General features: G+C 39.1%; 2 protein-coding genes across 2 annotated transcripts; both read left to right on the top strand.

The window, feature by feature from the left end:
• Positions 1–25,440: 25,440 nt before the first annotated feature.
• LOC135700052 (phenoloxidase-activating enzyme 1-like) lies at positions 25,441–26,703 on the top strand. The gene is made up of 2 exons (XM_065220444.1): positions 25,441–25,761; positions 25,823–26,703. The coding sequence occupies exons 1-2, from the start codon at positions 25,481–25,483 to the stop codon at positions 26,466–26,468; spliced, it is 927 nt and encodes a 308-aa protein (XP_065076516.1). The 5' UTR covers positions 25,441–25,480; the 3' UTR covers positions 26,469–26,703.
• An 8,292-nt stretch (positions 26,704–34,995) lies between these two features.
• On the top strand, positions 34,996–48,608 carry LOC135700096 (serine protease grass-like). The gene is made up of 4 exons (XM_065220489.1): positions 34,996–35,134; positions 35,336–35,570; positions 35,671–35,855; positions 48,190–48,608. The coding sequence occupies exons 1-4, from the start codon at positions 35,071–35,073 to the stop codon at positions 48,573–48,575; spliced, it is 870 nt and encodes a 289-aa protein (XP_065076561.1). The 5' UTR covers positions 34,996–35,070; the 3' UTR covers positions 48,576–48,608.
• Positions 48,609–72,089: the final 23,481 nt, after the last annotated feature.

The raw sequence follows: 72,089 nt of genomic DNA, 5'->3' as shown, positions 1-72,089 counted from the left end.
CAGACGGCAGGACGTGTGAAAATCGATTCTAATACCTATGTTACGCTAGTAACAAAGGTAATAAGGCGGAATCTCGAACACCAAACGTCAGATCGGTATGAAATTTTTTCTGCAGGTAGATATGGATGAGGTCTTTCCACTGCTGCAAATTTCACGTTGATGGGATGTACCGTTGATTTGTAAAAAATCGTTAACTAAAATCTTTCTATCCTGTAAATCTCCGGAACCGGAAGTCAGATCGGTATGAAATTTTTTCCCCAAGTAGATATGGATTAGATCTTTCTACTGTTAAAGAAATCATGTTGATAAAGTGTACCGTTGATTTTTAAAAAATCGTTCACTAAAATCATTCTGGCCTATATATCTCCGAAACCGGAAGTCAGATCGAGAAAAAATTCAATAGCGATCAATGGCGCAATGGGGCCTATCGAACGAGATATCAACCATATTGATCGCATGAGCCATCTCGAAAAAAGCTTGCCTAGATGAAACGCGTCCACAGACGCACATACAGACATCAGCAAATTTCACCTTGCTGGGTCGATTTTTCATATTCAATTTGATTCTACGATGTCGTAATTAAACTGTCGAGCCAGATCGTGCCGAGTTCTATCGATTGAGAATGTTTTATACAGGTGAGATAGCTTGTGTGGATGGCTATCGGGCGCAGACGGCAGGACGTGTGAAAATCGATTCTAATACCTATGTTACGCTAGTAACAAAGGTAATAAGGCGGAATCTCGAACACCAAACGTCAGATCGGTATGAAATTTTTTCTGCAGGTAGATAATGATGAGGTCTTTCCATTGCTGCAAATTCCACGTTGATGGGATGTACCGTTGATTTGTAAAAAATCGTTAACTAAAATCTTTCTATCCTGTAAATCTCCGGAACCGGAAGTCAGATCGGTATGAAATTTTTTCCCCAAGTAGATATGGATTAGATCTTTCTACTGTTAAAGAAATCATGTTGATAAAGTGTACCGTTGATTTTTAAAAAATCGTTCACTAAAATCATTCTGGCCTATATATCTCCGAAACCGGAAGTCAGATCGAGAAAAAATTCAATAGCGATCAATGGCGCAATGGGGCCTATCGAACGAGATATCAACCATATTGATCGCATGAGCCATCTCGAAAAAAGCTTGCCTAGATGAAACGCGTCCACAGACGCACATACAGACATCAGCAAATTTCACCTTGCTGGGTCGATTTTTCATATTCAATTTGATTCTACGATGTCGTAATTAAAATGTCGAGCCAGATCCCGCCGAGTTCTATCGATTGAGAATGTTTTATACAGGTGAGATAGCTTGTGTGGATGGCTATCGGGCGCAGACGGCAGGACGTGTGAAAATCGATTCTAATACCTATGTTACGCTAGTAACAAAGGTAATAAGGCGGAATCTCGAACACCAAACGTCAGATCGGTATGAAATTTTTTCTGCAGGTAGATATGGATGAGGTCTTTCCACTGCTGCAAATTTCACGTTGATGGGATGTACCGGTGATTTGTAAAAAATCGTTAACTAAAATCATTCTATCCTGTAAATCTCCGGAACCGGAAGTCAGATCGGTATGAAATTTTTTCCCCAAGTAGATATGGATGAGGTCTTTGTACTGTTAAAGAAATCATGTTGATAAAGTGTACCGTTGATTTTTAAAAAATCGTTCACTAAAATCATTCTGGCCTATATATCTCCGAAACCGGAAGTCAGATCGAGAAAAAATTCAATAGCGATCAATGGCGCAATGGGGCCTATCGAACGAGATATCAACCATATTGATCGCATGAGCCATCTCGAAAAAAGCTTGCCTAGATGAAACGCGTCCACAGACGCACATACAGACATCAGCAAATTTCACCTTGCTGGGTCGATTTTTCATATTCAATTTGATTCTACGATGTCGTAATTAAACTGTCGAGCCAGATCGTGCCGAGTTCTATCGATTGAGAATGTTTTATACAGGTGAGATAGCTTGTGTGGATGGCTATCGGGCGCAGACGGCAGGACGTGTGAAAATCGATTCTAATACCTATGTTACGCTAGTAACAAAGGTAATAAGGCGGAATCTCGAACACCAAACGTCAGATCGGTATGAAATTTTTTCTGCAGGTAGATAATGATGAGGTCTTTCCATTGCTGCAAATTCCACGTTGATGGGATGTACCGTTGATTTGTAAAAAATCGTTAACTAAAATCTTTCTATCCTGTAAATCTCCGGAACCGGAAGTCAGATCGGTATGAAATTTTTTCCCCAAGTAGATATGGATTAGATCTTTCTACTGTTAAAGAAATCATGTTGATAAAGTGTACCGTTGATTTTTAAAAAATCGTTCACTAAAATCATTCTGGCCTATATATCTCCGAAACCGGAAGTCAGATCGAGAAAAAATTCAATAGCGATCAATGGCGCTATGGAGCCTATCGAACGAGATATCAACCATATTGATCGCATGAGCCATCTCGAAAAAAGCTTGCCTAGATGAAACGCGTCCACAGACGCACATACAGACATCAGCAAATTTCACCTTGCTGGGTCGATTTTTCATATTCAATTTGATTCTACGATGTCGTAATTAAACTGTCGAGCCAGATCGTGCCGAGTTCTATCGATTGAGAATGTTTTATACAGGTGAGATAGCTTGTGTGGATGGCTATCGGGCGCAGACGGCAGGACGTGTGAAAATCGATTCTAATACCTATGTTACGCTAGTAACAAAGGTAATATGGCTCTAATCGCGAAAAGAGGGGTGTTCAGATGGTCGAAATTTTCATACTCGAATTTTTCGGTATATAATATTCCAAAATCCTTTATTTATCGGCTGGTGGGCCTTCCAAACCTTTAAATCGATTTATCTCCTTAAATATGGCTCTAATCGCGAAAAGAGGGCTGTTCAGATGGTCGAAATTTTCATACCCGGATTTCTCAGCATATAATATTCCAAAATCCTTTATTTATCGGCTGGTGAGCCTTCCAAACCTTTAAATCGATTTATCTCCGTAAATAAGGCTCTAATCGCGAAAAGAGGGGTGTTCAGATGGTCGAAATTTTCATACTCGAATTTTTCGGTATATAATATTCCAAAATCCTTTATTTATCGGCTGGTGGGCCTTCCAAACCTTTAAATCGATTTATCTCCTTAAATATGGCTCTAATCGCGAAAAGAGGGGTGTTCAGATGGTCGAAATTTTCATACCCGGATTTCTCAGCATATAATATTCCAAAATCCTTTATTTATCGGCTGGTGAGCCTTCCAAACCTTCAAATCGATTTATCTACGTAAATATGGCTCTAATCGCGAAAAGAGGGGTGTTCAGACGGTCTAAATTTTCATACCCGGATTTCTCAGCATATAATATTACAAATCCTTTATTTATCGGCTGGTGGGCCTTCTAAACCTTTAAATCGATTTATCTCCGTAAATAAGGCTCTAATCGCGAAAAGAGGGGTGTTCAGATGGTCGAAATTTTCATACCCGGATTTCTCAGTATATAATATTCCAAAATCCTTTATTTATTGGCTGGTGGGCTTTCCAAACCTTTAAATCGATTTATCTCCTTAAATATGGCTCTAATCGCGAAAAGAGGGGTGTTCAGATGGTCGAAATTTTCATACCCGGATTTCTCGGTATATAATATTCCAAAATCCTTTATTTATCGGCTGGTGGGCCTTCCAAACCTTTAAATCGATTTATCTCCGTAAATAAGGCTCTAATCGCGAAAAGAGGGCTGTTCAGATGGTCGAAATTTTCATACCCGGATTTCTCAGTATATAATATTCCAAAATCCTTTATTTATCGGCTGGTGGGCCTTCCAAACCTTTAAATCGATTTATCTCCGTAAATAAGGCTCTAATCGCGAAAAGAGGGGTGTTCAGATGGTCGAAATTTTCATACCCGGATTTCTCAGTATATAATATTCCAAAATCCTTTATTTATCGGCTGGTGGGCCTTCCAAACCTTTAAATCGATTTATCTCCTTAAATATGGCTCTAATCGCGAAAAGAGGGCTGTTCAGATGGTCGAAATTTTCATACCCGGATTTCTCAGTATATAATATTCCAAAATCCTTTAGTTATCGGCTGGTGAGCCTTCCAAACCTTTAAATCGATTTATCTCCGTAAATAAGGCTCTAATCGCGAAAAGAGGGGTGTTCAGATGGTCGAAATTTTCATACCCGGATTTCTCAGTATATAATATTCCAAAATCCTTTATTTATTGGCTGGTGGGCCTTCCAAACCTTTAAATCGATTTATCTCCTTAAATATGGCTCTAATCGCGAAAAGAGGGGTGTTCAGATGGTCGAAATTTTCATACTCGAATTTTTCGGTATATAATATTCCAAAATCCTTTATTTATCGGCTGGTGGGCCTTCCAAACCTTTAAATCGATTTATCTCCTTAAATATGGCTCTAATCGCGAAAAGAGGGGTGTTCAGATGGTCGAAATTTTCATACCCGGATTTCTCAGCATATAATATTCCAAAATCCTTTATTTATCGGCTGGTGAGCCTTCCAAACCTTCAAATCGATTTATCTACGTAAATATGGCTCTAATCGCGAAAAGAGGGGTGTTCAGACGGTCTAAATTTTCATACCCGGATTTCTCAGCATATAATATTCCAAATCCTTTATTTATCGGCTGGTGGGCCTTCCAAACCTTTAAATCGATTTATCTCCGTAAATAAGGCTCTAATCGCGAAAAGAGGGATGTTCAGATGGTCGAAATTTTCATACTCCGATTTTTCAATATATAATATTCCAAAATCCTTTATTTATCGGCTGGTGGGCCTTCCAAACCTTTAAATCGATTTATCTCCGTAAATAAGGCTCTAATCGCGAAAAGAGGGGTGTTCAGATGGTCGAAATTTTCATACCCGGATTTCTCAGTATATAATATTCCAAAATCCTTTAGTTATCGGCTGGTGAGCCTTCCAAACCTTTAAATCGATTTATCTCCGTAAATAAGGCTCTAATCGCGAAAAGAGGGGTGTTCAGATGGTCGAAATTTTAATACTCGGATTTTTCGGTATATTATATTCCAAAATCCTTTATTTATTGGCTGGTGGGCCTTCCAAACCTTTAAATCGATTTATCTCCGTAAATATGGCTCTAATCGCGAAAAGAGGGGTGTTCAGATGGTCGAAATTTTCATACTCCGATTTTTCAATATATAATATTCCAAAATCCTTTATTTATCGGCTGGTGGGCCTTCCAAACCTTTAAATCGATTTATCTCCGTAAATAAGGCTCTAATCGCGAAAAGAGGGGTGTTCAGATGGTCGAAATTTTCATACCCGGATTTCTCGGTATATAATATTCCAAAATCCTTTATTTATCGGCTGGTGGGCCTTCCAAACCTTTAAATCGATTTATCTCCGTAAATAAGGCTCTAATCGCGAAAAGAGGGATGTTCAGATGGTCGAAATTTTCATACTCCGATTTTTCAATATATAATATTCCAAAATCCTTTATTTATCGGCTGGTGGGCCTTCCAAACCTTTAAATCGATTTATCTCCGTAAATAAGGCTCTAATCGCGAAAAGAGGGGTGTTCAGATGGTCGAAATTTTTATACCCGGATTTCTCAGTATATAATATTCCAAAATCCTTTATTTATTGGCTGGTGGGCTTTCCAAACCTTTAAATCGATTTATCTCCTTAAATATGGCTCTAATCGCGAAAAGAGGGGTGTTCAGATGGTCGAAATTTTCATACCCGGATTTCTCGGTATATAATATTCCAAAATCCTTTATTTATCGGCTGGTGGGCCTTCCAAACCTTTAAATCGATTTATCTCCGTAAATAAGGCTCTAATCGCGAAAAGAGGGCTGTTCAGATGGTCGAAATTTTCATACCCGGATTTCTCAGTATATAATATTCCAAAATCCTTTATTTATCGGCTGGTGGGCCTTCCAAACCTTTAAATCGATTTATCTCCGTAAATAAGGCTCTAATCGCGAAAAGAGGGGTGTTCAGATGGTCGAAATTTTTATACCCGGATTTCTCAGTATATAATATTCCAAAATCCTTTATTTATTGGCTGGTGGGCTTTCCAAACCTTTAAATCGATTTATCTCCTTAAATATGGCTCTAATCGCGAAAAGAGGGGTGTTCAGATGGTCGAAATTTTCATACCCGGATTTCTCGGTATATAATATTCCAAAATCCTTTATTTATCGGCTGGTGGGCCTTCCAAACCTTTAAATCGATTTATCTCCGTAAATAAGGCTCTAATCGCGAAAAGAGGGCTGTTCAGATGGTCGAAATTTTCATACTCGGATTTCTCAGCATATAATATTCCAAAATCCTTTATTTATTGGCTGGTGGGCCTTCCAAACCTTTAAATCGATTTATCTCCTTAAATATGGCTCTAATCGCGAAAAGAGGGGTGTTCAGATGGTCGAAATTTTCATACTCGAATTTTTCGGTATATAATATTCCAAAATCCTTTATTTATCGGCTGGTGGGCCTTCCAAACCTTTAAATCGATTTATCTCCTTAAATATGGCTCTAATCGCGAAAAGAGGGGTGTTCAGATGGTCGAAATTTTCATACCCGGATTTCTCAGCATATAATATTCCAAAATCCTTTATTTATCGGCTGGTGAGCCTTCCAAACCTTCAAATCGATTTATCTACGTAAATATGGCTCTAATCGCGAAAAGAGGGGTGTTCAGACGGTCGAAATTTTCATACCCGGATTTCTCAGCATATAATATTCCAAAATCCTTTATTTATCGGCTGGTGAGCCTTCCAAACCTTTAAATCGATTTATCTCCGTAAATAAGGCTCTAATCGCGAAAAGAGGGGTGTTCAGATGGTCGAAATTTTCATACTCGAATTTTTCGGTATATAATATTCCAAAATCCTTTATTTATCGGCTGGTGGGCCTTCCAAACCTTTAAATCGATTTATCTCCTTAAATATGGCTCTAATCGCGAAAAGAGGGGTGTTCAGATGGTCGAAATTTTTATACCCGGATTTCTCAGTATATAATATTCCAAAATCCTTTATTTATTGGCTGGTGGGCTTTCCAAACCTTTAAATCGATTTATCTCCTTAAATATGGCTCTAATCGCGAAAAGAGGGGTGTTCAGATGGTCGAAATTTTCATACCCGGATTTCTCGGTATATAATATTCCAAAATCCTTTATTTATCGGCTGGTGAGCCTTCCAAACCTTCAAATCGATTTATCTACGTAAATATGGCTCTAATCGCGAAAAGAGGGGTGTTCAGACGGTCGAAATTTTCATACCCGGATTTCTCAGCATATAATATTCCAAAATCCTTTATTTATCGGCTGGTGAGCCTTCCAAACCTTTAAATCGATTTATCTCCGTAAATAAGGCTCTAATCGCGAAAAGAGGGATGTTCAGATGGTCGAAATTTTCATACTCCGATTTTTCAATATATAATATTCCAAAATCCTTTATTTATCGGCTGGTGGGCCTTCCAAACCTTTAAATCGATTTATCTCCGTAAATAAGGCTCTAATCGCGAAAAGAGGGGTGTTCAGATGGTCGAAATTTTTATACCCGGATTTCTCAGTATATAATATTCCAAAATCCTTTATTTATTGGCTGGTGGGCTTTCCAAACCTTTAAATCGATTTATCTCCTTAAATATGGCTCTAATCGCGAAAAGAGGGGTGTTCAGATGGTCGAAATTTTCATACCCGGATTTCTCGGTATATAATATTCCAAAATCCTTTATTTATCGGCTGGTGGGCCTTCCAAACCTTTAAATCGATTTATCTCCGTAAATAAGGCTCTAATCGCGAAAAGAGGGCTGTTCAGATGGTCGAAATTTTCATACTCGGATTTCTCAGCATATAATATTCCAAAATCCTTTATTTATTGGCTGGTGGGCCTTCCAAACCTTTAAATCGATTTATCTCCTTAAATATGGCTCTAATCGCGAAAAGAGGGGTGTTCAGATGGTCGAAATTTTCATACTCGAATTTTTCGGTATATAATATTCCAAAATCCTTTATTTATCGGCTGGTGGGCCTTCCAAACCTTTAAATCGATTTATCTCCTTAAATATGGCTCTAATCGCGAAAAGAGGGGTGTTCAGATGGTCGAAATTTTCATACCCGGATTTCTCAGCATATAATATTCCAAAATCCTTTATTTATCGGCTGGTGAGCCTTCCAAACCTTCAAATCGATTTATCTACGTAAATATGGCTCTAATCGCGAAAAGAGGGGTGTTCAGACGGTCGAAATTTTCATACCCGGATTTCTCAGCATATAATATTCCAAAATCCTTTATTTATCGGCTGGTGAGCCTTCCAAACCTTTAAATCGATTTATCTCCGTAAATAAGGCTCTAATCGCGAAAAGAGGGGTGTTCAGATGGTCGAAATTTTCATACTCGAATTTTTCGGTATATAATATTCCAAAATCCTTTATTTATCGGCTGGTGGGCCTTCCAAACCTTTAAATCGATTTATCTCCTTAAATATGGCTCTAATCGCGAAAAGAGGGGTGTTCAGATGGTCGAAATTTTCATACCCGGATTTCTCAGCATATAATATTCCAAAATCCTTTATTTATCGGCTGGTGAGCCTTCCAAACCTTCAAATCGATTTATCTACGTAAATATGGCTCTAATCGCGAAAAGAGGGGTGTTCAGACGGTCGAAATTTTCATACCCGGATTTCTCAGCATATAATATTCCAAAATCCTTTATTTATCGGCTGGTGAGCCTTCCAAACCTTTAAATCGATTTATCTCCGTAAATAAGGCTCTAATCGCGAAAAGAGGGGTGTTCAGATGGTCGAAATTTTCATACTCGAATTTTTCGGTATATAATATTCCAAAATCCTTTATTTATCGGCTGGTGGGCCTTCCAAACCTTTAAATCGATTTATCTCCTTAAATATGGCTCTAATCGCGAAAAGAGGGGTGTTCAGATGGTCGAAATTTTCATACCCGGATTTCTCAGCATATAATATTCCAAAATCCTTTATTTATCGGCTGGTGAGCCTTCCAAACCTTCAAATCGATTTATCTACGTAAATATGGCTCTAATCGCGAAAAGAGGGGTGTTCAGACGGTCGAAATTTTCATACCCGGATTTCTCAGCATATAATATTCCAAAATCCTTTATTTATCGGCTGGTGAGCCTTCCAAACCTTTAAATCGATTTATCTCCGTAAATAAGGCTCTAATCGCGAAAAGAGGGGTGTTCAGATGGTCGAAATTTTCATACTCGAATTTTTCGGTATATAATATTCCAAAATCCTTTATTTATCGGCTGGTGGGCCTTCCAAACCTTTAAATCGATTTATCTCCTTAAATATGGCTCTAATCGCGAAAAGAGGGGTGTTCAGATGGTCGAAATTTTCATACCCGGATTTCTCAGCATATAATATTCCAAAATCCTTTATTTATCGGCTGGTGAGCCTTCCAAACCTTCAAATCGATTTATCTACGTAAATATGGCTCTAATCGCGAAAAGAGGGGTGTTCAGACGGTCGAAATTTTCATACCCGGATTTCTCAGCATATAATATTCCAAAATCCTTTATTTATCGGCTGGTGAGCCTTCCAAACCTTTAAATCGATTTATCTCCGTAAATAAGGCTCTAATCGCGAAAAGAGGGGTGTTCAGATGGTCGAAATTTTCATACTCGAATTTTTCGGTATATAATATTCCAAAATCCTTTATTTATCGGCTGGTGGGCCTTCCAAACCTTTAAATCGATTTATCTCCTTAAATATGGCTCTAATCGCGAAAAGAGGGGTGTTCAGATGGTCGAAATTTTCATACCCGGATTTCTCAGCATATAATATTCCAAAATCCTTTATTTATCGGCTGGTGAGCCTTCCAAACCTTCAAATCGATTTATCTACGTAAATATGGCTCTAATCGCGAAAAGAGGGGTGTTCAGACGGTCTAAATTTTCATACCCGGATTTCTCAGTATATAATATTCCAAAATCCTTTATTTATCGGCTGGTGGGCCTTCCAAACCTTTAAATCGATTTATCTCCTTAAATATGGCTCTAATCGCGAAAAGAGGGCTGTTCAGATGGTCGAAATTTTCATACCCGGATTTCTCAGTATATAATATTCCAAAATCCTTTAGTTATCGGCTGGTGAGCCTTCCAAACCTTTAAATCGATTTATCTCCGTAAATAAGGCTCTAATCGCGAAAAGAGGGGTGTTCAGATGGTCGAAATTTTCATACTCGGATTTTTCGGTATATTATATTCCAAAATCCTTTATTTATTGGCTGGTGGGCCTTCCAAACCTTTAAATCGATTTATCTCCGTAAATATGGCTCTAATCGCGAAAAGAGGGGTGTTCAGATGGTCGAAATTTTCATACTCCGATTTTTCAATATATAATATTCCAAAATCCTTTATTTATCGGCTGGTGGGCCTTCCAAACCTTTAAATCGATTTATCTCCGTAAATAAGGCTCTAATCGCGAAAAGAGGGGTGTTCAGATGGTCGAAATTTTCATACCCGGATTTCTCAGCATATAATATTCCAAAATCCTTTATTTATCGGTTGGTGAGCCTTCCAAACCTTCAAATCGATTTATCTACGTAAATATGGCTCTAATCGCGAAAAGAGGGGTGTTCAGATGGTCGAAATTTTCATACCCGGATTTCTCAGTATATAATATTCCAAAATCCTTTATTTATTGGCTGATGGGCCTTCCAAACCTTTAAATCGATTTATCTCCGTAAATAAGGCTCTAATCGCGAAAAGAGGGGTGTTCAGATGGTCGAAATTTTCATACTCGAATTTTTCGGTATATAATATTCCAAAATCCTTTATTTATCGGCTGGTGGGCCTTCCAAACCTTTAAATCGATTTATCTCCTTAAATATGGCTCTAATCGCGAAAAGAGGGGTGTTCAGATGGTCGAAATTTTCATACCCGGATTTCTCAGCATATAATATTCCAAAATCCTTTATTTATCGGTTGGTGAGCCTTCCAAACCTTCAAATCGATTTATCTACGTAAATATGGCTCTAATCGCGAAAAGAGGGGCGTTCAGACGGTCGAAATTTTCATACCCGGATTTCTCAGCATATAATATTCCAAAATCCTTTATTTATCGGCTGGTGAGCCTTCCAAACCTTTAAATCGATTTATCTCCGTAAATAAGGCTCTAATCGCGAAAAGAGGGGTGTTCAGATGGTCGAAATTTTCATACTCGAATTTTTCGGTATATAATATTCCAAAATCCTTTATTTATCGGCTGGTGGGCCTTCCAAACCTTTAAATCGATTTATCTCCTTAAATATGGCTCTAATCGCGAAAAGAGGGGTGTTCAGATGGTCGAAATTTTCATACCCGGATTTCTCAGCATATAATATTCCAAAATCCTTTATTTATCGGCTGGTGAGCCTTCCAAACCTTCAAATCGATTTATCTACGTAAATATGGCTCTAATCGCGAAAAGAGGGGTGTTCAGACGGTCTAAATTTTCATACCCGGATTTCTCAGCATATAATATTCCAAATCCTTTATTTATCGGCTGGTGGGCCTTCCAAACCTTTAAATCGATTTATCTCCGTAAATAAGGCTCTAATCGCGAAAAGAGGGGTGTTCAGATGGTCGAAATTTTCATACCCGGATTTCTCAGTATATAATATTCCAAAATCCTTTATTTATTGGCTGGTGGGCTTTCCAAACCTTTAAATCGATTTATCTCCTTAAATATGGCTCTAATCGCGAAAAGAGGGGTGTTCAGATGGTCGAAATTTTCATACCCGGATTTCTCAGTATATAATATTCCAAAATCCTTTATTTATCGGCTGGTGGGCCTTCCAAACCTTTAAATCGATTTATCTCCGTAAATAAGGCTCTAATCGCGAAAAGAGGGCTGTTCAGATGGTCGAAATTTTCATACCCGGATTTCTCAGTATATAATATTCCAAAATCCTTTATTTATCGGCTGGTGGGCCTTCCAAACCTTTAAATCGATTTATCTCCTTAAATATGGCTCTAATCGCGAAAAGAGGGGTGTTCAGATGGTCGAAATTTTCATACCCGGATTTCTCAGCATATAATATTCCAAAATCCTTTATTTATTGGCTGGTGGGCCTTCCAAACCTTTAAATCGATTTATCTCCGTAAATATGGCTCTAATCGCGAAAAGAGGGGTGTTCAGATGGTCGAAATTTTCATACTCCGATTTTTCAGTATATTATATTCCAAAATCCTTTATTTATTGGCTGGTGGGCCTTCCAAACCTTTACATCGATTTATCTCCTTAAATATGGCTCTAATCGCGAAAAGAGGGGTGTTCAGATGGTCGAAATTTTCATACCCGGATTTCTCCGAGGGGGGCGATACATCTAAATCTCAGTTCTAGATGCTCAAAAAATCTCACACTAGCGAATCAATCTTCGAAAAATCATCTTTCATTTCTCGCATCTATTTGCATCATGCTTCATCTTTTTGCAGGAAATCTTCAAAATCGACATAAAGCTTCCTTTTATCTACTAAACGTACGTGCAGCTAGCCACAGCAAAACACAATCTTTTCTGCATCGTAGATAGAGTCGTCCCCCTCGGATTTCTCAGCATATAATATTCCAAAATCCTTTATTTATCGGCTGGTGGGCCTTCCAAACCTTTAAATCGATTTATCTCCTTAAATATGGCTCTAATCGCGAAAAGAGGGGTGTTCAGATGGTCGAAATTTTCATACCCGGATTTCTCAGCATATAATATTCCAAAATCCTTTATTTATCGGCTGGTGAGCCTTCCAAACCTTCAAATCGATTTATCTACGTAAATATGGCTCTAATCGCGAAAAGAGGGGTGTTCAGACGGTCGAAATTTTCATACCCGGATTTCTCAGCATATAATATTCCAAAATCCTTTATTTATCGGCTGGTGAGCCTTCCAAACCTTTAAATCGATTTATCTCCGTAAATAAGGCTCTAATCGCGAAAAGAGGGGTGTTCAGATGGTCGAAATTTTCATACCCGGATTGCTCAGCATATAATATTCCAAAATCCTTTATTTATTGGCTGGTGGGCCTTCCAAACCTTTAAATCGATTTATCTCCTTAAATATGGCTCTAATCGCGAAAAGAGGGGTGTTCAGATGGTCGAAATTTTCATACTCGAATTTTTCGGTATATAATGTTCCAAAATCCTTTATTTATCGGCTGGTGGGCCTTCCAAACCTTTAAATCGATTTATCTCCTTAAATATGGCTCTAATCGCGAAAAGAGGGGTGTTCAGATGGTCGAAATTTTCATACCCGGATTTCTCAGCATATAATATTCCAAAATCCTTTATTTATCGGCTGGTGAGCCTTCCAAACCTTCAAATCGATTTATCTACGTAAATATGGCTCTAATCGCGAAAAGAGGGGTGTTCAGACGGTCGAAATTTTCATACCCGGATTTCTCAGCATATAATATTCCAAAATCCTTTATTTATCGGCTGGTGAGCCTTCCAAACCTTTAAATCGATTTATCTCCGTAAATAAGGCTCTAATCGCGAAAAGAGGGCTGTTCAGATGGTCGAAATTTTCATACCCGGATTTCTCAGTATATAATATTCCAAAATCCTTTATTTATTGGCTGGTGGGCCTTCCAAACCTTTAAATCGATTTATCTCCTTAAATATGGCTCTAATCGCGAAAAGAGGGCTGTTCAGATGGTCGAAATTTTCATACACGGATTTCTCAGTATATAATATTCCAAAATCCTTTATTTATCGGCTGGTGGGCCTTCCAAACCTTTAAATCGATTTATCTCCTTAAATAAGGCTCTAATCGCGAAAAGAGGGGTGTTCAGACGGTCGAAATTTTCATACCCGGATTTCTCAGCATATAATATTCCAAAATCCTTTATTTATCGGCTGGTGAGCCTTCCAAACCTTTAAATCGATTTATCTCCGTAAATAAGGCTCTAATCGCGAAAAGAGGGCTGTTCAGATGGTCGAAATTTTCATACCCGGATTTCTCAGTATATAATATTCCAAAATCCTTTATTTATTTGCTGGTGGGCCTTCCAAACCTTTAAATCGATTTATCTCCTTAAATATGGCTCTAATCGTGAAAAGAGGGCTGTTCAGATGGTCGAAATTTTCATACCCGGATTTCTCAGTATATAATATTCCAAAATCCTTTATTTATCGGCTGGTGGGCCTTCCAAACCTTTAAATCGATTTATCTCCGTAAATAAGGCTCTAATCGCGAAAAGAGGGGTGTTCAGACGGTCGAAATTTTCATACCCGGATTTCTCAGTATATAATATTCCAAAATCCTTTATTTATCGGCTGGTGAGCCTTCCAAACCTTTAAATCGATTTATCTCCGTAAATAAGGCTCTAATCGCGAAAAGAGGGCTGTTCAGATGGTCGAAATTTTCATACCCGGATTTCTCAGTATATAATATTCCAAAATCCTTTATTTATTTGCTGGTGGGCCTTCCAAACCTTTAAATCGATTTATCTCCTTAAATATGGCTCTAATCGCGAAAAGAGGGCTGTTCAGATGGTCGAAATTTTCATACCCGGATTTCTCAGTATATAATATTCCAAAATCCTTTATTTATCGGCTGGTGGGCCTTCCAAACCTTTAAATCGATTTATCTCCTTAAATATGGCTCTAATCGCGAAAAGAGGGCTGTTCAGATGGTCGAAATTTTCATACCCGGATTTCTCAGTATATAATATTCCAAAATCCTTTATTTATCGGCTGGTGGGCCTTCCAAACCTTTAAATCGATTTATCTCCGTAAATATGGCTCTAATCGCGAAAAGAGGGCTGTTCAGATGGTCGAAATTTTCATACCCGGATTTCTCAGTATATAATATTCCAAAATCCTTTATTTATCGGCTGGTGGGCCTTCCAAACCTTTAAATCGATTTATCTCCGTAAATAAGGCTCTAATCGCGAAAAGAGGGGTGTTCAGACGGTCGAAATTTTCATACCCGGATTTCTCAGCATATAATATTCCAAAATCCTTTATTTATCGGCTGGTGAGCCTTCCAAACCTTTAAATCGATTTATCTCCGTAAATAAGGCTCTAATCGCGAAAAGAGGGCTGTTCAGATGGTCGAAATTTTCATACCCGGATTTCTCAGTATATAATATTCCAAAATCCTTTATTTATTTGCTGGTGGGCCTTCCAAACCTTTAAATCGATTTATCTCCGTAAATAAGGCTCTAATCGCGAAAAGAGGGGTGTTCAGACGGTCGAAATTTTCATACCCGGATTTCTCAGTATATAATATTCCAAAATCCTTTATTTATCGGCTGGTGGGCCTTCCAAACCTTTAAATCGATTTATCTCCGTAAATAAGGCTCTAATCGCGAAAAGAGGGGTGTTCAGACGGTCGAAATTTTCATACCCGGATTTCTCAGTATATAATATTCCAAAATCCTTTATTTATCGGCTGGTGGGCCTTCCAAACCTTTAAATCGATTTATCTCCGTAAATAAGGCTCTAATCGCGAAAAGAGGGGTGTTCAGATGGTCGAAATTTTCATACCCGGATTTCTCAGTATATAATATTCCAAAATCCTTTATTTATTGGCTGGTGGGCCTTCCAAACCTTTAAATCGATTTATCTCCTTAAATATGGCTCTAATCGCGAAAAGAGGGGTGTTCAGATGGTCGAAATTTTCATACTCGAATTTTTCGGTATATAATATTCCAAAATCCTTTATTTATCGGCTGGTGGGCCTTCCAAACCTTTAAATAGATTTATCTCCTTAAATATGGCTCTAATCGCGAAAAGAGGGCTGTTCAGATGGTCGAAATTTTCATACCCGGATTTCTCAGTATATAATATTCCAAAATCCTTTATTTATCGGCTGGTGAGCCTTCCAAACCTTTAAATCGATTTATCTCCGTAAATAAGGCTCTAATCGCGAAAAGAGGGGTGTTCAGATGATCGAAATTTTCATACCCGGATTTCTCAGTATATAATATTCCAAAATCCTTTATTTATCGGCTGGTGGGCCTTCCAAACCTTTAAATCGATTTATCTCCGTAAATAAGGCTCTAATCGCGAAAAGAGGGGTGTTCAGATGGTCGAAATTTTCATACCCGGATTTCTCAGTATATAATATTCCAAAATCCTTTATTTATTGGCTGGTGGGCCTTCCAAACCTTTAAATCGATTTATCTCCTTAAATATGGCTCTAATCGCGAAAAGAGGGGTGTTCAGATGGTCGAAATTTTCATACTCGAATTTTTCGGTATATAATATTCCAAAATCCTTTATTTATCGGCTGGTGGGCCTTCTAAACCTTTAAATCGATTTATCTCCTTAAATATGGCTCTAATCGCGAAAAGAGGGCTGTTCAGATGGTCGAAATTTTCATACTCGGATTTTTCGGTATATTATATTCCAAAATCCTTTATTTATCGGCTGGTGGGCCTTCCAAACCTTTAAATCGATTTATCTCCGTAAATATGGCTCTAATCGCGAAAAGAGGGGTGTTCAGATGGTCGAAATTTTCATACTCCGATTTTTCAGTATATAATATTCCAAAATCCTTTATTTATTGGCTGGTGGGCCTTCCAAACCTTTAAATCGATTTATCTCCTTAAATATGGCTCTAATCGCGAAAAGAAGGGTGTTCAGATGGTCGAAATTTTCATACCCGGATTTCTCAGTATATAATATTCCAAAATCCTTTATTTATCGGCTGGTGGGCCTTCCAAACCTTTAAATCGATTTATCTCCGTAAATAAGGCTCTAATCGCGAAAAGAGGGGTGTTCAGATGATCGAAATTTTCATACCCGGATTTCTCAGTATATAATATTCCAAAATCCTTTATTTATCGGCTGGTGGGCCTTCCAAACCTTTAAATCGATTTATCTCCGTAAATAAGGCTCTAATCGCGAAAAGAGGGGTGTTCAGATGGTCGAAATTTTCATACCCGGATTTCTCAGTATATAATATTCCAAAATCCTTTATTTATTGGCTGGTGGGCCTTCCAAACCTTTAAATCGATTTATCTCCTTAAATAAGGCTCTAATCGCGAAAAGAGGGGCGTTCAGATGGTCGAAATTTTCATACTCGGATTTTTCGGTATATTATATTCCAAAATCCTTTATTTATCGGCTGGTGGGCCTTCTAAACCTTTAAATCGATTTATCTCCTTAAATATGGCTCTAATCGCGAAAAGAGGGGTGTTCTGATGGTCGAAATTTTCATACCCGGATTCCTCAGTATATAATATTCCAAAATCCTTTATTTATCGGCTGGTGGGCCTTCCAAACCTTTAAATCGATTTATCTCCGTAAATATGGCTCTAATCGCGAAAAGAGGGGTGTTCAGATGGTCGAAATTTTCATACTCCGATTTTTCAGTATATAATATTCCAAAATCCTTTATTTATTGGCTGGTGGGCCTTCCAAACCTTTAAATCGATTTATCTCCTTAAATATGGCTCTAATCGCGAAAAGAAGGGTGTTCAGATGGTCGAAATTTTCATACCCGGATTTCTCAGTATATAATATTCCAAAATCCTTTATTTATCGGCTGGTGGGCCTTCCAAACCTTTAAATCGATTTATCTCCGTAAATAAGGCTCTAATCGCGAAAAGAGGGGTGTTCAGATGGTCGAAATTTTCATACCCGGATTTCTCAGTATATAATATTCCAAAATCCTTTATTTATTGGCTGGTGGGCCTTCCAAACCTTTAAATCGATTTATCTCCTTAAATATGGCTCTAATCGCGAAAAGAGGGGTGTTCAGATGGTCGAAATTTTCATACTCGAATTTTTCGGTATATAATATTCCAAAATCCTTTATTTATCGGCTGGTGGGCCTTCCAAACCTTTAAATAGATTTATCTCCTTAAATATGGCTCTAATCGCGAAAAGAGGGCTGTTCAGATGGTCGAAATTTTCATACCCGGATTTCTCAGTATATAATATTCCAAAATCCTTTATTTATCGGCTGGTGAGCCTTCCAAACCTTTAAATCGATTTATCTCCGTAAATAAGGCTCTAATCGCGAAAAGAGGGGTGTTCAGATGATCGAAATTTTCATACCCGGATTTCTCAGTATATAATATTCCAAAATCCTTTATTTATCGGCTGGTGGGCCTTCCAAACCTTTAAATAGATTTATCTCCTTAAATATGGCTCTAATCGCGAAAAGAGGGCTGTTCAGATGGTCGAAATTTTCATACCCGGATTTCTCAGTATATAATATTCCATAATCCTTTATTTATCGGCTGGTGAGCCTTCCAAACCTTTAAATCGATTTATCTCCTTAAATATGGCTCTAATCGCGAAAAGAGGGGTGTTCAGATGGTCGAAATTTTCATACCCGGATTTCTCAGTATTTATTATTCCAAAATCCTTTATTTATCGGCTGGTGGGCCTTCCAAACTTTTAAATCGATTTATCTCCTTAAATAAGGCTCTAATCGCGAAAAGAGGGCTGTTCAGATGGTCGAAATTTTCATACCCGGATTTCTCAGTATATAATATTCCAAAATCCTTTATTTATTGGCTGGTGGGCCTTCCAAACCTTTAAATCGATTTATCTCCTTAAATATGGCTCTAATCGCGAAAAGAGGGGTGTTCAGATGGTCAAAATTTTCATACCAGGATTTCTCAGTATATAATATTCCAAAATCCTTTATTTATCGGCTGGTGGGCCTTCCAAACCTTTAAATATATTAATCTCCTTATATATGGCTCTAATCGCGAAAAGAGGGGTGCTCAGATGGTCGAAATTTTCATACCCGGATTTCTCAGTATTTAATATTCCAAAATCCTTTATTTCTCGGCTGGTGGGCCTTCCAAACTTTTAAATCGATTTATCTCCTTAAATAAGGCTCTAATCGCGAAAAGAGGGCTGTTCAGATGGTCGAAATTTTCATACCCGGATTTCTCAGTATATAATATTCCAAAATCCTTTATTTATTGGCTGGTGGGCCTTCCAAACCTTTAAATCGATTTATCTCCTTAAATATGGCTCTAATCGCGAAAAGAGGGGTGTTCAGATGGTCGAAATTTTCATACCAGGATTTCTCAGTATATAATATTCCAAAATCCTTTATTTATCGGCTGGTGGGCCTTCCAAACCTTTAAATCGATTTATCTCCGTAAATAAGGCTCTAATCGCGAAAATAGGGGTGTTCAGATGGTCGAAATTTTCATACCCGGATTTCTGAGTATATAATATTCCAAAATCCTTTATTTATTTGCTGGTGGGCCTTCCAAACCTTTAAATCGATTTATCTCCTTAAATATGGCTCTAATCGCGAAAAGAGGGGTGTTCAGATGGTCGAAATTTTCATACCAGGATTTCTCAGTATATAATATTCCAAAATCCTTTATTTATCGGCTGGTGGGCCTTCCAAACTTTTAAATCGATTTATCTCCTTAAATAAGGCTCTAATCGCGAAAAGAGGGCTGTTCAGATGGTCGAAATTTTCATACCCGGATTTCTCAGTATATAATATTCCAAAATCCTTTATTTATTGGCTGGTGGGCCTTCCAAACCTTGAAATCGATTTATCTCCTTAAATATGGCTCTAATCGCGAAAAGAGGGGTGTTCAGATGGTCGAAATTTTCATACCCGGATTTCTCAGCATAAAATATTCCAAAATCCTTTATTTATCGGCTGGTGGGCCTTCCAAACCTTTAAATCGATTTATCTCCTTAAATATGGCTCTAATCGCGAAAAGAGGGGTGTTCAGATGGTCGAAATTTTCATACCCGGATTTCTCAGCATAAAATATTCCAAAATCCTTTATTTATCGGCTGGTGGGCCTTCCAAACCTTTAAATCGATTTATCTCCTTAAATATGGCTCTAATCGCGAAAAGAGGGCTGTTCAGATGGTCGAAATTTTCATACTCGGATTTCTCAGCATAAAATATTCCAAAATCCTTTATTTATCGGCTGGTGGGCCTTCCAAACCTTTAAATCGATTTATCTCCTTAAATATGGCTCTAATCGCGAAAAGAAGGGTGTTCAGATGGTCAAAATTTTCATACCCGGATTTCTCAGCATATAATATTCCAAAATCCTTTATTTATCGGCTGGTGAGCCTTCCAAACCTTTAAATCGATTTATCTCCGTAAATAAGGCTCTAATCGCGAAATGAGGGGTGTTCAGATGGTCGAAATTTTCACACTCGGATTTTTCGGTATATAATATTCCAAAATCTTTTATTTATCGACTGGTGGGCCTTCCAAACCTTTAAATCGATTTATCTCCGTAAATATGGCTCTAATCGCGAAAATCGGCTGGTGGGCCTTCCAAACCTTTAAATCGATTTATCTCCGTAAATAAGGCTCTAATCGCGAAAAGAGGGGTGTTCAGATGGTCGAAATTTTCATACCCGGATTTCTCAGTATATAATATTCCAAAATCCTTTATTTATTGGCTGGTGGGCCTTCCAAACCTTTAAATCGATTTATCTCCTTAAATATGGCTCTAATCGCGAAAAGAAGGGTGTTCAGATGGTCGAAATTTTCATACCAGGATTTCTCAGTATATAATATTCCAAAATCCTTTATTTATTGGCTGGTGGGTCTTCCAAACCTTCAAATCGATTTATCTCCTTAAATATGGCTCCTTCATTTATCGGCTGGTGGGCCTTCCAAACCTTTAAATCGATTTATCTCCGTAAATATGGCTCTTATCGCGAAAAGAGGGGTGTTTAGATGGTCGAAATTTTCATACCCGGATTTCTCAGTATATAATATTCTAAAATCCTTTATTTATTGGCTGGTGGGCCTTCCAAACCTTTAAATCGATTTATCTCCTTAAATATGGCTCTAATCGCGAAAAGAGGGGTGTTCAGATGGTCGAAATTTTCATACCCAGATTTCTCAGTATATAATATTCTAAAATCCTTTATTTATTGGCTGGTGGGCCTTCCAAACCTTTAAATCGATTTATCTCCTTAAATAAGGCTCTAATCGCGAAAAGAGGGGTGTTCAGATGGTTGAAATTTTCATACCCGGATTTCTCAGTATATAATATTCCAAAATCCTTTATTTATCGGCTGGTGGGCCTTTCAAACCTTTAAATCGATTTATCTCCGTAAATATGGCTCTAATCGCGAAAAGAGGGGTGTTCAGATGGTCGAAATTTTCATACCAGGATTTCTCAGTATATAATATTCCAAAATCCTTTATTTATTGGCTGGTGGGCCTTCCAAACCATTAAATCGATTTATCTCCTTAAATATGGCTCTAATCGCGAAAAGAAGGGTGTTCAGATGGTCGAAATTTTCATACCCGGATTTCTCAATATATTATTTTCCAAAATCCTTTATTTATTGGTTGGTGGGCCTTCCAAACCTTTAAATCGATTTATCTTCTTAAATATGGCTCTAATCGCGAAAAGAGGGGTGTTCAGATGGTCGAAATTTTCATACCCGAATTTCTCAATATATTATATTCCAAAATCCTTTATTTATTGGTTGGTGGGCCTTCCAAACCTTTAAATCGATTTATCTTCTTAAATATGGCTCTAATCGCGAAAAGAGGGGTGTTCAGATGGTCGAAATTTTCATACCAGGATTTCTCAGTATATAATATTCCAAAATCCTTTATTTATTGGCTGGTGGGCCTTCCAAACCTTTAAATCGATTTATCTCCTTAAATATGGCTCTAATCGCGAAAAGAAGGGTGTTCAGATGGTCGAAATTTTCATACCCGGATTTCTCAATATATTATTTTCCAAAATCCTTTATTTATTGGTTGGTGGGCCTTCCAAACCTTTAAATCGATTTATCTTCTTAAATATGGCTCTAATCGCGAAAAGAGGGGTGTTCAGATGGTCGAAATTTTCATACCCGAATTTCTCAATATATTATATTCCAAAATCCTTTATTTATTGGTTGGTGGGCCTTCCAAACCTTTAAATCGATTTATCTCCGTAAATATGGCTCTAATCGCGAAAAAAGGGGTGTTCAGATGGTCGAAATTTTCATACCAGGATTTCTCAGTATATAATATTCCAAAATCCTTTATTTATTGGCTGGTGGGCCTTCCAAACCATTAAATCGATTTATCTCCTTAAATATGGCTCTAATCGCGAAAAGAAGGGTGTTCAGATGGTCGAAATTTTCATACCCGGATTTCTCAATATATTATTTTCCAAAATCCTTTATTTATTGGTTGGTGGGCCTTCCAAACCTTTAAATCGATTTATCTTCTTAAATATGGCTCTAATCGCGAAAAGAGGGGTGTTCAGATGGTCGAAATTTTCATACCCGGATTTCTCAATATATTATTTTCCAAAATCCTTTATTTATTGGTTGGTGGGCCTTCCAAACCTTTAAATCGATTTATCTTCTTAAATATGGCTCTAATCGCGAAAAGAGGGGTGTTCAGATGGTCGAAATTTTCATACCCGAATTTCTCAATATATTATATTCCAAAATCCTTTATTTATTGGTTGGTGGCCCTTCCAAACCTTTAAATCGATTTATCTCCTTAAATATGGCTCTAATCGCGTAAAGAAGGGTGTTCAGATGGTCGAAATTTTCATACCCGGATTTCTCAATATATAATATTCCAAAATCCTTTATTTATTGGTTGGTGGGCCTTCCAAACCTTTAAATCGATTTATCTCCGTAAATATGGCTCTAATCGCGAAAAAAGGGGTGTTCAGATGGTCGAAATTTTCATACCAGGATTTCTCAGTATATAATATTCCAAAATCCTTTATTTATTGGCTGGTGGGCCTTCCAAACCTTTAAATCGATTTATCTCCTTAAATATGGCTCTAATCGCGAAAAGAGGGGTGTTCAGATGGTCGAAATTTTCATACCCGGATTTCTCAGCATAAAATATTCCAAAATCCTTTATTTATCGGCTGGTGGGCCTTCCAAACCTTTAAATCGATTTATCTCCGTAAATATGGCTCTAATCGCGAAAAGAGGGGTGTTCAGATGGTCGAAATTTTCATACCCGGATTTCTCAGTATATAATATTCCAAAATCCTTTATTTATCGGCTGGTGGGCCTTTCATACCTTTAAATCGATTTATCTCCGTAAATATGGCTCTAATCGCGAAAAGAGGGGTGTTCAGATGGTCGAAATTTTCATACCAGGATTTCTCAGTATATAATATTCCAAAATCCTTTATTTATTGGCTGGTGGGCCTTCCAAACCTTGAAATCGATTTATCTTCTTAAATATGGCTCTAATCGCGAAAAGAGGGGTGTTCAGATGGTCGAAATTTTCATACCCGGATTTCTCAATATATTATATTCCAAAATCCTTTATTTATTGGTTGGTGGGCCTTGCAAACCTTTAAATCGATTTATCTTCTTAAATATGGCTCTAATCGCGAAAAGAGGGGTGTTCAGATGGTCGAAATTTTCATACCCGAATTTCTCAATATATTATATTCCAAAATCCTTTATTTATTGGTTGGTGGGCCTTCCAAACCTTTAAATCGATTTATCTTCTTAAATATGGCTCTAATCGTGAAAAGAGGGGTGTTCAGATGGTCGAAATTTTCATACCAGGCTTTCTCAGTATATAATATTCCAAAATCTTATTTATCGGCTGGTGGGCCTTCCAAACCTTTAAATCGATTTATCTCCGTAAATAAGGCTCTAATCGCGAAAAGAGGGCTGTTCAGATGGTCGAAATTTTCATACCAGGATTTCTCAGTATATAATATTCCAAAATCCTTTATTTATTGGCTGGTGAGCCTTCCAAACCTTTAAATCGATTTATCTCCTTAAATATGGCTCTAATCGCGTAAAGAAGGGTGTTCAGATGGTCGAAATTTTCATACCCGGATTTCTCAATATATAATATTCCAAAATCCTTTATTTATTGGTTGGTGGGCCTTCCAAACCTTTAAATCGATTTATCTCCGTAAATATGGCTCTAATCGCGAAAAAAGGGGTGTTCAGATGGTCGAAATTTTCATACCAGGATTTCTCAGTATATAATATTCCAAAATCCTTTATTTATCGGCTGGTGGGCCTTCCAAACCTTTAAATCGATTTATCTCCTTAAATATGGCTCTAATCGCGAAAAGAGAGGTGTTCAAATGGTCGAAATTTTCATACTCGGATTTCTCAGTATATAATATTCCAAAATCCTTTATTTATTGGCTGGTGGGCCTTCCAAACCTTTAAATCGATTTATCTCTTTAAATATGGCTCTAATCGCGAAAAGAGGGGTGTTCAGATGGTCGAAATTTTCATACCCGGATTTCTCAATATATAATATTCCAAAATCCTTTAATTATCGGCTGGTGGGCCTTCCAAACCTTTAAATCGATTTATCTCCGATACGCGTCATGAGGTATTGAAAATTATTAATTATTTTAAATAATTTTGAATTATGAATTCAACATTTCATCAAAATATCTTAATTTAACAACCAATGGTGTTATCTAAACCTTCTTACTTATTACAAGTAACAAGTAAGAAGGTTTAGATTACACCATTGGTTGTTAAATTAAGATATTTTGATGAAATGTTGAATTCATAATTCAAAATTATTTAAAATAATTAACTTATAAAAATGATGTTAGAGGCTATCCATGATCCATATAGAGAGTTTAGTTGAGCTGTATGCACGACTATTCACGCAGGCCGCGCTAATCGTATAATTATAGTTATAGGGGAAATGGCCCATCGCTAAAAATCTGCTATTTATCAATTTTATCTAGATGAACGCGTCATTGGGACGCTACTAATAGATATTTTTGGTCGCTATTGAACATTTTAGTCAATTACTGAATTTATGAATGGGCCCAAATTAGGGGCATTTAGGCCGACATTACATCCATTTCCCCTAGTTATTATGAATCGAATCTCAAACGTTTCAATATATTGACGCGAAGGGGAATTATTGACAATAATATTGATGATGTGAATACAGAAATATTGTCAATACCGATGTATTGATTTCAATATAGAATGTATTTATTGACAATACGATTATTGTCAATAAAAGCAGTCGTGTAGGGTCCACGTTCACTTGAGGGTTCGTTTTTTGGTGCGCTGGATGATCATTCGGGTTTGGATATTTTCTCAAGTTGTTCTCATCTCAAACAACACTAAGGCAGAAATATGTTTCAATAGCAATATTTCAAACCTTAAAGATGAAAATTAGAACTCAATCGAAGTTCAAGTGAAACAAAACAAGCATGATTTTTCGAATCAACACTGTTATGGACTTACTCGAGCGCCATTTTTCACTGGTATCCAACAGAAGACCCACCCACTTTTCTAGCACTCTCTGCTTCCTTTGTTTCTTTCCTCTTGTGCGAATGATGACACTGTGGAGTGAGCGAAGCGCTCTAATCGATTCTCTCGGATGGAACATTCACCGCACCGCATAGCATGGCCAGCTGAGAGTTTGATTATTGTATAAAAAAGCGCCTACTGATACGGAAAAGGCAAAGCATGAATACAGGCTTGCATGCAATATGATTTGTGATGTGTAGCAGAAGGTTGCAGCTTTTTCAAATAAAGTGACTTACTTTAGTCCCGAATTGACAATCCTCCAGTGCAGATTGTCGGTCAGAAATGAATTTCGTTCGTCGTAGTGCTGCGATTGTCCTTTGTGCGATAATTTCTGCATCGATTGCCTCCGATGGGGTTTTCAATGCGGCAGGCTGTGGTCCCAACTACTACGGGGACCTAATCCGAAGGCCTCCGATCGGACGGTTGATGGAGTTTCCGTGGTTGGCGCGATTGGGCTATCGCAAGAGCGACGATTCAGTTGAGTATCTGTTCCAAGGAACGTTGATCCATCCGTACTACGTCGTGACCAGTGTGTTCGCTGCCGGCTACAATCAGAACTCTTTGTAAGTGGTGGTGGAGTTGGAGTGTATGATAATGTTATGTAATGATGCATTTTGGATTCAGGGAATTTGTGCGTCTCGGAGAGTATCAAACAGATACGGATAAAGACTGTCAGGACATCGATGGTTACGAAAAGTGCGCTCCGCACCCTCAGGATATACCGATACAGCAGATCATCAAACATCCCCAGTACAACAAACCCCGACTGGCGAATGACCTTGTGCTATTGAAGCTGCAAAACCCGGCTAATACAACCTCTGAATTTGTAAGAACTATCTGCGTTGCTAGCGGGGCAGATTTCCCGCTGAACGACAACGCTGCCTTATTTTTCAGTGCATGGTGTGGTAGCGTGAAGGCAGGCATCTCGGTGGTTCCCATGCAGTATCGAATGCAGCTGATAAGCCCGTCGAGTTGTGCACAGAAGCTTTCCTCCGACATGGACATCGACCTAAATCAGTCATCGCAGTTTTGTGCCGTGATGGATTTGGACAAAAAGCAAAAGCAAAAGACCAAGGATCTAAGCTTGAGAGGTAGTACCGGAGCACCGTTGCAGATGTTAGGTCCGGATGGGCGCTTCTACCTGGTGGGGACGATGTCGATCGGAGTGAGGAACGCTCGCCTCGAGACACCCTACGTGTTCGGTCATATGGTACAGATGGCAGAGTGGCTCGAGCAGACAGTGGCCAGCGAGGAGGGAAAGCGACCGTAAACCGGTGTGGGGAAATACGTCATACTTCAAAGCTGCCTGCAATGTTGGTGAAGATGGTAACTATTGCCAAACTGGTTTCGGGATAAACTGGAACCCAACCAGACGACGTGACGTCGTTGTCATCGTCGTCGTCTGTGTCGTTTTGAAAGTTCACATTAGTGGTGGAGTGGTTGGTAATGTGATCGTTTGAGTTGGATTTGCCTTGATGATGTGAAGGCGTTATTATTTTTTTGATGTGAAGTATTTTAATTTTTTTTTAATTTTATGTTCATCTGATTGGCTCAATAAAATATTCTATTAAATGTCACTATTTCATTGATGTCGTCTGACATTAACAAGTTTCTTGAATCGAAAAATGTAAACCAGGGGAAGTACAGATTGTGCATGCATAATTATATCAGGAACGTCAAACAGCTCACCAAGTGTCCTTATTTAATGCTGTCCATTATCTCCCGTGCTGGTATTTCATCGGATTCCTCCAGCTCACTGCCGATTCCTGCACCAGAGAATACACCAGTGAAGCAGGAATCACCCCTGGCTGCCCCTAGTCCAAAGGGGTGTTGTTATCAGTTACGAACTTTTATTTCACACAAAGGCCATTTTGGTCGGAAGCAGATTTTAAGTGCGATAAAAGATTGCACACGGACAATGAGAATAGCCCAAATTTGAGCTCCATTTACCCAGTTTTGGGGAAACTGCAGGAACAGGAAAAGCTTATCGAAGATGAGCAAAATTGAGAGAGGTTTTACCAACAATCAATACGAAACTAACGATTTTAAATTGGCTCACTACTTGACTAGCCTACTGGTCCCATGCAAACAATTAACGTACCCCATTCTAGTCGAAATTCTAGTACAACACAATGTTTGTTTTGATTCACTATGAAAGTTTGACAGATAAAATGAGGGGTTATTGGATTTTCCTATGTTTCGAAGGGTGAATCGATTAGCTTGGGACCGAAGATAGTACCAGAGCTGAGCCAAAAAGTTGAGCACGTTAATTCGGGACCTACTAGTCTTAGAGTTACCTCTATGGTTTCACTCAGTCTATTAGTATATGTCTATTTTCCTCATAGTCGAGTAGTTTTTTGAGGAAAACTGAGGAAAATTTTACTCAGTCTATGAGTTCCTGCAGTTTTCCCAATATTGGGGCACGGACCTCAAATTTGGGTTATTCTCATTGTGCAATCTTTTATCGATTACAGGATTTGATCGCACTCCGTTGAAAAATTGCAACAAGACAACATTCGGATTGGCTCGTGTTGGATTGTTCCGGGGATGAATTGGATAAAGTTGAATTTCACGCCCGATTTGAAGCCACTCCGAAAATCAGGCATCGGGGTCACGACGACGACGACGCCCAGGTCGGCGTCATTCTTGGGATACGTAAGTATTCTACGTCGCTCTTCCCAAGCCGTAGAGCACTTCGGCCGCAACGCGACTTCATGTATTGCGGGCACTGAACCATCAACCGCTGAAACTATATGAACTATCACGTATCTCTGTTGTAAATTACATACCAAGCGAGGGCTTAACCGTGTTTTGTCATGGAGTTTTGCGGTTTTTAAATGCTCGATGCCCCTGGAGGAATCGTTTTGCTTGATGAGCAGAATATCGTGGGTTCAATCCCAAGCTCTCCCGCAACAGAATAGACCGCCATCGTTGGGTTCCGAAACCATTAAGCGCAGTTAATAACCAAAAGTTTGATTTGTTTAAACTATGAATTTCGGAAAGGATGTATGCGTGATCCAGTTTGAAAGACATTGTTGGCTGCTTTCGGGGACGTCACTTCATTTGAATAGCTGTTTGTTAAGTCGGTCGGTGTTTGTTAAGTCGGATTGTGGTAATGTAACGGGCACGATGGCTATAGAGCAACCGTTTTTGCTTACTGAACAGAAGATCGTGGGATAGAACCCAAGCACCTTACACTATTGAACGTGATAAACTTCGGTTAAAAGGACGGGTGCGAAGAAGTAGTATTTGAGTTTTAGGAAAGACTTGTTGGTTAGACATCCATATCAAATTCTTCTCACTAGCAATCGTTGCTGTCGTCGGTGAGGTCGTCGTCGGGATCAAAACACAGTAACTACAAATTGAACAGAAATCTGATCGTAATTGTTTTGTGATATAAGGAGCTCGTTGGCCTTGTGGCGACCGATTTTGCTGCTCAGTAACAGTAGATCGTGTGTTCAAACCCAAGCTCCTTCGTGCTATTGAATCGTTAGGACATCAATTCAGCATATCGTTTACCCAGTGGCGTCGCCTTAACCTCAATCTACCAGTTCAACGACCCTCAAAACGCAAACAAATAAAAAGTTATTGTTTTCAATCGATACAAATTAGTGAAACTAGAAAACCCTATGCATTTTGGGATCAATTTAAATATAGTTATGGCTCTAAATTACGTTTTCAAAGTCGTTGAACAGGTAAAAAGTGAGTTTACGAGACGCCACTGCGTTTACCAAAACTAATCCTTCTGCAATCCCAACCATTTTATCCAACATCCCAGTGCTTTCTCGTGGAATTGCAGAGGATTTCTCGGCTTCCAAGGTCAACGCATTCCTACCCATTCCTTTCTTGACCAGCTTTCGGGAGCGTATTTACACATTGAGGATGAATACTAGTCCCACGCATCACCTATTGGTTCTCTGTGTAATTGCAGCTGTACTGGCAAAAACAGAGTAGCTACCGTGGGCGGTTGATCATGCTCATGCTCATACTCATTACGTCGTTCAGCGTTCAGCAGTGTCCGCGTCTCGGTTTACGTACTCTTAACTCCAAATATTATCCTCTAGGGTTTCAGCAAGCAAAATAAACTGTTCGAGCTGTTAAAATACAGGGTTGCCAAATCTAATTATTCACCAATCAAGAGCAACATTTGAAAAGGGCTTATGCCTAAAATATCTGAATCGAGATAATCCGGTTTGAAAATTGTTAAGTATTTTTACTCTTTATCAATCTTTTAAATTTGTCGAACCTCTTAACGAAATCTCTTTATGAAGAGCTTTGAGTGTGTTGGTTTATTTCCTTTTAATTCCGTTATAATTACTTATCTTTTGACGGATACGCGTATGTCTACTACTACTTGCAGACTTCATCAGTGCCAAGTAAGTGGTGTTGAGTACTTGGCACTGATGGAGTCTGCAAGTAGTAGACAAAATACGCGCATCAGTCAAAATATAAGCAATTATAACGGAATTGAAATGAAATAAACCAACATTCTAAAAGCTCTTCCCTTTTTTATGCTTGTCGATCGCAAAATTTGTATAGAACCCTTTTTCCTTAGAAAATAATGAAAATAAATTATTCTCCGTTTTTCGTTCCGTGTATGCCTTTTCTGACACTTTTTCACATATGTCATTCTTATGTGCTGCTTGTTTACAAAATACTGCCCTTATTCTCAGCAAAGCAAAGCGATGTCAAGGGGTAATCAACTCTGCACATTGTGGCGAAACACATCGCGGTGCACTGATCGGTACGTCGATGGCACACGATAACACAAAATATAATATAAAACGGCATCACTGTTTTGTGTTGACATTCTGCCAATCGTTGCTAAGGTTTACTTCTTCGTTTACTTCAAAGTAAGAGGGAAAGGGATTTTTTTCCAGCGAAATTCTCCCCAATCATAATAACAGATTGTATAATTGAAGAGACTCTCTTTGTCTTCTGGGGGATGAACCTCTACAGAAAGTCGATACGGCTTTTCCATTTGTTCATAGTTTCAGGGAAGTCCAAACGAATTAGTCAGAGTCACCACGCCCCGCAAAATAGGGCAAAATTAACTAGAATTAAGTATTAACTCGATGGGCGTAGGATTCGGACCGAGAGTCAATTGTATGGATAAACCCGGTGACCTACTAGATGTATCTGCAATCGCAGCTATAAAGCTCATTCTATGGACTGAACTCGGATTCGATTTAGTGTGGAAGCTGGTGGAGTCAGTGGATCCCGTATTACAGAGCGGTATTAATAACCGGCAGCAGTTTCAGAGAGATTAATATGCGATTCCGGCATGACCAAGGATAAAAAAAAATATGAAATAGGAACAACAAGCAAATACAAGGAGCAGCTAGTCATCAAACGACTGCAACCAGTATAGAGAACCTGGACCGACATTTGGATAAACCATGGACGAAGTAGATTCATTCCACCTTCCCCCCCCCCACCCCATAAAAAGAGGGGCCACTTGACGAATTCAGTACCTACCTGACACTGGAAACCTACTACAGGTCTATTGCTGCCACTACTACCGCCGGTGGGTCGAGTCCTTCTTTTTTTTTTTCAAGTTGTAGCATTGCCCGAGTAGCATGATGATATGGTTGGTTTAGGCAAACGTTTGCCAGAATGACGCGCGGTACAGAACTGTCTTCTCCTGGATGGACAGCTTCTGCCATTAGTCACCCTTCTCCTTCTCGCGGAGGGGCTATTATCTTATAATATTATCTTGGAATTAAGTTTCACAACTTTTTCCGTTCTTGACTTGAAAATGTAAACACACAATCTCAAAAGCCATAAGTGCAGGGTTTCCAAACTCGTGAGTTACTGAGAATTGGTCATGGAAATATCGACGCGCAACGCAAATTCAAGCAAGTACTACGATACGATGCAAAATTCAAGAACTCAACTTCACACAAAACGCAATTTCCGAAGCAAAACTACGTAGGATCTAGCATGGTGACAAAATGTTTTGTTCGCAGTCTTTAAACATAGTGATAAAAATCTCGATACAAATGCTAGTTGTTCCTGGAGCGGACTTAAACCTCAGCCTTCGTCTGAAAAAACCATGTCTTCCTCAAAAATGGTAATCCTCTGCCAACCGTTCTCTTTTCTGAGGCTGCAAAATCTTTAAAAATGTTCCGTAGTATCGATTGTTACTACGTATGGCAGGAGACTCTTTAGGTATTCCAACTTCTGTTTAGTCAACTGTATTGGCTCCGTATTTACTGGTTTGATGGCTGTTAGTTGCAGCCGCAGAGAATAGTCTTCCTCTTGAGGATCGTACTGGAAGGAAATCTTGCCCAGCTTCTTCGTAGTATATTCAAAAACCATAACATTTCTGAACATGAAGTGTTGTTCAGCGCCATCTTTGTTTGGTTTCTTGTTTCGTGCTTGCAATGATTTCCAATTGAGGAAATGCTGGAGGTCCAGCCCTCTGACGTTGAAAGGAATACGCGTTTCGATTTGGGCAATGAATACTGCGGAATCCCACGGCGTTTCTATGTTGAAGTTGTTAGTATTTTTGCACGTTTAATTGCCGCATGAACTGGGTCAACTTCCATATGGGAGTGACCAGACACCATAAACTTCACACTACTAAAAAGTCATGTAAATTTTGGTTCCCTGAGACCAACACATGTAGGTGGGACATAAGGATCAGTTGAAAGAAACGTAAAAATCAATTCAATCAAACGTTCTCTTCGTCGAGTTGCTGATGTTTCGGTTTGAGAACACTTAATTTTACATGAAATGTTTGTTTACGTTCTATCCGTCATCCGTCAAACACTTCATGAATCTGAAGAAGCACGTTCCTACTTCCTGCGATCCACGTCGGGCCTTCTTTTCGTCCCACAGGAAACAAGTAGTCGAATGTTTACCTTGGAATGATTCGAAAACTTCAAGTTAAGAGTATAAAGCTGTCGACTGTAGTAGGCCTGACCACAAGTTAAGTCCGGTGTAGGCAAGCACTTTTGCAAATCAAACAAAGGAGTGCACACGTCAGAGTTATTCTTAGACCGCGTGACGTCCTCTCGCTTCATATCGTAGACAGCCTTCGCTCGCTCCTAATGCAAATGCTGGACTGCCTGCAAAGCGGATCTTTCCTCGGCATCGTGGACATTCTTCAATGATAATTGCAATCTATAATACACTCGCCGCATGTTTCAATTTTTGGTTTTCTGGAACTGTAGTTCAGACCCCGAAAAGTCATGCTATAGCTGTTGAAATGTATGGGGTTCATCGAATGGATGACGAGGCTTAGGATTGATAAAAGAAAATGTAGGTGATTGCCATGAAAGACATGATGATGCCGAATGAATTTCAACTCAATTTACTCCACTGTACACGGTCAGATGAAAGTGGCAGTTACATTGAGTATCTCGAATCGAATGCGTGTCCATGATTTGGTGACATTGAGATCCACGTTGAACACGACAAAAGCGACGGAGTGATAGATTGGAAAGTCCTTGATGCCGCCAGAGTAGCGCCTCGATAAAAAAAAAACAATTGATGAATGCTTCGAACGGTTACGATTTCCGGAACTAGAAGGCACAGGATCTGAATCAAGTGGCATCGACTGCCCTGTCAAAACGGCTGAGATCGATACGGATCAATAATTATTAGAAACTTGCACTACGGAGGCCTCAGTGTGAGGGGTTGTTTTTGCCGTGATCAAGTTAAGTGGTTTTTCAGTAGCTTTATCTTCGTCAAAACTGGTCATATTGAGCGGCGATTCATCGATTGCCGACGTCGAAAGGTCCGGAGGAATACACTGTGGATTCGAAAGCCATTTCATTTGTGTTGAACAATGGACATTCCAGAACGATACATGGGATGAGATGATTGAATCATGCGGCTGTTGTGTTAATTTCATCGCTGTCATTGCCGTTGTCTTGTTCCACAACTGCAGCGGCAGCTAAAATTGAATAAACACGGGAATGGTTGTAATGAGTAGCTTCTAGCTAGAATGTGTTTCTTACCAATCGATTCTGTTGAAAAAATCCATATTGCATGAGAAACACGAAACTTCAAATGCTTTTAAACAAAGCGGCCAATAATCTACGTAACACCGATCAAAAACCGAGGTGACGCTCCGGTAGACAAGGAAGGAATGATAAATAACAAAACTGTAAGGGCTTATCACTTGCACCTCTCAAATTGCTCTAAAAGGCCTTTTTACGAAAAAGGGCCAGGCGCCTACTATGATTGTTTTGCTATGTGCCCTTATTTAACAAAATGGCTTATACATAATTCAATTGACATGAATGTATACCCCTTTTCTGCGACTTATAATATTATAGAAAATAAAGTTGTTCCGAACTCCCAGAGCTACAAACCTGATCGGGGAAGTATTTTATTTGCTTTCATCATCCGTCTATGGTATGGTCGAGATCATTATCTTCTATACTTGGATTCACTGGATTCAACACACTGTCGAATATTATGGGAGATTGTAGATCGCCGATCGCAGGTTCATATTAGAGACTCTCGATAGGTTTGATAAACAACCAATTTAGGTAGCAGCTTCTGCTCCGAACGGGTATTGGATTAAATTATTGTACGGTTTTAATGCTTGTAGTATCCCCCTAACAAAAGTTCTAATTTTTATTTTAAAGCTCATTAAGCAACTTTTTAGAAATTTGCAAGGTGGACACTTCAAACATGACGATAATCGCAGTACGGCATCTACGATTTTCATCGGGATAGTTTAAATCTATCTTCCTTTAACTGTCAAATCTAACAGAAATATTTTGGAAAGACGCTGAAACAGTATTCAAAAATTCTACTCATCCAGTACATTACGAACGAAGAGCTAAGGATGCTCAAAAAACCCCTTTAGTTTAGCTACAACTACCGGACAACCGGTATTCCAATCAGTTGCTGGGGTCAACTCACCGCGGTCTTTGTGTACGGCTGATGACATGCTGACGCGGAAAGCGAAGCGTTCGCATCGCGTTCCACGTTAGTACGTCACCGGCCTAACAGTTGACATCAAACTATAGCGAACGGAGCACCCATATGACGTAGTTAGTTAAGCGGACCTCACACGAATCAGTATTATTGGCAATAATCGTGTTGTCATACACCATTGCATGCTCATTTATCTACAAAAATTGCTCTTTTGTTAATAACTTTTCATTCAGTTGATAAAACTTGGTTTTACCAACAATCAATACGAAACTAACGATTTTAAATTGGCTCACTACTTGACTAGCCTATTGGTCCCAATCAAATCGACTAACGTACCCCATTCTAGTATAAATTCCAGTACTACACTATGTTTGTTTTGATTCGCTATGAAAGTTTGACAGATAAAATGAGGGGTTATTGGATTTTCCTATGTTTCGAGGGGTGCATCGATTAGCTTGGGACCGAAGATAGTACTACAGCTGAGCCAAAAAGTTGAGCTCGTTTCTTCGGGACATTCTGGTCTTAGAGTTACCTTTATGATATTTCTCTTTTCGTTTTTGTGACGCAAAACTGATAACAGCTTTTCGCATAAATACAAGCCTACTGTATTTTACGTACCAATTCGGAACCTCAAACTCTTTTCTAGCAGCCGCTTCTAGTAAAAGCAACAAATGAGCAATTAGTGGGAAAAATTGAGCATGCCAACCCTGCCCTACACCCTGTCAAATATTATTGTCTGTAATTCCCCTTCGTATCGACATATTTTGATGCGTGTGGGGTTCGCTTTACGTACCGGTCCGGACAGGGGAATCCCGTCGTCGCATTCGTGCAAATGGGACAAACCGAACTGATAAGAAAATGTTGGAAATATCAAACCTTTCGGGTTGCTGCGATCGTTTGCGACTTCAGTTTTCAGCAGACGATCGTGGCGAAAGCAACAGTATTTGCATTATTTTCCAAACGAGTCATCAGCGATGGGTGGAAGAAACGTGATCGGTTGTGCATTGTTTATCGTTCTGACGATCCTGTTCTGTGAGGGTGAGTATTGTACTTTGCATTTGAAACTGGACTGCTCAAAAGTGCGGAATCGCTAATTAAATCAAGGGATAAGTGCGCAGAAGACACCGAAACGATTTAACGTAAAAGCGCACTTTTGTAAGCGCATTAATCGCACTTGTAATGTGCGCAACGCGCAGTATGGCGGAGATTATCAAATTAGGATGACATTTCTTTTTGCAGCATTTCACTTTCCGGATGTGGCTCAGCTCGAGTTAAGTGATGTTCTGAACAAAAACTGCGGCTCTACGGAATACGACGATCGCGATCGTCCACCAGAGGGTCGCCTTCAGGAATCCCCCTGGTTGGCGCTGTTCTACTACCCGGACGAACCGGTTCACTTCTGCCATGGGACGTTGATTACGACAAAGCACATTCTGACGACAGCCGTTTGTGCGACCAATATAGCTGAAAACGAGTGAGTAAAGTGTTCGTAGTATCAATTGCGTTAAGGAGGGGGCTTAATAGGTCAATCGTTGCCGGCCGCTGATAATAACCATGATTTTGTTTGTTTGTAGGACTACAATTGTTTTGGGTGATTACGAGCTGTATGTGGACCAGGACTGCGAGGGGGTCAAGTGCTTGGATCCAGTTCAGCGGAGAAGGGCGCATAAGGTGATTCTGCACGAACAGTACGATGCGGAGAGCTTTGAGAACGATTTGGCGATGGTGGTTCTGGATCAGGACGTGCTGCTGACCGATTGTGAGTATTTACATTCGGGTGGTGTTTTGAAAATATTAGTATGTTATACAAGGCAACTTTTATGTGAATCACTCTGGGAAATTTTGTTTTGAGACTCGTATTTTTCACAAAAGTTAAACATAGGGTAGGTGTACCAGTTATGGCTATACCATCGACAAACCGACATGAAACTTAAACTTAACTTTTGCTCCAAAATCTATAACAGTCGTTTCAAATGTGCAGCGATCGCATCTGTCAAAACCATAGAAATTTTGTATCTACACGGTAAGAAAAAAGTACCCAAAAGTAAGTTCTTTTCACTCATCTCGGCACTATAGTACAGGAACCCAAAAGTAGGTAAAGCGTGTCAAAGTAGTTTTCATTTACTTGTGTGTAATTAGTATGGAATTTTCATATTTCCTATACTACCCCTATTGGCTGGTTTTGCTACTCCGTTTTTGACAACATTAGAAGGAGAAAAGGAGGCAAACTAGTTAAAAGTAGGTAAAAGTGAACTGGCCGTTGGGTACTTTCTTCTTACCGTGTGGATACAAATGACTTGTCCATAATAGATCAGACACGAACCAATGGAGACAGATGTCAGTAGTGTGCTTTGAGCAGAAATTTCAAGGTAATTTCTATGGCCATTAGAGTGATGCAGAATTTGAAATTTTCGCTCCACAATACTTAAACGATTCCAAATCGGATCCTGACTAACCTCTCAAAATTTGAACCCATTTGGTGAGAAACTGAGATGGCACAAACCATTTGAAGTTTGTATGAGAATTACTATGGTAAAACCAAGATTTTTGTTCATGTCTATCTAATAATTCACCATATCGGTTTGCTTCAAAAGCCTTCAACTGTTTCCAGCTACAACTTTGCTGGAGACTACTTTTTGATTAAATGCAAGGATCGAAAGTTATCAATGGTTCAATGCGCTGATGTCTTATGATCATGCTCAATCAACTGCTCAGCAGGCAACATTGGTGTTTCTGGGGCGTTGAATAGGACACAAAAATCATGGCTACTATGTCACACTGCAAAATACAGTGTTGCCTACAGAGCAGCTGCTTGATCATGTCATAAGTTTACCAATCTCTTAAATAATTAATAACTTTTAATAAGTTGAAGCTGAGAAAATTTTCTATAAGAATGGCTATAGAACTGTTCCGCAGCTCAATATGGAAAAAGACTAGAAGGCAATGAACAAAAAGTTGAGATTTCCCATAGTAATTTACATGCAAACTTCAAATGGCTTGTGCGAAGTCTGTTTCTAACCAAATGAGTTGTAACTTTGGTAGGCTAATCAGGACCCAATTTGAAACCATTTTAGGACTGTGGAGCGAAAAAGTCAAATTTTGCATCAGTCTAATGGCCATTCATACGGTTTGTTGGTGGCTATATTTTCATATTATGGTGTATTCCAATTTTGGCATATTGGAATTCCATAGGTCACAATTGGAATACACCATAATAGGAACGTTGAGCGATAACTGGTACACCTACCCTATATAGGCAATCAATGTTGTTGTTGATGTTGTCGGTGTGCTGTGCTGTATTCTGTAATAATAACGTGCTTGTCGTGCAGGAAATATTTGTTTTTTTTTTGGAAAAATATTTAGATGATGAAATTTGGAATCTTTTTGTTGAGCGCTAATGTACTAGATTGGGTGTTGGTAGGCCATGTTTGAAATAGGAATGTCGTTAGTATGTTAATCATCGTTAACTCATGATACAGTCAAATTTTGCTCGTTGGGCTATGTTTAGGCGGGGTAACGTTTTAGTTGGGCTCCCGTTAGTTGGGCACCTAAATCGAAGTCGAACGTCATTTTTGACAGTGCTATTTCTTTTTCGAGGGGCTCATGTATGAACAATTTGGATAGTTGTTAGAGGATTCTGATGATAATAAACAATCGGTTTATCCCTTAACCAATTTTCAGCTTGACTGCTCAGCCCAACTAACAAAATTCTTTCACTAAGTGGGCTACAGGTTTAGCCCAACGAACGAAAGTTGACTGTACAATTAATTCAAGCTTAACTATTCAAATCGACGTAGGTATCTGATTTTGAAAGCAATCACTTCATCCACAATTTGTGGCAACTGCTAGCTCAGTCACACAAACTATCAACACTAGCTTGTAGGGGAAAGATTCTCCTACCTAAAGGTGATATTAGCACCGACGAACCGACATGCCACAGGAGCATTTCGTTTGTCCACAATTCGAATTGTCAAACGAGGTGAGACGCAAACTAATAGCGAATTCGTTTATTATCGGGGTTAACACCAGTTCCAACCCAGTGCGAAACCGAACTTTTTGTCAGTGTGAACCTCAACCTGAGCTAGGTTTTAAAAACAAACGAGCAAACTGACGTTTGTCAGAAAACAAGCAGACTCAATCTTGATACCCGATCCAGGTTGGAACTGAATAATAAACGAATTCGCTATAAGGCAATATAAATTATACGTGGATTCGTGTCCTTGTTCATGGTATGTCGCGATCGGATGAGTAGATGTCGGTAGTGTTTAACGTATTTTAAATATGGCGTCTTGGGCACGAATTTGAAAGTAGCTTGTATGAGCTGTTATGTCGGTTCGTTGGTGATATTAGCACCGACAAACCGACATGAAACTTAAACTTAACTCTAGATCGAGAATCCATAACGGCCGATTCAAATGTGCAGCGATCCCATCTGTCAAAACCATAGAAATGTTTTATCTAGATAAAAATAATTTGTGCGAAATAGATTAGACACGAACCAACTCATAAATTGTGTACGCGTGTTCATGACTAGGATAAATATTTTCCGCGAACACAGCGGCAGATGTCAGTTTTGTGCTTTGATCAGAAATTTATTTGTAATTTGTATGATCATTCATGTCGGTTTGTCGGTTATATTAGTTTGCGAAGGTGAGCTGGCAGTTAAGATAAATCGTCGATTGACTTAAAAAAAAAACAGATACGTTGATTTGAAATCTGACGCTTGATTTAACACTCATTCGTTCATCAAATATTGATATTGATAGATCTACTCTAATTGATCGATAGACAGCAATAGCACAAAGGAAGTGGTTAGGCGACTAACTGGCGAAGAATTAAATTACTTTTACTTTGATTTACGGTTTAGCGACTTTGCAGTCAATTGAATTGTTTATGAGAAAGTTTAAACATACTGAGAGGTAAGCAAATATCACCGGTAAGAGACGAGTGTGCGTGTGAGAAAATTTGCGAAAAAATCTAAGGGCACCGGTGGGATTCGAACCCACAATTCCTATTCAGTACACGGGGTAATTGATGATATTCATCACTACGGCCCGGTAGTCGTAGGTGAGGCCGGCAGCTCGAATTTGGTATTCACATGGTACTGGAAATACTTCAGCATGTAAGATGTACAACAAAAATGAGCTGATACTGAGTGGTTGCGGTGGGAAACGGATTCGAAACTCAAATGTCATTAGTCAAATACATCCCTAGATCATATAGGTCTACGGATGTATAATTGGCAATGCACCCGTTTACTGAATGGGAATTGTGGGTTCGAATCCCACCGGTGCCCTTAGATTTTTCCGCAAATTTTCTCACACACACGTCTCTTACGGATGATATGTGCTTACCTCTCAGTATGTTCAAACTTTCTCATAAGAAATAAATTAAAATAATGTGGTTCGCTTGTAGGTAATAGAATTTTCCTAACAGCTTGTGCCATTAGCCGCCAGATGAGCTTGTATTTTTATTTTTATTTGATCAAAGTTGGTTTTGTGGGCAATGATCTTTAATAGTGTGAGATTATATCATTTCAAACTGAGCAATGCATTAGATCCTAAGTAACATTGACAGATTCTCTTCGTCGACTTGCATGTTAAGACATTTCCATCGTCGTTTGTCGTATTAGATGCTATATAAAAGCTTCTTGAATCGATCTGGATGCTGAAAATACCTGGGAAGGTATTGACATGGCCGTGAGGATACAAAGATACAGTCGATGAATCCGTCATTGTTACTTAGGACCTAAGGCATTTTTCAGCTTGATTTATGCATTTCTCGATGAACATTTCAAATGGTTCTATCTGCTTTGATCGATTCTCTTCATTGTTTTTCTCTTTTGATAACCACTGCTATGTAAACAGATTTCGCGCTAATTTTACCACAAAGTACACTGTTGTACCAACAATCAATACGAAACTATTGATTTTAAATTGGCTCACTACTTGACTAGCCTATTGGTCCCAAGCAAATCGATTAACGTACCCCATTCTAGTCGAAATTCTAGTACTACACAATGTTTGTTTTGATTTGCTATGAAAGTTTGACGGATAAAATGAGAGGTTCGTGGATTTTCCTATGTTTCAAGGGGTGAATCGATTAGCTTGGGACCGAAAAGAGTACCAGAGCTGAGCCAAAAAGTTGAGCACATTTCTTTAAGACCTTCTGGTCTTAGAGTTACCAACAATCAATACGAAACTAACGATTTTAAATTGGCTCACTACTTGACTAGCCTATTGGTCCCAAGCAAACGATTAACGTATCCCATTTCAGTCGAAATTCAAGTACTACGCAATGTTTGTTTTGATTCGCTATGAAAGTTTGATAGATAAAATGAGGGGTTATCGGTTTTTCCTATGTTTCGAGGGGTGAATCGATTAGCTTGGGACCGAAGAGAGTCCCAGAGCTGAGCCAAAAAGTTGAGCACGTTATTTCGGGACCGTCTAGTCTTAGAGTTACCTCTATGGAGTTACCTCTATGGTTGTACCATAAAGGTAACTCTAAGACCAAAAGGTCTCGAAGAAACGTGCTCAGCTTTTTGGCTCAGCTCTGGTACTATCTTCGGTCCCAAGCTAATCGATTCACCCCTCGAAACATAGGAAAATCCACTAACCCCTCATTTTATCTGTCAAACTTTCATAGCGAATCAAAACAAGCATTGTGTAGTACTAGAATTTCGACTAGAATGGGGTACGTAATCGATTCGCTTGGAACCAATAGGCTAGTCAAGTAGAGAGCCAATTTCAAATCGTTAGTTTCGTATTGATTGTTGGTTGTACCAACAATCAATACGAAACTAACGATTTTAAATTGGCTCACCACTTTAGTAGCCTATTGGTCCCAAGCAAACGATTAACGTACCCTATTCTAGTTGAAATTCTATTACTACACTATGTTTGTTTTGATTCGCTATGAAAGTTTGACAGATAACATCAGGGGTGTGTGGATTCATGCAGAACATGCAGGGGTGAGTGAAATAGCTTGGGACTGCTTGGGACCGTTGTTCTGGTACTGAGTGAGCCAAAAATAATAATGATTTTCTTCGGGACCCAGTGGTCTTAGAGTTACCTCTATGGTACAACGGTAGTACAACCAACAATCAATACGAAACTAACGATTTTAAATTGGCTCACTACTTGACTAGGCTATTGGTCCCAAGAAAAACGATTAACGCACCCCATTCTAGTATAAATTCTAGTACTACACTATGTTTGTTTTGATTCACTATGAAAGTTTGACAGTTAAAATGAGGGGTTCATGGATTTTCCAATGTTTCTAGGGTTGCATCGATTAGCTTGGGACCGAAGATAGAACCAGAGCTGAGCCAAAAAGTTGAACTCGTTTCTTGGGGACCTTCTGGTCTTAGAGTTACCTCTATGGCTGTATCAAGTCCGTCCCGATAAGGTAACTAGGTGGAGGATAGAGCTGGGATGGCTGCCATACAAGTTATGGGCAGATACCCCTTTCAAGAAGAAGGTTTCGTGATCGCCAAAATTAATGGAATATTCAGATGCAGTTGTTACGGACCCGATGGACGATGGAGCAGTTTCACGAGACGCTGAAGATCTGATCGGACGAAGACTACCGGAGGAGACTTCAATGCTTAGGCAGTGGAGTGGGGAAACAGATGTACCAAAGCAAAAGGGCACATTCTGCGGGAAGCTCTGGCGAAGCTGGAAATTAGGCTGTTCAATAAAGGCACCACCAGCAGTTTTCGCAGAGATGGCCGGGTATCCATTATCGACGTCACTTTATGATGAGTGGAAAACATGAATCGGATAGTGACCATCAGGCAATCCGATAGGGGCATCGGCCAACGGAATCCTGTGGCAGTACAGAGGACGAGAACTTGCGACCTGAAGTGGAAGACGAGTTGACAGAATCGTTAGGGAGAGCATGTGACACGACCATGCCGAAGAAACTGGAGCTAAATAACAGATGACCTCCAGCTTACTGCTGCAACGAGGAAATTAGCACCCTCCGCGCGAGTTGTCTCAGAGCCAGAAGACGTGTTCAGAGAGCAAGAACAGAAGCAGGCAGAGAGGAACGTAGAGGAATGTTCCGAGCACATAAACAAGAGATAAAGCAGAGCAAGTCAAACCGGCAACTGGAGCTGGGTCGAGATGCTGCTGCCAACGACGCACACCGTATCGTGATGACGAAGATCAGATGTCAAATCATGCCCGCTGAAATGTGCTTAAGCTGGGATTAGACAAGGCAAGTCAAATGATCAACTCAGTTGAATTCAATTGGCTTGAAAAATGGAGTCTGGTTCATTTTTTTTTTTCAATTAAAGTGAGTTGATCAAGTCAGTTGAATGGCATGGTTTACATGTTCAATTTGCGTTGAATTCAACTGACTTGATCAATTGACTTGCCCTGTCTAAACCCAGCTTTAGAGAACGTGGAAGGACTTTTCTCGAAGCACGATCCAACGACCTGGCCACCTACATCGTACGGAGACGGAGAGGGAGATAACAACGAAGTCACCAACGCGCAACTCGCAGCAGTGCCTGCTGGATACACTCGGAAAACTGTTGGAAAGGATCATCCTAAACAGGCTGACGAAATGCAGGGAGAGTGAGCAAGGATTGTCCGAGAGGCAGTTCGGATTTCGAAAAGGAAGAGCAAAGTTAAGACAGTTGTCGAGCGAGACGAGAAGGCGTCGAAACAGAAGTGGAGAGGAGATCGATATTACGCCGTGATAACGATCGACGTCAAGAATGTTGAACGCAGCTGGGAGGCCGACGCTACTTCCAGAAACGGGTTCTGATCAAAGAGGCAAATATGGGACAGAGATCGATTAGGATCACGGTGGGAATTCCACTAGGCTCCCATCTTGGTCCAACGCTCTGGAACGTGATTTTAAACGGCGGTCTAACGCTGAAGCTACCCAAACGAGTTGAGATCGTTGGCTTTGCGTCTTACGGTAACAGGCAAGACGCTGGAATAGATGGAAATGTAGGTCGACATGATTGGAAATCTAATGCATGGAGCGAAGCTGCAGATGATCCACAACAAGCGCTGCAGCGGTCAGAAAAAAACCGTTGGGGAGCACGCAATAAACTAGAAGTGCGTGTTGAAATGCCTGGGAGTGATGGTCAACGACCGTTTGGCTTCAATAGCCACGTAGGATATGCCTACGAGAAGGCAGCGAAGGCCATCAAAATGGTAGCCAGATTCATACCGAACATCTCGGGACCAAGCAGTAGTAAAAGACGGCTCCTGGCTAGTATATTTACGTTGATATTGAGATATGGAGGTTCAGCCTTGGTTGCAGCGCTGAAAACCAAGCGGAATTTAAGGAAACCGAACAGTACGTACCGGCTCAACAAACCGTACGCAAACTCTTCGAGACGTTAGGTGTACCCTTTTTTGTAAGAATAGTAAACATTTATTAGTAATTCCATTAATAGTGGATAAATAATGGTTAAACTTGATTTCAAAATCATTTTGATGGTTAAAATATTGAAAAAAAATAAAATTTCCCGGTGTTGTCAGTTTCATGTTTTTGTCAGCCTAAAATTTCAGATAGGGCTGACAAAAACGGGAAAGTACTGTAGTAGGTCCCGAAGAAACATGCTCAACTTTTTGGCTCAGCTCCGGTACTCTCTTCGGTCTCAAGCTAATCGATACACCCCTCGAAACATAGGAAAATCCACGAACCCCTCATTTAATCTGTCAAACTTTCATAGCGAATCAAAACAAACATAGTGTAGTACTAGAATTTCGACTAGAATGGGGTACGTTAATCGATTCGCTTGGGACCAATAGGCTAGTCAAGTAGTGAGCCAAGTTTAAATCGTTAGTTTCCACCGGTTGGTATTACCAACAATCAATACGAAACTAACGATTTTAAATTGGCTCACCACTTTAGTAGCCTATTGGTCCCAAGCAAACGATTAACGTACCCTATTCTAGTTGAAATTCTATTACTACACTATGTTTGTTTTGATTCGCTATGAAAGTTTGACAGATAACATCAGGGGTGTGTGGATTCATGCAGAACATGCAGGGGTGAGTGAAATAGCTTGGGACTGCCTGGGACCGTTGTTCTGGTACTGAGTGAGCCAAAAATAATAATGATTTTCTTCGGGACCCAGTGGTCTTAGAGTTACCTCTATGGTATTACTGTAACAGGGATGCAACTTCAAAATCATCTTAAGAACTTTGTCCTGAATCCTTTGAAATGATTTTTTCCTGGTAGTACATCAACTAGACCATATTGGCAAAGCATAAAGCATGGCCGATCTAAACATTTGTTTAAATATTAGAAGTTTATTCGTCATGCAAAGTTTGGATTTCCAGTTTATAAGAGGATACACGCATTTTATATATTTGTGACATTTGGCTTGAATGCCCTCAATGTGATCTTTAAAAGTTAATTTTTGGTCAAATACTAATCCAAGATAGATGGTTTGATCAGGAAATTGGAACTCCGTTCATAGTGACTATGTGACTACTACTAGGTTTTAAAAAGGAGGCTCTAGGCTTATGTGGAAATATTATAACTTGAGTTTTGGAAGCGTTGGAAGAAATCTTCCATTTTTGTAAATAAGAAGAGAAAATATCTCAACTTTTCTGCAGTCTGCTGCAAATAACACGAAGACTTCTTCCTTTAGCGGAAATGCCTGTGTCATCAGCGAACAAAGATTTGTGGCAACCCTGAGGCAAATCAGGGAGGTCCGAAGTGAAAATGTTATACAATATAGGCCCAAGGATGCTACCCTGAGGAACTCCTGCTCTAACAGGTAGTCGATTAGATTTGGAATTTTGATAATTTACCTGCAGAGTTCTGTCAGTTAAATAATTTTGAACTAATTTCATAATATAGAGTGGAGAATTTAAATTTTTTTTAATTTGGCAATCAAACCATCATGCCAAACACTGTCGAATGCTTTTTCTATGTCTAGAAGAGCAACTCCGGTTGAGCAGCCTTAAGATTTGGTGGAACGACTTAAATTGGGAACTCTTAAGAGTTGACGAGTAGTTGAATTCCCATGGCGACGTCCAAACTGCATATCTGCACAAATTGAGTTCGTTTTGATGTGAAGCATCATTTTATTTAAAATTATCTTTTCAAAAAGTTTACTTATTGAAGAAAGCAAACTTATTGGACGGTAGCTAGAAGCTTCAGCTGGAATTTTTATCCGACTTCAAAATTGGAACAACTTTTGTATTTTTCCCTTTTATCAGGAAAGTATGCCAAATGAAAACTTCTGTTAAATAATTTTTCCAAGAAAGACACTGGGAGTTTATTTTTTCAGAAAATCATATTTTGAATTTTTTTAGTTATAGATCTTATTTCGTCCAAATCATCACCCCAGGAATCATCAAAAATATTTTCCCGAGAGAAAATATTTAAATAATTCCGAGCAACCTGATTCTCAATAGGACTAGTAAGACCCAAACTGAAATTATGGGAACTCTCGAATTGCTTAGCAAGTTTCTGAGTACGTACAATTGAACTGTCTAAAAGTTAATTCTATGAACACTGAGTTTATTTGTGACGCTATGCTGCAGTGTCTAATTGTTCCAGACTTATTTCTGACAGACCAGGAATCAATTTTGACAAACACCTTATTGAAAATCGGACGATTGACAACAGAAGGATTTTGGAACGTTATAATTTTTGTGTGTGTCAAATTGTTAAAGCGTCAAATTTAAGTGAAAATTCACCAAATGGAACATAACCTAAGGCGGCGAACCAATTGCCGAGTTAAATTTAACTCATGGTTAAAAGTGACATTTCGAAATTCATTTTCTATGTTCGAAAATTCCTGTGTTATTGATCGACCAATTTTCGAGCAGAACTCAACCACAATTTTCAAAATCTTATTTCTCGTCGGTCAGTAATAACCATGTCCGGATACCAAGGTTAATCTATAACTTTCAATCTGTAAAATTTTAACCAAAAGTAAAAAAAAATCCAACTAACGGTTCAGAGCCTAAATAGTGATTTTGAACAGTCGCTATCGTGTAGGAGCCCCAGAGGACCTCGTGGGATCGAATAAGCTAAAATTGACGTTTCGGCCACTAATGTCGTCCTTCGCCACGCGTCTAGAAATGGATGTGGTGAGGATGCAAATTCTAGCCGCACCGTTAATCTTAACCATTTCAATCCCATCGGTTCATACTGTAAAAAATCATCGTCATCAGCTGTGTTTATAAATATTGTACTGCGAAATTTTCCCTTGGTTCGCGTGTGAAGGGCCTTAAAAAGTTTGTTTACAAAACCTTTTGTGCTGTTATCAAATGTTACACCTGATATATCAGTACCAACAGTTCCAAAGGGGCGTAATTGCATTTGTAAATAATGGCTTTAGCCATCGATTTCTCGCGAATAAATGCTCACTCATGAAAAATAATGAAATCTAGATAGAGCTGGAATTAGGGCGTAACAGCTTTTATAAACATTGACTTCTATCGATGATTTCTAGGAATTCATGGCACGCCCACGCAGTCCAACATAACCATCGAACAGGGAGAGTATTTCTCTACTCGATGAGGATGTTGGTTTGCATGGGCGAGCCTTGAATTTCAAGAAATCATCAAGAAAAGTCTTTGTTTACAAAAGCTGTTAGGTCCTAATTCCAGCTCTATCTAGAAATGTTTCCTCTACCAGCTAGGGCTAGCATTGTTAATCTGGAGGGGTGAGCTTTTAGTTGCGAGAAATCGACGACTAAATCCATTGTTTACCAAAGCAATTACGCCTCTTTGGAATGTTGGCACTGATAAAACGCTTTGTTTCAATGACTCTTCTTCGGATGTTTACTTTAGACCCCTTTGGTGTCAAGCTTCCAGCTGATCATGTTTACTTATGGGGTATTTACACTTATGCTATTTCACTAGCGCTAATGAGCCAGCTGCTAGCAAAAAAGCTCACCAGCAAAATGTAAACAGGGCATCAGCGTTTACCAGCATGATTTGCACGAGCAACTGAATTTTGTGCTAATTGGATATTACACTAGCGCTAGTAAATCCGCATAGATCTTACCCCAATAACAAAACCAGCTGGTGAATTCGTTTTCACGCGAATTCGTCAAGTAATAGCTTAAACGGTAAAAGTTACCGATGGAAACTAACGATTTTAAATTGGCTCACTACTTGACTAGCCTATTGGTCCCAAGCAAATCCATTAACGTATCCCATTCTAGTCGAAATTCTATAGTACTATACTATGTTTGTTTTGATTCGCTATGAAAGTTTGGCAGATAAAATGAGGGGTTCGTGGATTTTCATATGTTTCGAGGGGTGCATCGATTAGCTTGGGACCGAAGATAGTACCAAAGCTGAGCCAAAAAGTTGAGCTCGTTTTTTCGGGACCTTCTGGTCTTAGAGTTGCCTCTATGGTATAAGCATAGAGGTAACTCTAAGACTAGAAGGTCCCGAAATAACGTGCTCAACTTTTTGGCTCAGCTCTGGTACTCTCTTCGGTATAAGCATAGAGGTAACTCTTAGACCAGAAGGTCCCGAAGAAACGAGCTCAACTTTTTGGCTCAGCTCTGGTACTCTTTTCGGTCCCATGCTAATTGATGCCCCCTCGAAACATAGAAAAATCGACAAACCCCTCATTTTATCTGTCAAACTTTCATAGCGAATCAAAACAAACATAGTGAAGTACTAGAATTTCGACTAGAATGAGATACGTTAATCGATTTGCTTGGGACCAATAGGCTAGTCAAGTAGTGAGCCAATTTAAAATCGTTAGTTTCGTATTGATTATTGGTATAAGGCTGTGTTCCATGCGGTGAATTTCCTCTTAAATTTGACACTTCGAAAATAAATTAAAATGTTCGAAAATCCCTCTGTTGTTGTTCGGTCGATTTTCGAGAAGCTGCAGGTCAAAATTGATTCTTTATTTGTATGTGCAATAAGTATGGTAGAATAGCAGGATTATTAAAAAAAAATCATATGTAAAATTTAAGTGAAAATTCACTCAATGGACCACAGCCTAAAAGCCACAGAATATTTTAGCATCTTTCACATTTCGTCGAGAAAGTCTACTGTATTTTTAAACACATTCCACCATTTTGCTGATTGGATGCAACCAACAATATTCATCCCAATTTCCATTTCCACTCATTCCAGCCGTCAAACCCATCTGCCTGCCGTTGATCAAGTTCGAAATCGGCACCGTCAACCAGCCGAACGTGTACAACGCCCTCTGGACCAGTAAAGCACGGCCGCAGCAGTACTGGATGCGTTACGTCGAGCTGGATAGGTGCCGCAAGCTGGTCCACAACAAAATCATGCTCAACGAGGGTCAGATTTGCGCCAGCAGTTTCAACAACCGGACGATCGAAATGATCGGCGGTGCGGGATCGGCTCTGGAGGTTGAGTATCACAACCGCATCTACCAGGTAGCGATGCTGTCGATCGGGATCCTGGACTCGGACCCCGGAACACCGTTCGTCTATGTCGATATTCCGAAGTACGTCAAATGGATTCATGAATCGGTGAAGAAAAACCAATAAGCGTTTGTGTGGATATAAATAAAGAGATTTAACTTTTTTTTTCAAATGATGGGAATTGTTTTCCACGGTGACAGTCCGTTATCAGGACGGTGACAGAGGAAAACGTCCAACAAACCGGTTCACGTGCGCACCGAGATCTGATCCAAATTGAGTTGTCCGTCGCTTGCCGTGGAAGCAAGAGACGGATACGGTAAGAAAGCGTAATAAAACGATAGACGTGACTCATAATGCTCAATTTAGAAAGCATTCTTCCACTAAGTTTATTATGAGCAAAGAAGTGGTTCGAGTTTTTTCTAGTAACGCTCGGGTAACGCACCCGCAAGTGACAGTTTGGCATGCTGTAACGAGCCTCTCAAAGCAACCGCGATGACGCCGACGGCGAAAACGTGTCAAAGCAACTTTTATCGAAATTTATAGTAATGGGACAAGTTTTTTTTTTTCCTTTTCCTAACACAAGTTCTTAAATCAAGTTCCCTCCGAGATGGTCTTTCTCCCCGCGTTCTGTTTGCCATCTTAATTAAGGATGTCGTAAAAAAGAAAGAGAAAAATAAGATAAGACGGAGCTCGGTCAGGCGGCGGCAACTTGTTTCAGGTGGTTCTGGAACCAGTCCTCCCTTGTAATCGGCTCCATTAAAGTGCAAGAGCTAGAGAAAATTACGATCGTCACGAAATGGGCTGTAATGGTGCGACAAAAGCTGCCAAATTAGCACTCTCTGCGAGGCGCGAGGGTCGTCTATAGTTCTTTATTGCATATATTTCGGGGTTCGTGTCCTAGATTTTGGAATCTCTTGATTGCTTATTGCTTTCGCGTGTGTCTCTCCATCTTCTGATGATGATGCTAAACGCCTTAAGGTAATGATCATCAATCTTGCGATAATGTCTGTTTAGCGGATTAACACATTTTTTTTGGCTGTTGTCGGGGTTCTCTTTTTGGCAGTGAAGGAGATGACAAAAGTGATGTCGATCGCGCAGTAGCCAGCTGTTGATGGGGGTTTTGCTACTACGGAAATGTTTTTGCGGAGGTCAGTGTTGTTATAAAGTTATACCCGTGAAATTCGTCAAAATTGAGGACAATCTTGGTTAGTGTAGGGTTCAGACTAGTACTTATTTTATCCTTTTATGTTTAGAGTGTTCATAACTCATAAACTTGCGATGAGTGTTCAGGTTTGACAGACGGACGAGTGGAGGAAGCGGCGGACCATTTGCACGTGAAAATTGACAGGACCCGGTCACATAGCAGTTAGCGTTACGACGAATTTTGGGATTAGGATGATGGAAGAATACAAAATACATCTAGTAAGTAAGTATACGGTCATAATATGCATTTTAAAACATCTAATATAGTTGACCTATGGCGAGCCGACCAGTTTCTGACTTGGATCAGAACCCATCATGCGACACCTCAAATCACATGAGTACTAAAAATTGAATTCAATGTTAGTCATATAGAGCTTTAACTTAAAAGATCACTTAATTTACTTTGCAAAACATTTGAAATTTCAAAAATTCAACGGAACAAAGCTGACATTTGAATTTTGAGTTAAAATGACCCCAGGTTTCCAATCTTCTGCCAAGAAGGAGGATTGCTGATGCCACCACCATTGGTGGTGTCAGAACTGTAGCCTACAGTTTTTATGCTTTGTTTATATGTGCATTGATGACACGCATGCGTTAACAAATCTTATGTGAATAATCATGAATGAAACTTGAATTTTTCATGATTAGTTTGCCTAATTTTAAAATTAATATAGTAAATATTTAATTCCTACCAGTACGCGCTTATTGAACATTTATCGCGATTATTTTGCCGCGCCACAAATCAAACATCTATGTGGACGGAGCATAATTTTTCAATGTTTGCATCAGCTGTCTTAGATTGGCAGATAATCGAGCCAACACGGAGAAACGAAACAACTTAAAATCGAGATGGAAAGTACTTAAAAATAGGTACTCTCGAAAGACTACTATTTTGGATACATTGTTATTCTGATTGATAAGTACTTTTAACTTAATCTTGAAGTATAACAAAAATAGTTACTTTTACGTTTATTGTGCTCAGAACAGTAGTCTTTTGAGAGTTATTAGTTTTGAGGGCTTTCAATCTCGATTTTGAGTTGTTTCCTTTTCCACTTTTTGAAAGTATCCAAAATGAAGTGTTATTGTGATTTCACTTTATTTTGGATGAGAAAATCATACTTCTTTCATTTAAGCTCTGTCATCCTCCTGGAAGCAATCGCTTTTAAAAGTTTTGAAGGTGTTACCGTGTTACAATTGCGTGGAAACAATACAAATGGAGCATCTAAAGAAAAAGATCGACGAAGGAAGCTACCAAAAGTTGACAGGTAAACTTTATTATTTCAATTATCAGTGGATATTACGTACATTTTCAACTTTTAATTCTTGAGAGATGAAATGTTGCGTTGATGGATGCAGCTTGATCAAAGGTGATCTGGAGCTTTTTAAGCAACACCTTTCCACGGTCCATGAAATCGCAACAAATCGGAAGTCTTCAGTCCCGCTGAGATGTCCCCTATGTGGCTTTTTTTAAGCTTCAAAAAGCATTTTCTTACAAATAACCCTCTTCCGGTCAACACGGAAGATGTTGAAGAAAACTCTTTTGAGCTAGTAGTTCCTTCGCCCTCACCAGTGCCGACCCTTGAGGATGATCCGATGCCGTTTACTTCAATTGAAAACGCAGTGTTTTACCAGAACGACGTGTCGCTGGAAGATATTACGGCAAAGTTTATGGAGATGATCACGGAACTTCGATGTGATGTGTCTGTTCCAGAAAAAAAGATGAAGAAGTTTCTTTCTGGGTTTTCCTCGATTGTTCTATGTAAAGCGGTTCTTGAATAACGAAAACTACTCTTTTGATCAAGAACCATCGATAAATTTGATGAATACTTTGTTAATCCCCGATATAACCAAAAACGCGCTCACATTTTTTAATTGCCAGAGGGTATTGTATGGTTCCAGAACCGATCGAAACAATATTAGGAGAAACCAGATTAAATAATTGTACACTGTTAGGACGAGCAAGAGGAAAAAATTTCAAAAAAGAGTTAAATTAATAAATTCTGTTACTACTGTCAAAATTCAGAAAGATGTTGTACATTACACTCCGATAGTTGACACGTTGTATCTGATCATGGCAAATCCAGAAGCTCGATCCATGGTGGATGCTGAGGAACCAAAAATGGATGGCTCAATAGTATCCTTCAAAGACAGCAAGCAATTTTTACAACATCCCTTCCTGCAAAGCCATCCTTATCCATTGAGACTTTCTTTACACGTCGACGACGTCGAATATGTGAACCCACTTGGATCGCGTAAAGGGAAAAACAAGTTGACAGTTTTTTTTTTTTTATTTTAAGGTTCAAAATTTTGACTCGCGAGTAAATTTATCAATAGATAGTACGGCTATGCAACAGTACTAAAAGACATGCTTAAAGATCTTCTTGCACTTGAGTCACCGCAGGGAATAGTTACAGGAATAACGTTTGAAAACTGGACAAACACGTTCTTGTAAATATTTTGGGTCATACTTTAGCTATCCACGAGATTTATGGGCCGCTTGGACCTTCAGCCAACCTTTTCTGTAGATCGTGTTGCATTTCGAGACGAGATCTGAAATCGTGCAAAAGGACGATGATTCCGTATTAAACCAGCAGAAAACCCCAAAGGAATGCGGGATACGATCAGGTTGTGCGTTACATGAAATGCGATTCTTAAGATGGGCTAATACTGTTTGTTTCGATCCAATGCATGATGTATTGGAAGGTATTTTTCCAATGACTATCAAACTGATTTTGAAGCATGCAGTACAGTCCTGAATAATTACAGAACAAGGAATCAACCATCTTATCAATACATTGAATTACAGAGAGTGTGAAGACTCTGCCAAACCCTCTTTGATCTTCTCTAATCGAGTTTCGAATTCGAAAACAAATGCTTTGAGGCAAACTGCATCTCAGAATTGGTTACTCATGCGTGCATTTCCGTTCATTTTCGATAGTCCTTCAGCAAGACTCCAAATTAGGACAACTGGTTTCATCGCTGCTGCTAATTAGTTACGTTTGTCTTTCACATAGATTGGGTAAATGATCTGAATAATGCTATTCGAGACTTTCATTTTATTTTCAAAGAGTGCTTCTGATCATCTAAATGCACCATATTGCACATTATGCACAGTCGTGTGTAGAAAATGGGCCGCTTTATAATGCTAGTTGTTTGTTGTATGAGGCCAAATTTAAGGAGTCCAAGGGTCAAGGCAAGACCTGTGGAAATTGGGGGGTTGACCGCTCCGACGGTATTCGGTGGCTCGACGCTGGACAGCGGAGACTTAAACTAAGGACAATGGGTCCTTGGGTTTAAACAATGGGAGGTCTTATTATAGGGAAACTACTGAGCAGTTGGGTTAGGTATGTTACCTGATTCTTTTGATTAACGCGTTCCAGAGGTTTTTTTTTTCCACTTAATTTAACTGGAAAGTCACTTCGACTAGAATTATCACTTGTTTAAACACTTTTATCTGCTAACTATGCTCCAAACCTCCTTTGAGAAGAGCTGTAGTAACCTCGATTTTCTCCTATTTGACCATACTACCTGTTTCCACCAGTCATACTTTCCATTTATTTCCCTCTTCTATGATCCGATCCTGTTTGTGGTGTCTGTATGCGAAGTGTACCTTATGTTTAGCAAATTGTGTCCTGATAATTTCAATTTGACCGTTTCTTTGGAGTGGTATTTTTAATCTGTTCTGCTATCATTTACACATTTTCATTTGTTTTTAATAAATTAAGTTTTATACCATAGAACATTAGATAAATAAACAATAACTTGAAACGGTCAATCGATCGTTTCATATAAGAATCGTTAGAGTTGGTTATGCCTGACCGACACGCAACATTCAAATAAGTGCTCGAATCAATTTACTTTATTTTCTTTTGATGACTGATGATTGATGGGAGGAAAATGGGTGAAATCCATACTGAAGGGATATCAAAACAAAATTGAGGACTGATAATAAAAAAAAATTAACGATGAGAAATTTGGATCAAGTCAGAACCGGAAAGATGGAGGAACAAAGAATGAACTGAAGTAAAGAAACGGGAATTTGCGTGGTTGGCCAGGGAGATATATTTGGTCTTTCCCTTTTGGACCCCCGAGTGAAGAAGATTGAAAGTTCAGAGCGTAATTTTATCAAAAGTAGTGCAGTGCAAGATTAATTTATATAAACCTAAGTTTATTTTGTATTTGATTATTGCAATATATAAAAAAAAAAACGTGAATCGCGTGTTGAAAAAAATTGATGATCAAAAGAGAAGATTGCTTAGGAGTGAGTCGGAGTAATAAAAAAAAATCAACGTTGAAGAAGAAAGAATTGAAGAACAGAAGCCACGAGGAGGTGGCTAGTGCAACTTGGGCTTTTGTTGCTTTGACGACCCATTACCGAGGCATCCGAGGTTAGGAATCTCGGTAAAAAGTGACTTTTTGATCGGTAGCGAATCCGATCCCGTTGGTTGGTGGTTTCAGGCGTTGTTACCCTGGATGTCCCTATCGCCTCGTGGTTGCGTACCACTATAGGGCATTCGGAGAGCGTCACACGCGCCACGTAAAGTTGAGCGATAATACAAAACGATTAATGGACCTTACTGACTACCATAACCATAATCATTAATGTTCTCAAACCATAAGTAAAAACGTTCTAATATAGTTCTCTTTCCGAAAATGTATGGAGAAAACAAGAATTTGGAATGGTAATGGTTCTTAACGACCCATTATTTGTAAAGTCCGCTTCCTAAAAACCATAATACATAAGGTTAAAACTTTATCACACAAACGTTCATGTAAGGTTCCAAAACCATTTCAGTTAAAGTTTAGGAGGGATTATAAACAATTTATAACCATTATCGGTAAGGTCAAGTGATGGTTTGCGTTTATGCGGGAAGGCCAGCGTGACCAGTCCGACTAACGTACATAAAAATTGGAGGCCCTCCGTACGATACCACCCCGTCAACGTCACTCACCGAAAGCAGTCAGATCAGTTTTGTTATCCAGCCCACACCATCCTGCAAGACTCTTCGTACTAAAATTTAGTACGATTAGTCATCCTGCCCATACCATCCTGCAGGTTTATTTCGCAATTAAAATGACTAAACGCACCCCATTTAGAACCGTCATCACCCATTACAGAACCTTGCAGGATGGTTCCTATGGCTTGTCCAGAGATCCGGCAATATTTTTCCGGGTATTCACACCGATAGAAATCTCCTTATACCTTTGGGCAAATTTCTATTGCTGATTATTCATAAAATGTATAAGTCAACTAATAAGCAGACGCCTTGTTAAAAGTTAATGAAGCTCATGTGTCAAATGAAATGTATAAGCAGTCACACATACCTTTCATGCATTGTTATAGGACCTATGTGGTTTGTCTTATGAAATGTATAAGACTGATGTTTTGGCAAAAATGTATAAGTGAAACACACGAATAAAATAATTGATTTTCGTTTCGTGCAGACATATAAACGAACCAACTGGAAGGAAAATAGAGTTGAAATAGCTATGAATTCAGTCCGAGATGATTTTAATATCGCAGATTTCAAGTAAAAACTTTTTCATGGAAAACTGGCCCCTTCCATTACAAAACCTTGCAGGATAGTTCCTATGGCCATTCCAGAGATCCGAACATATTTTTCCGAGTATTCAGGCTCTTGTGGCTTGCAAGTGCAAAATATCATTTTGGCATCTAATGATTTTATAGTTATGAAACACATTTTTATAGCGAAGTGAGTGCAAGTAACCTTGTACCAGAGTCTATGGTAAATGCCGGATTCCTGTTTAATTACTGATCTTTTTGCAGGAAATCGATTTCCTTAATGTGATCTACGTTGAGATGATACATTGTCACAAAGCGCTATAAACTGAAGTTGAGGCAGATAAACTCATGAGTGATAAAGATGAGGCGCTGTACAAAACTTCGCTTTTCTATAAAGATTGTGATGGAATGTATTTGGAAACACTAAAGAAAAGTGGACTAAACGTGTCAAATCCACAAACTCAATTTATATAACCCTAATAAAAATTGTATGGTTAATTTGCTTAACGACGTGTTCTGGGTATCATCCAAACCATTTGTGGAATAGCTCAATGATTTGGGTTATCGTTCGTTTATGGTTATTTTTTATTAGGGAAGTGATGTTAAAGCGGTACATGTCAATGCTTCCGCATACAAAGATAGGAATAGAAGAGGAGCTGAGGTCAAAAATCCTGACTGTTGGTAAAGTCCCAATACCCACTGATCGTTTGATTGATTACTTTAAAGTCAATTTACGAGCAGTGATAATACGTTATCGAAAGGAAAGGCTGAACACCCGATAAAAGAGAATTGCTTACACGGAAATGACGGAGGTATTTAAATCACACCAGTTTCAGTTATCGAAAGAATGGTAAAGATTTATTTTTTTATGAAAATTTTCATTGTTTGCATGTTTATTAAAGTGATGCAAAATTTGAAATTTTCGCTCCACAATACTTAAACGGTTCCAAATCGGATCCTGACTAACCTCTCAAAATTTGAACCCATTTGGTGAGAAACTGAGATGGCACAAACCATTTGAAGTTTGTATGGGAATTACTATGGTAAAACCAAGATTTTTGATCATGTCTATCTAATTATTCATCATATCAGTCTGCTTCAAAAATTTTCAACTTTTCTTGTAGGAAATTTTTCCAGCTACAACTTTCCTGAAGAGCCACTTTTTAATTAAATGCAAGGATCGAAAGTTATCATTGGTTCAGTGCGCTGATGTCTTATGATGATGCTCAATCAACTGCTCAGCAGGCAACATTGGTGTTTCTGGGGCATTGAATAGGACACAAAAATCATGGCTACTATGTCACACTGCAAAATACAGTGTTGCCTACAGAGCAGCTGCTTGATCATGTCATAAGTTTACCAATCTCTTAAATAATTAATAACTTTTTCCTGTCTCGTTTTACGTAGAAACAATCTTCAGCAAAGTTGTAGCTGAGAATGGCTATCGAACTGTTTCGCAGCTCTATATGGGAAAAGACTAGAAGGCAATGAACAAAAAATTGAGATTTCCTATAGTAATTTATATGTAAACTTCAAATGGCTTGTGCGAAGTCTGTTACTAACCAAATGAGTTGTAACTTTGAGAGGCTAATCAGGACCCGATTTGAAACCATTTAAGCACTGTGGAGCGAAAAAGTCAAATTTTGCATCAGTCTAATGTTTATTTTTGTATTAACTGTGGTTTTTTTTTTTGTATTATAGTGATAAAACGAGAATTGTGACCGAAGTTAAAACTCCAGACTGTACAAGGTCCGAGTCTATATTGAGATCAACCAAGGAAATGACACAGACTCAATTGTCTCGGGTAGTCGCTAAATGGCGTAGAACTCCCAATGCAGAAAGCAGTCCTCGTTCACGACATTTAGGACACAAAATCTCACAAAAGAGATTATTTGAAGGCAAAATTCAAGATCTTCTCGATGCAGAAAACGAGGATAAAGCGGAAACCTTCTATATAAACTTGAGTAAGAAATCTGAGGTGCTGTTCAAAGGTCGAAATATTTACGTAGGCGGGACCACATATCATGGGCGGAACGTTCTACTCGATTTGAAAGATTTGATGTCTTTCAAAGAAGCTCGCTGTTTGAGCGAATCGCCAACGAATGTCGTAAAGAAAATCTATGCATGCTTTGTGGTAAACAAGAAAACGGTTTAATTAAGTGTATGGTATGTACTTTAAGCTTTCATGTAAAATGTTTCCCTAAGAACCATACTTCGAAAACCACTTGTTCACTGTGTAAATAGATATTTAAAAATGCAACGATACACACGTTGCTGCGAAAATAGTTATGCGCACCAACAAGCAGCGACCGAAGTTTTTAGACCAAATCATGACCAATAATTTCATGAACACGTTAAGTCAGTGACATGCTCTGATATCGAATAAATCCACTCGGACCAGTATCAAGATTAAATATAATCAACGAAGATCTGATTTGACATCCGATGAGCCATCGGAACCGGTCCTAGATCGGTACATATCGAATCAATGTGAGTATGGTTGCAGATGTTTGATTCCTAAAATAACTAAATCCCTGTTCAATCTTTCAGCTATTTCAAAACTGGTACCTAGATCAACGATGAAATAGATCGAACCTCCTTCAGTGACCGAAGTCTTCGAAAAACGATCTCTTCTGACACCGGATGAAGCCCTCAGGACCGGTACCAAGATGTACGTACATCAATATGAAAGGAAGCACCTTCAGTGGTCGTAGTCTTCCCACTGATCCACAACGAGCTTGTTCGACATCGGACAAATGGGATGTCTTTCGATACATCCATAACGATCTCGTCGTACCAAGACCTATGAATCAATGTGAGTGTGGTTGTAGATGTTGGATTCTAAAATAACTAAATTCCTTTTCAATAATTCAGCTGTTCCTAAAAAAAAAACTCGCTACCAGGATAAAGAAGCGTACAAATCAGAAAACATTCATCCCTGGAGTGCATGTGGACCGGTACCAAAATCTACTTTGGTACGAATGGGAGCCATGTTGCCATAAAATACATGGCATGTTAGATTTAAACATACGGGAACTGACATCCGATGACCTTGACAAATGTCCAAAATATACTCTTTAACAAATTTATGATGGTCCTGAAAAGAAGCGTTTTGTCGTGATGGTTGAGTAATGCTGAGCTATTAGGGTGTTAAACACAGATGAGGCTGGTGCGCTGTATGTTGTTTGGAATGAGGGTTATGCACTTGGCATAAATGGCCCACAGCGACTTACGAAGAACTACTGATTCCTCTTTATATGGATGCTCATGTGAGCTGCAGCTAGCTGCTTGCAGGCAGCCTTTCGTAGTGTACTGAAGAACAATGTTCAACGCCACGCGTCGAAAGCACTGCTGCTGCTGATGCCGACGACCAGACACCACCACACACGGTGATTGGAACTGAATCCGATCAGCGGTTGAAGACAGCATTGATAAGCTAGCTGCTTGCGGGGAGCCTTTCGTTGTGTACTGGAAAACACCACCACTCGCCACGCGGTGATTGAATAAACACCGTTTGGTGAGACCGGATGAAATTCAACTTTGAAATCTGTGTTAGGGAAATCGCTTTTCGCATGCAATCGGTGATGATTTTAATTACCATAGCAACAGTTGCACACTCGTTAAATTTTGATTAGTAACATTTTGAAAAATGATAAAATTATTAATTTTAAGATGCGCAGAAATATTTCTGATCGATTGGTGATAAAATTGTTGAAATTGGTTGAGGGGCAGCTGAGTTATTAACGTTCAGAATCTATCAGAATTTCGTTACATGTTCCATTTTCGGTTTTCGCAAAGTGTACCCCCATATAGAAATCACAGACGTAGTCCTACGTCAAAAGCTCAAAAAAGCCAACATCAAATGGCCTTCGTAAAATTTGGAAATTTGGCTAACCAAAACACCACCTCAGCTTAACTGAAACTCAAGACCCATCAAGTAGCAAACGATCGCCATAACCGTAAAACCTTGGTATTACAGTCAGCTCAGCCCTCAGCCTCCTAAAAAAAGTGTAATTCGATATTTTTCTCTGATTTGCGTTGATCCATACCTATATATATTTTTTTTCGCAAACGGAGTTTGCCATTTTTGCGGCATTCCTTATGCACCCTCCCGTAAATGGTAGCGAGTTTGAACTGAAAGGAAATATTTTAAACGACATTGGCGGCTGTTGTTCTTTAAAGAAGTAAATCACTTCTCGTCTTATGGGACTCGATTTTTTTTAAAATGTTATTTCGTTCGATTCACGGTAGTTGAACAAAACTAAAACAAGCAAGTAGTTTTTTTTCTAATTCCCGCGAACTGGGCCGCTAATTAAATATGGACGAACCGTCGGATGCCGATCGAATTCGGACGAAATTGTGTTATATGGGCCTTCTGGGTTTGATTGATTTTCCGTCCGACGCCATCGGCCAACAACGGTTACCGCATTAATTCGAGAGTCATTTTTCGTTGGTTCCACTTCAAAGATACTTTACGATCTATTACTAACGTGTTCGAAATTTGTAATCGAGCCATCGATTATTCGGATCGAACAGTTTTGTATCGAATCGCAATCTCGCGGTGCAAAACGGCACCCACCGATTAGGTGAGGGGGGAAACGGAAGCATAAAGAATATATCGCCGGAAAGTGGTGATTTTCTGGCTTGATGTGCGATTGCAGTGGGGGGGCACGTGCTTTCAGTTGAAATGTTTTGATCAGAAGAAAGAATCAAAGAAAATAGTGCAGCTGGTGGTTAATACGCACGTGCGGCCGGTAATTAGCGGGTTAAATCGAAATGGTGAAAATGGCTAAAAGCGGTAAGTCTGTCGGTACGGTTTAAGGTGGTTGATGAACATCATCCTTTTTGCTGTTAAACCTTTAGAAGTGGTGCCATATAAATTACCTACCACCGATCTTCAAAGTCCCGTATTAATGTAGTGAATTCCGGTGGTGGAAATAAATCCGATTAGGGTCATCACTGTCACGGTTGCCGCCATTGATTCCAAACTACTTGTCAAAGCGCGCGGACCGGTTTCTGCGTACTGTGCAACGGCGGCGGTGGCGGCTTATTGGAGCGGCAAAATTTCAGAGCACCGACAATATAAGATGATGAGCGCATTAGTGTCAACGTTGATATCATACTCCGGGAGGATATTTGGCGGCTTCTTCTTCAGAAGAATTCCCATCATCCTATTCAACCAGGGTGGCTCAATAGACTGATGGAGATTTCGATATTTTCATTACACAGAGCTCAAAAGGTTCCTTATTATCCTTCCGAAGGATACGGCGAATCAAATGGTGGATCGGGTTTTCAGCTGGCTCGAAACTAGTTTTCGCCAATGAAAATACTTCGCTATCTGGTTCTGAAGATACATCTTTGTTTAGTGGTTCAGTTATCCCTGGAAACATTCCATAGTTCTAGTTAAGTAACTAACATGAAAAACACAAATATCGAAAATTGTTACCATACGTTGAAATTTGAAATTTTTAAAATTGGAAAACCATTTTAGCAGAAAATCACGCAAGAATAGAAATATATAACAGCTGGTATCTCTGAACACTAACAAAATTAAAGATTTTGTTGATGCAAGACGTTAGGCATATCCTTCAAAATTCGTTATTTTTTAGCAATCTCCCAGACGTCACGAAGAGACGCTTGTTGAACATATTCAATCAATTTCCGGAGCACAGCATTGTTCCGGATGACTGGAGGCAAGTAAGAGTTATCGCCATTCGAAAACCCGGTAAACCCGCGTCGGATTATAACTCTTACCGTCCCATTGCAATGCTGTCCTGTATACGGAAATTGTTGGAGAAATGATCCTTTTTCGTCTAGACAAACGAATCGAGTCTAATGGTTTACTTTCAGATACGTAATTTGGATTTCGGAGAGGCAAAGGAACGAGCGGCTGTCTTGCGTTGCTTTCAACTGAAATTCAACTGGCCTATGCGCAAAAATAGCAAATGGGTTCAGTTTTCTTGGACATTAAGGGGGCTGTTGACTCTGTTTGTATCGATGTCCTTTCTGATAAACTCCACGATAGTGGGCTTTCACCAATTATGAACAACTATTTGAGTAACTTGTTGTCTGTCTTCACGAATTAGTTACATGGGTCTCCCCCAGGGCTCATGTTCAAGCCCACTTCTTTATAATTTTTATGTAAAAGACGTTGACGATTGTCTTGATGAATATTGCTCGCTAAGGCAGCTTGCAGATGATGGCGTTGTGTCCGTTATAGGGCCAAGTGCACCGGACCTGTAAGGACCATTGCAAGATACCTTAGACAATTTATCTACTTGGGCTATGAAGCTGGGAGAAAACTGAGCGGGTTGTTTTTTTTTTTTCTAGGAAGCATCATCCTGCACAGTTACAACTTCAGCTAAAGGGTGTCCCACATCAAATTGCATCACGAAAAAAAAAAATGCTGTAGAAAATTACCCATTGGGTATTTTCTCTTGAATTTGGGTAGAAGTAGTTTAGAGTGTATTGTTTACACTGTATTTTTATCGCTGTCAGTTTTTCGAAAGATGGAAAAAATGGCGACACCCGAAAAGCAACGTTGCGAATTGATTTTACGCAAACACCTGGAAAATCCTCAACTCTCTCATCGGGACATCGGAAAACAACTCGGAATCGTGCAGTCAACGGTGAGTCGTGTGATTAAACGTTACTACGAAACTCGGAGCATCGAACGGAAGGAGAAATGCGGTCAGAATGGATGTTCTATTAGCGATCAGGATCACAAGCGTTTAAGCGGAATCCCAATGCTTCGGTCAGGGATGCGGCCAAAAAGTTGAATCTGTCCAAGTCTTTTGTTCGGAGAGCCAAGGACCGGGAGAGACTGCATACGTACAAAGTGCTGAAGGCTAATCGTGACGAACGGCGAAATACGGTGGGAAAGTCATAGGCCCGGAAACTGTACACCCAGATGCCGACGAAGCCTCATTGTCTCATCATGGATGATGAGACTTACGTCAAGGGGGACTTCCGGCAGCTTTCGGGGCTACTGTTCTTTATCGCCCAGCACAAGTTTGATGTTCCGGAAGAAGCAGCAACTTTCAAAGTTTGCCTAGAAATACATGAGTTGGCAAGCAAACTGCTGATGTGGCAAACGGAGTGCGCCTTTCGTGAACACGAGGGCCCTACGATCTTCTGGCCGGATCTAGCTTCGCGTCACTATTCAAATGTTGTCCTGGAGTGGTACGAAGCCAACGGGGTCACTTTAGTACCAAAGGACATGAACATGAGGTTGGACATGAGCCACGACTTTATACGCGTTATGTCAAGGCTAATGTCCAATCACTGTCCGTTAGACTCGCACTTCTATTGAATTGGGCTCTCAGGCAGCAATTTATGTGCGAGTGGCAGTGGTTATCACGAGCATGTTGTTTGGTCATGTACCTTACACCGTTTTAACAGATGTGAGTTATCTACATCCCTCAGGGCCCGAGGAAAACAACCCGCGATACCCGTTAGAGATGTCTTGGCTAGTCGAGATCTCGACTATTTGAATTTAATTTATGTGTTTTTAAAACGGATAGTTCTGAGGATTTTGTAGTTAGTGGCATCTTGTGTTCTCCCAAGTTGTTAGCTGCCCATAAGTGAACCCCCATGTTTGTCTTTTTTCATCAGTATGTCGAGGGGGGCGACACATCGAAATCTCAATTCTAGATGCTCAAAAAATCTCACACTAGCGAATAAATCTTCGAAAAATCTTCTTTCATTTCTCGCATCTACTTGCATCGCGCATCATCTTTTTGCAGGAAATCTTCAAAATCGTGATAAATCTTCTTTCTATCTACTCAGCGTTCGCGCAGCAGTATTTCCTGCATCGTAGATAGAGTCTTCCCCTTCGCAGTATGTCGCTTAGTTCGAGATCAAGAGCACATTGCTCACCAAACCTTATGTTCTCAATCCCTACCCTGCCATCCATTTGTTACAATTTATTACCCCTAACCTCGAGATAGCTGCGAGTAATTGACCCCCGTTTTACCAACCGGTGAACACTCGTGTTTATTTCAGTTACCGTGGGAACGTAATTTGTGATTAGCCCCGGTCCCTTTCAAATTGTATCATTATTTATGTACGGTCCTTATATTTGATATGACGTTTCACTTTCATCTAGTGATAGCCGATTTTCATTCGAATAATCGATTAATCGATTAACGAACCAAACAGTAAAATATTTGTAATCGGTTATATCATGCCTATAAAAACATTAACTTCTGCAGAGGATCATCACCGATTGTTTCAAACAAGTTTTGCACTCTCATTGGTGGAAAAATGACAGCACAGTGTACAAAAAATAATCGATTAGTTGTTAATCGAATAATCCAAAAAATGGGACATCTCTGATTTTGGTGTGATTGTTTTGATAAAAAAGCGCGCAAAATTTCATCTGTACCGAGGGGGCAGCAAAACCACAAAATTACCTTGCATACTGGGGGTATTCATTTGATGAAAGGAGAAAGAGGACACTAAAATTGAAAGTTTTTCTTCAGACAGTTTCATCTTAGTATTCATCTTTGGTTTTACTAACGTTAATTTTAAGTAATTTTGTGATCCAAACAATGAATATCGGCTCCGCAAAGCTACAGTAAATGAGCTGTACACACGCTCCACGAATTGCAATGTGGACAGCATAACTATCAGGCATGAACCTTTTGAATTAAATAGAGAAAGAACATACATAAAGCCTAAATGTAGGCTTCCGTGGCATGAAATCAGTATGCGCATTTTGCTCCGCAGTATTTCGGAAACAGGAGAACAAAGGTCAACAACTTTTCAATTTTAAGGCCTGTATAGAGATTGAAGCGAAGCGAAAATCTCATACAAAATACTACATTTTTCACCTGCGCGAAAAACGCAATTGGCAAATATTTCACTTCGCTTTGAACTGTAAACAGATACGATCCAGCGAAATCTAATGTTGTGGATCGCATCTTTTTCGCTTACGTTTATTTTTTTTTCGCGCATGCAGCGCTCGCGAAAAGAGCAGCAGCTAAGTGAAAAGTTAACGTTTTGGGAGAGCGTATCTGTCAGATTTTCATTTCACCGGAGGTGTAAACTGATCGATTTCGTTTCACATGAACTGTAAACTGCGAAAAAAGGAAACTGGAAAATGTACCACAAACATTTTTTCACAACCTTTTTCGCTAGCGAAATTTCATGATTTTACGCGTGCTTCAATTTTCGTTTCGCTTCGATCTATATACTAGGCTTTACAAATTTAAGGGGGTATTCCCGATCTTTTTTTTCAAAAAATCAAATTTTTTTTTTTCACGTTTTTTTGTACTTTAGACTTTATACTTTCATCCCCCCAAGCCGTTTTCCGATCAGCGAATTCGGTGTCCAGGCATAGCTGACTAATGGTAAGAACCCCCAAATGGTTTTAACTAAAGTCAAAACTTTAAACGCGTTTTTCTCGAAACCACATTTTTTTTATCGGGCGAAGATTTTTCTCAGAAACTATAAGAGATATTGACTTGAATCTTTGCGCATTTTGTTCCTTATTAAATTCTTTGGAGCTTCTCCCACTTTCAGCCAAAAATATTAACATTTAACATTGTTTGAAGCACCTTAAAGTTGCAAAAAAGCGGGCTAAAAATCGCCTGTTTTTTTCATATGGCCGCCATTTTGTTAGTTTGCAAGATTTTTTGCTGTCAACGGGAGAAGCTCCAGAGAATCTTATGCAGATTATTATTTCATCACGAAATCTGTTTCAGATGAAGCCGTTCCAGAGAAAAGTCTTCGCCCGTCCAGGCGTTTGCGGCGAACAGGGGTCTGTTTGTCGCCATTTTGTGACGTCAATAATGTCTTTTTTTATGTCGAAAAAAAATTATTTGTAAACTTTAATGTTCAATAAACAAGAATCCCAAAGAGTTAGGCGCATTACTATTCATTTTTCTTGAAAAAAAAATTAATTGAAAAACAGGCCGAAAAAAGGCAAAAGATTGGGAATACCCCCTTAAACAAGAATTTAGTAATTTGATGATATGATATAACCGATTACAAATATTTTACTTTACGGTTCGTTAATCGATTAATCGATTATTCGAATGAAAACCGGCCATCACTATATGAATGTGAAACGTCATTTCAAATATAAGGACCGTACAGAAATAATGATACAGTTTGAAAGGGACCGGGGCTAATCACAAATTACGTTCCCACGGTAACTGAAATAAACACGAGTGTTCACCGGTTAGGCGTACTGCTGTCAACTACTCTTCCTGGTCCGATGCCCCCTTTTTGCGCCCAGATTTCGGTAGATCTTCAAGAGAACTCGTTTCTAGAAATTTCTTAGCAATCTTCAACATTGTAGATTTACCATAGAGGTAACTCTAAGACAAGAAGGTCCCGAAATAACGTGCTCAACTTTTTGGCTCAGCTCTGGTACTCTCTTCGGTCCCAAGCGAATCAAAACAAACACTGCGTAGTACTAGAATTTCGACTAGAATGGGGTACGTTAATCGTTTGCTTGGGACCAATAGGCTAGTCAAGTAATGAGCCAATTTAAAATCGTTAGTTTCGTATTGATTGTTGGTACCACTGAACTGTCAAAAAGTTCATCCGATGGACAATGAGTTCATTCGTAACGTCACGGTGCAGAACCTAATTGAAAAAAGGGCGATTAGCGGGCTTGTTGGTTACTTGGAATGGACGACACTACCCGAGCAAAGTTTGATACCAAATTGATAACAAGTTCTGATACCCGGTTTGATTACTGAATAAGATATCATTGACGAGCAAAATAACAAAAATATAACATTAAATGTCCGTTGGATATCACAAAAATAGCTAATGATAACAACCCTAATAAAAATAACCATAAAAGAGAGCTTAACGACGTGTTCGGGGTATCATCCAAACCATTTGTGGGATAGTTTACCCATCCGGGATACAGTTCGTTTATGGTATTTGTTTATAAGGGAAATCATTGAAACATCTTGATAACAAATCCTGTGATCTATGCATATTTTTTCAATCATATTCATATTATGTTATCGATTTGATATTAAAGCCATAAGCTGATAACTGAAGTATGATTAGCGGACAGGGTTACTGATATTCGCCTCGTACTATTCGAAAGCGTTTGTCATCTCCGAACGCTTTCAACGTAACGGGCTTAAAGCTTGCGTTCACGAACGAACCGAATACTGTCATTGATGAGAGCCTGTGTGAGTGACCGGTGGGTGATGACCGAGATGTTTTTAAGACAGGTGGGCAGGAACCCACGGTCTCCCAGTGTTGGTGAGTTCTTTGCCGTTAATGTTCACGAAAAGTTCACTATTTTGCCATACAGAAATTCAAAACAAAAATTTTTATCTGCGGATTTGGACTGTTTTTGACCTGATTCGTACGACCGGAAGGTGTATGCTGGTCACAAATGCCGTGCCAATCTGATTTCCTACGCAATTAATCAATCTTTGATGTGAATTTCGCTAATAAACACGAAGAGCATTTCTTATAGCAAACTTGCCATAACAAAATGGGCATGGTTCATTTAAGTAAACAAACTAACACTTCTTCCGACTGTGGCACCTCTCTTACTCGCCTGGGGTGATGACTTTTCGTGCTGTTCGTGCTGTCTTTTATTCCGTCTTGTTTTATTATTGTCTTTCTTCAATCCGTTGTATTCGGACGCGATAAGTAACGACAGTGAAGATTCTTCACCGCGAATAGTTTTAATATTCGCCGTGAATATTATTGCATAGTGTTAACGATGAGTGAAAGTGTTAAGCGTCGATCTGGAACTTCAAAAAGAAAGATTTCTGACGCAGTGGAAGTGATCCGCGATTCGTCTAGCACAAAATATCGTTGCTTGGCGAACATAGATGCGGAACGAAGGTGTTGCTACGAGCAAACAAAGTTCAATGCCGCTAACTTCAAGCGGCATTTCATCGGCTGCCACCCGGATGTAGTCCACCGGATGGAGCTTGTAAATGAGAGCAGTATCTGGGAAGAAACCACCACAAGGCGCCCAAGATCTGGGTCAAAAGTACTTGTGGAAACGACCAGACAAAATGTGCTCCTTGGAACTTTGAAAATGGTGACGGAACATAACCTGCCGCTAAGGTTTTCGGAATGGCAGGGTACAACACTACTTCTTGGCCCTTTGTGGAAAGCTTGCGGCCTTACAATATCCCGGAACACCATTCCAACATTCATCCACCGTGCTGCAGACATTATGCGACAAAGTATAAGCAATAAATTCAGGCAAAGTCTTGTATGCCTGAAAGTGGACTCGGCCACCCGACACGGACAGTCGGTTTTCGGAATAAACGCGTCGTTTGTGGACAACAACGGCGTTGTACACATAATCCACCTTGGTAAGTCTATGTTGAGTAAACGAACCTACCTAATGCATGCCTTTTAATCAGACTGAGCTAAACTCTTCCAATATTTTGTTGCAATTTAGGTGGTTAGCATGACTTGTTTTCATATTTGTTCAATACTCTAAAACCCGGGTAATTCAAAGGGGTCATGTAAAAATTGTGTGAGGGAATAGGATGGAGCGGGTTATCATTTTTCATAGAGTTTCTAACAAAATATGTACTAGTAAGCAGAAAATAGTTTAATCTTTCCCATGTTTATGTCAAAAACAAGAACATACATTCAATATCCTACGATTTCCTACTAATATTTAAGGAGGAGTTGGGGAGTGGGTTAAGTAAAATCTTAGTGTTTTACAATAGGGGGGCTAAAATTCAATAAAAATCCCTTGCATCATTTGTCGATGATTTCATCTTTTTTTAGGCTGTAGCGGGCGTTTTACCAACTCTCAACGTAGTGTTCTAGATGCTCTTCCACAGTTATTAATTGAGAGTTTTCGAAGCCATCACCAATGCATGAATTTGTATATTGTGTGGTAAACGCAATGATATCATAGAGGTAACTCTAAGACTAGTAGGTCCCGAAGAAAATCATTATTATTTTTGGCTCACTCAGTACCAGAACAACGGTCCCAAGCAGTCCCAAGCTATTTCACTCACCCCTGCATGTTCTGCATGAATCCACACACCCCTGATGTTATCTGTCAAACTTTCATAGCGAATCAAAACAAACATAGTGTAGTAATAGAATTTCAACTAGAATAGGGTACGTTAATCGTTTGCTTGGGACCAATAGGCTACTAAAGTGGTGAGCCAATTTAAAATCGTTAGTTTCGTATTGATTGTTGATGATATTCTATGCCTAGGGAAGTCGAGAAAATTTCCAACCCGATAGATAACGTACCGGGACTAGACCTCAAGGTCAAATTTCAAGTCAATTTTTAGACCAACAATTGAAAACGGCCGATCAGTATTTGTAAATAACGCAAACTAATTGATTGATTTGCATAGGAGATCCACGCTTTTTGAGGAAAGGGTTAACGAAGTTATGTTTACACAAACTAACAGGCCCTTTACAATAGTTGGTAAAGATATCTTTATCCAAATAATTTTCTTTGAAGACAGATTACCCATTCCAAGTTTTTTCATCTAATTCTATGTTTGTAATATACACACGCTATTTCAAAACTACCGTAGTTTACCCATTTTTGGGTAGGTTCAGTTTTGATCGATCTGGGTAGATTCTACCCAAATTTGGGTAGTTTTGAAATAGCGTGCAATTCATTTATATGACAATCGGAAGCTGGGGGCGACCCCGGCGTAGTGGTTAGCACGCCAAAGTCACGAGTTCAAATTTTACCCCAGACAAGTCACGAATGACCCAAGAACGTTAAAGCATAGAGGTAACTCTAAGACCACTGGGTCCCGAAGAAAATCATTATTATTTTTGCCTCACTCAGTACCAGAACAACGGTCCCAAGCAGTCCCAAGCTATTTCACTCACCCCTGCATGTTCTGCATGAATCCACACACCCCTGATGTTATCTGTCAAACTTTCATAGCGAATCAAAACAAACATAGTGTAGTAATAGAATTTCAACTAGAATAGGGTACGTTAATCGTTTGCTTGGGACCAATAGGCTACTAAAGTGGTGAGCCAATTTAAAATCGTTAGTTTCGTATTGATTGTTGGTTAAAGTGACTATAATAAAAAAATAAATAAAAATAAATCGGAAGCTCTAGGTTCTCCAAATTGTGCTGCAGTTCAGATCAATTGGTACTATGTTAAAAGCAACAAGACTTGTCCAAACAGGATCATAGAACCCACACGTTTAATGTGTAATTTATTCTTATATGGAGACATTTAGGCTGTTGATAAATTTTAATAATCAAACATCCGATAGAATATTTTTAAATCAATGTAACTCTAGATGATGATAATCCCGATTTACATATTTAAAATGTGATTATTCCACCACTTCGTACACAATATGCATGGATTTTAAACCTACTTGAACATGTTTAATTGCTATCGACATTTTACCAGTCGTTGGTGATCTAGTAGATCATTTGGAGAATCAAGATCATCAGATTTGCATTTGAATAGGATGTAAATTATAACATGTAATCTATACACCTTCCTGTCTTGCATTTATTTCATTTCTATTAGATTATTTGATCTGCACTCCAGCACAGATATTCTACATTTCACTAGATGTAAAAAAACCTTCGAATTGGTTATGTGATTCGAGAAAAAGTTAGACATCCATATATTCCAAATACTTTCATATTTAGGATTATCTATTTTGTCATTAAGGTGACCATTTTCATGTTAGGATGGTCAAAAAAATCGATTTTTTTTTTCAAAAATTCATAACATGGAAATGGTCACCCAAATGACAACATAAAAAATACGGGACCAATATTTTGCGAAAAGCAACAAAGCTACCAATTTTTACGACATTGTGGGAACCCGTACATCGTTTTTTTTTTATATTTTTTTTATAAAAACTTGAATAGAAAGCAAAAGTTTTGAAAACAACTCTAGGATGGACAAACTTTCAATAAAAAAGTTTTTTTAAGAGCAACTTTTGAGGCATTTTTGAAAATTTCATTATTTACGGCAAAATGTTTAGTTTGATGTCAGTATATGATAATAAAAATCATTTCAAACGATAGTGCTTATATCGATAAACTTCCTAAATATAACCGTTTTCGAGATATTTCAAATCTACTAACATCAAAATCAATTTTTTGTAGAAAATAAGCCCTTTCCGTAAGTTATACGTGATTGTCCATCAAATATGATAAGTTTTGCAAGATATGCATGTACTTACCTTCAAATTACCCTTGCACGAATAGACTATTGGAAAATTGGTTTTAACCAATTCCATAACGAACCACCTTTGCGTTCGGACGCGCTTTAGCAGCGCTCATGTATATACTTTTAAATATCCAAACAATTTTTTATCATATTTTAAAAACTGACCCGCGTGAACTCCGTGTTTATTTTAAACGTTTTTTTTATCATCCGACGCGAGTGCAATGAAGTGCGGAATAGTGAATTGCGTGCAAAAAGACAATCGCTTTCTATGGCGCTGCCATGGCACCTGCAACCGGACCTTTCACGCAGGTTGTGTTGGTGCACAGCGAAATCATGAAGACATTCTTCGGACCTTCATGCTGCCTTTGTGCCAAGACTGCCAGGATAAGTTCATAAATGAACTTAATCTGAAGGAACTGTCTACAACATTGAATGGCATCAAAGAAAACATTGGCAATACTTTGGAAGCAAATCACAAATTGCTTACTAACTTCAAAAACCTCAGTGCGACGCATGACGCAGTGCTTGAACACATTGAAGAAATGCTTGACAATATTAAGCGTAGCATGTCGACCGTCACCAGCAGCAACAAACTTATTGCTGTTGAAATGAAAAATGCAATTTCATCAATTCTGGACACACCTTCGGCGGACACCTGCACAGCTGTAAAAGCGGCAGCCAAATCAGTGGCAACAGCAGCAGTAGCGGCAATAACAACAACAACAACGCACTCAATTAACCAACTACCTGTAATAATTTCCACACTCAAGAATGAGTTAGCGGACTCCCAAAGTACTCTAGCATGTGAAATAAAATCTCACATAGAAGAAATGGCAAAATCTCTTTCAACACCAGCCGTCATCATTTCCAAGAATTACACAATAGACGAACCAGCCCCCAGCTGGCGAATCTTGGGAAATAAAAAAGTATGGAAGCGTGACTGGACAGAATATGACGCCAAGCAACATTCCCGCCGTCTCCAGGAAAAAAACGAGGAAAAAGCCAGACTTAGGCGCAAAAAACGAGAAAAGAAAGCAGGTAACAACCCCCACAACAATACCAACAAAAACAGCGGCAGTAACAACTACACTATTGGAAATTGCAACAATAACAACAACAACAACAACAACAACAACAACAACAACAACAACAACAACAACAACAACAACAACAACAACAACAACAACAACAACAACAACAACAACAACAACAACAACAACAACAACAACAACAACAACAACAACAACAACAACAACAACAACAACAACAACAACAACAACAACAACAACAACAACAACAACAACAACAACAACAACAACAACAACAACAACAACAACAACAACAACAACAACAACAACAACAACAACAACAACAACAACAACAACAACAACAACAACAACAACAACAACAACAACAACAACAACAACAACAACAACAACAACAACAACAACAACAACAACAACAACAACAACAACAACAACAACAACAACAACAACAACAACAACAACAACAACAACAACAACAACAACAACAACAACAACAACAACAACAACAACAACAACAACAACAACAACAACAACAACAACAACAACAACAACAACAACAACAACAACAACAACAACAACAACAACAACAACAACAACAACAACAACAACAACAACAACAACAACAACAACAACAACAACAACAACAACAACAACAACAACAACAACAACAACAACAACAACAACAACAACAACAACAACAACAACAACAACAACAACAACAACAAC

The sequence above is a fragment of the Ochlerotatus camptorhynchus genome, unplaced genomic scaffold (genome assembly GCF_037179485.1).
Source record: "Ochlerotatus camptorhynchus isolate MF236.1 unplaced genomic scaffold, CSIRO-AGI_Acam_v1.1 ptg000010l, whole genome shotgun sequence".
NCBI classification, from domain to species: domain Eukaryota; kingdom Metazoa; phylum Arthropoda; class Insecta; order Diptera; family Culicidae; genus Ochlerotatus; species Ochlerotatus camptorhynchus.
This window is presented reverse-complemented; position numbering and strand designations above follow the sequence as displayed.

Excerpts from the sequence above, each read along its gene's own strand:
- LOC135700096 (XM_065220489.1), top strand. The coding sequence starts at position 35,071 with ATGGGTGGAAGAAACGTGATCGGTTGTGCATTGTTTATCGTTCTGACG. Across the intron at positions 35,135-35,335 it reads GACGATCCTGTTCTGTGAGG|CATTTCACTTTCCGGATGTG; the intron begins GTGAGTATTGTA and ends TTCTTTTTGCAG. Across the intron at positions 35,856-48,189 it reads GGACGTGCTGCTGACCGATT|CCGTCAAACCCATCTGCCTG; the intron begins GTGAGTATTTAC and ends CACTCATTCCAG.
- LOC135700052 (XM_065220444.1), top strand. The coding sequence starts at position 25,481 with ATGAATTTCGTTCGTCGTAGTGCTGCGATTGTCCTTTGTGCGATAATT. Across the intron at positions 25,762-25,822 it reads GGCTACAATCAGAACTCTTT|GGAATTTGTGCGTCTCGGAG; the intron begins GTAAGTGGTGGT and ends TTTTGGATTCAG.